The sequence below is a fragment of the Oncorhynchus nerka genome, linkage group LG2, assembly GCF_034236695.1.
Source record: "Oncorhynchus nerka isolate Pitt River linkage group LG2, Oner_Uvic_2.0, whole genome shotgun sequence".
Classification (NCBI taxonomy): Eukaryota; Metazoa; Chordata; class Actinopteri; order Salmoniformes; family Salmonidae; genus Oncorhynchus; species Oncorhynchus nerka.
The window spans coordinates 68240025-68297235 of record NC_088397.1 but is presented as its reverse complement, the minus strand read 5'-3'; the positions used below and the strand labels follow the sequence as shown (position 1 = coordinate 68297235).

The 57211-nt window shown below is 44.2% G+C and overlaps 1 protein-coding gene and 1 non-coding gene across 2 annotated transcripts; both read left to right on the top strand.

Moving 5' to 3' along the window:
• The first annotated feature begins 18259 nt into the window (after window positions 1-18259).
• slc4a8 (solute carrier family 4 member 8) lies at window positions 18260-39995 on the top strand. Its single transcript, XM_065001806.1, has 22 exons — window positions 18260-18342; window positions 19433-19588; window positions 20765-20900; window positions 20993-21153; window positions 22069-22266; window positions 22999-23087; window positions 24399-24556; window positions 24971-25058; window positions 25281-25427; window positions 26076-26176; window positions 26472-26646; window positions 31473-31606; window positions 31838-32083; window positions 32276-32381; window positions 34118-34279; window positions 34490-34603; window positions 34726-34887; window positions 35139-35459; window positions 35577-35750; window positions 35978-36112; window positions 37992-38095; window positions 39434-39995. Exons 2-22 carry the CDS (start codon window positions 19462-19464, stop codon window positions 39621-39623), a joined length of 3228 nt encoding a protein of 1075 aa, XP_064857878.1. The 5' UTR covers window positions 18260-18342; window positions 19433-19461; the 3' UTR covers window positions 39624-39995.
• Window positions 33714-33857, top strand: LOC115146387 (U4 spliceosomal RNA). The gene has a single exon (XR_003866133.2). It is a non-coding gene; the product is annotated as a U4 spliceosomal RNA (small nuclear RNA).
• Window positions 39996-57211: the final 17216 nt, after the last annotated feature.

Below are 57211 nucleotides of genomic sequence, written 5' to 3'. Positions count from 1 at the left end.
GCTGTCCTCTATCCTTTTTATGGTGGGGTTTCTGTTGTGATGAATTATGCCACCATCAAGGGGTGAGGTCAGGGGGAGGAAACTGATAGAACAGGTCTGCTAAAGAGGTGGAGCTTACAGGGACAGGGACTGTCTCCCTCCTCAACCCCTCACCCTCATCTCTCATTTATCACAGCTCACAACTCTAAGGCTAGCTGGCGGAACAAGAATGGTTCTAATGTGCCTTTTCTAAATGGGTCGATACATTGGCCCTGTGTTCAATCGGACAGAGCACAGGAGAACCAGAAAAAGTAAATCAATGTTCTATGTATTTACTCTGATGCCATGTCAATTTGATACGCATTGCAGATAATGGCACACACACACACACACACACACACACACACACACACACACACACACACACACACACACACACACACACACACACACACACAGAGGAAGCCTGGAGATAGGCAGTGATGTGCTGAAAGGAAGGTTGAATCATCTCATTCCAGGAAAGTATTGATGCATGCAGTTCACATAAAGGGATCCTGGCTGCAGCAGAGGAAGGCACTAATAGGATTCATATTTTCCTGAAAATCTACCAAGTTTCAATACCGGGAATAATTCCAATTTATCCAGAGAGTCCCGGGAAGTACTGCAAAAATAGAAGTGCCCATTTAAAGCATTTAAAACCAAGATATCGCCCCTATGCCAGCCCAATAAGAGGGGCTTTGCACCACCTTGTAGGCTTGGTTGCACCACTATGTAAAGATTTCAGAGAAAGTGAATCTGATATTTAATAGCGATAAGAGTAACTATCTTTGATCGCTAGAGACATTGTTGTGAATTGTGAAACAGGCAGTTCATGTTCCTCAACTCATTCAGCACTAGGCTATCTCGACACAGAGCGTTCAGGACGCACAGCGTGCACCCTGAGTATAGCGTTGTCAAATCATACAAACTTTGTAATGGCAGTCAATCAAAAGTTAAATGACAAAAGTTGCTAAGCTTGCTAGATAACCTCCTTCAACGAATGACAGAATATCTCCTATATTTGGCAAAATCAAGTTGACGATTATGCAGATAGCAGATCAACTCATGAATAACAGGGAGATGAAGAGTGGAAGTAGTTGCAATATCAAGGTATCTTAACCCAGAACAAAATATCCATATCTTCTCTCATTCCGTTTGTTGATCACACATTCTCTACTGAAGCTCTCATATGGGCAGCAGTACGAGACAGACCAGAGAAGCTCTCATATGGGTAGCAGTGCAAGACAGCGCAGAGAAGCTCTCATATGGGCAGCAATACGAGACAGAGCAGAGAAGCTCTCATATGGGCAGCAATACGAGACAGAGCAGAGAAGCTCTCATATGGGCAGCAATACGAGACAGAGCAGAGAAGCTCTCATATGGGCAGCAGTGCAAGACAGCGCAGAGAAGCTCTCATATGGGCAGCAATACGAGACAGACCAGAGAAGCTCTCATATGGGCAGCAATACGAGACAGAGCAGAGAAGCTCTCATATGGGCAGCAATACGAGACAGAGCAGAGAAGCTCTCATATGGGCAGCAATACGAGACAGAGCAGAGAAGCTCTCATATGGGCAGCAATACGAGACAGAGCAGAGAAGCTCTCATATGGGCAGCAATACGAGACAGAGCAGAGAAGCTCTCATATGGGCAGCAATACGAGACAGAGCAGAGAAGCTCTCATATGGGCAGCAATACGAGACAGAGCAGAGAAGCTCTCATATGGGCAGCAATACGAGACAGAGCAGAGAAGCTCTCATATGGGCAGCAATACGAGACAGACCAGGGAAGCTCTCATATGAGCAGCAATACGAGACAGAGCAGAGAAGCTCTCATATGGGCAGCAATACGAGACAGAGCAGAGAAGCTCTCATATGGGCAGCAATACGAGACAGAGCAGAGAAGCTCTCATATGGGCAGCAATACGAGACAGAGTAGAGAAGCTCTCATATGGGCAGCAATACGAGACAGAGCAGAGAAGCTCTGATATGGGCAGCAATACGAGACAGAGCAGAGAAGCTCTGATATGGGCAGCAATACGAGACAGAGCAGAGAAGCTCTCATATGGGCAGCAATACGAGACAGAGCAGAGAAGCTCTCATATGGGCAGCAATACGAGACAGAGCAGAGAAGCTCTCATATGGGCAGCAATACGAGACAGAGCAGAGAAGCTCTCATATGGGCAGCAATACGAGACAGACCAGAGAAGCTCTCATATGGGCAGCAATACGAGACAGACCAGGGAAGCTCTCATATGGGCAGCAATACGAGACAGAGCAGAGAAGCTCTCATATGGGCAGCAATACGAGACAGAGCAGAGAAGCTCTCATATGGGCAGCAATACGAGACAGAGCAGAGAAGCTCTCATATGGGCAGCAATACGAGACAGAGCAGAGAAGCTCTCATATGGGCAGCAATACGAGACAGAGCAGAGAAGCTCTCATATGGGCAGCAATACGAGACAGAGCAGAGAAGCTCTGATATGGGCAGCAATACGAGACAGAGCAGAGAAGCTCTGATATGGGCAGCAATACGAGACAGAGCAGAGAAGCTCTCATATGGGCAGCAATACGAGACAGAGCAGAGAAGCTCTCATATGGGCAGCAATACGAGACAGAGCAGAGAAGCTCTCATATGGGCAGCAATACGAGACAGAGCAGAGAAGCTCTCATATGGGCAGCAATATGAAACAGAGCAGAGAAGCTCTCATATGGGCAGCAATACGAGACAGAGCAGAGAAGCAGGGAAAATGTTCTAGCTGTATTTTGACATACTTAGGCGAGAGATGTGCTTTCATAATGCAACCTATGGATTACAGAATACAGTTTGGAATTTTCATGCGAGACAGGAGTCAACATATTGGGTTTCAGTGAGATTGGGGCCGGACGGGAAAATAACCTAGGCTCTAGGACAGGAGAAGATAATGTTTTCCCTCATGTCTCTGAATTGATTATCCCCTTACACTTGTGTCTATAAGGTAGTAGTTTTGGAATTGTTAGCTAGATTACTTGTTGGTTATTACTGCATTGTCATAACTAGAAGCACAAGCATTTCGCTACACTCGCATTAACATCTGCTAACAATGTGTATGTGACAAATACAATTTGATTTGATTTGTTAACATACTTCATGTCTGTGACAGAGATGACTATGTAGTGAATTGTGCATAGGCCTACCAAATTTGTGATTATCTGAAGAGTCACAATGACAACGCAAAGAGGCACGCGTTCTTTTCTAGGCTATACTCTAGGGGTTTCCTGTAGGGTTTATTAACTACATTCGTGTCGGTTGTGTTGTCCAGCAGTGTCAATTATGTGTGTGCTTTGGATTTATGCGACTTTGTGTGAAGTAAATACACTAGGCTAAAGGCTTCGATGCCACAACCTGTTTGATTATGTGCTATTGTATTAGTTGATAATCTGCTGCTGTGGAACTGCATTAGTGCGACATTGGGGGAAAATGTTGTAATTTCCCGGGTCTTGTCATTACATTTTTTCAGGAAATGTGAACAGTGTTCCCAGGGCAGTCCCGGGATCCCTGTTATCCATGTTAATCCCTAGAAGGTACCAGCTGCAGCCACTCCAATTAGGGCCATGCCCTGTTTAAGCAGCACATCTTGCTGCAGTCAGGCTGCGTTTACACAGGCAGCCCAACAATGTTATTATTATTTTTACCACTAATTGGTCTTTTGGCTAAAGCAATTAATTGGTCTAAAGATCAGAATTGAGCTGCCTGTATAAACACAGCCTCAGAGCTCTATTGCATTTGATGGGTCTCCAGCCCAGTGACTATCTCAAAGACTATGGACCTTTTGATGAAATGTTTTTGATACAGTCAAATGGTGGCAAGAGATATTTCAGTTACAGTTTTGACCTCTGTTGAGTTATTAAGTGCTTGAACAGTGATATATACTCTGATTTGAGCTAGACCTTTTATTTAGCAGTTTGAATTCCGCTTTCAAAGTGATAAAACAGCAGAACATTTTCATGTTTGCACCGGTCCTTTGGCTCCAGTGTCCCGGTCGCACACACACACACACACACACACACACACACACACACACACACACACACACACACACACACACACACACACACACACACACACACACACACACACACACTGTGCCAGGTGATGGCCCTGGTCCAGGTTTGTGATGATCCATCAAGGATGTGTCAGAACAGCCAAACCATGATTAGTTTATGCTTCTGATTTAGGGTCTGCAGTGTTGCTGCAGACCCCACACACACGCATGCCTGCACATACACACAATATTACAATTCCAGTGCAGCCCTGGCCGTAGATGCAGAACCATTAGCTGTACAGGACCGGTGGAACCACACCCTTGTTTTTGAATTCTTTCTTTTTCTTTTCAGTTGATTGAACAGTTCAACTTTGAGACATGGTGACAGAATATGTCACAAGGTTAATGGCTTGTTTGTTAGAACAGATTCTGTTTGTGATTGTACTGCTGAATGGAGCTCTGTGTGGAAATGTGTTAGTAGAACATCCTGACCTAGCTCCTCTGGTTGAGTGGGGGATTGTTGTGTGTCATGCTCTTTGATGGGTTTGCGTGTGTGTGCCGGTTTGACGGTCTGTCTCCGGCTAAGGTCAACAATATTGACTGGGATTTGCCAGTAATGACATGGAAAAGGTACACATACCACACACACACACATAACTGTATCATACATTGATTTGTATTGTATGTCCTCTGAGCCATCTAATTACACTTCTGAAAGGTTCCTGCAACATTGTAACAATGACATTGAAATATAAGAGCAGCATTCCCTTGATCTGAAACCAGATTTGAACCCTCAGATCCAGTACAGTATAGGTCGTTGTCAATAAAACGTCACAATACAGTGCACAGCGTTCGATTTGCCTGCTGGGGTGCAAGGAGACCCCACCTGTAATGTCAGATATGTGAGGGTAGCCCATCCATTTGGCATGTAGCTACACTCTTAGAAAAAATGTGCTATATAGAAGCCTTTGAAGAACCCTTTTTGGTTCCAGTTAGAACCTTTTTGGTTCCAGGTAGGACATTGTTGGGTTCCATGTAGAACTCTTTCCCCATCGGGTTCGACCTGGAACCAAAAAAGGCGCTCTTATGGGGACAGCCGAATAACCCTTTTGGAGCCCTTTTTGCCATTAGCTTGATTCATCAGAGATTAGGCTTTTGGAAAGAGCTTAACATCGGCAAGTCCTTGTGCTGTTAAAGTTGTCAGTTGGACTACTGTCATCACCACTATAGATGGCAAGAAAGTCAAACAATATTTGGATATAATGCCATTTATCCCCTGAAAGTTTGCTTGTTATGTAGCTAGCCATAATTGACTTGATCTGTTTAGCTAGCTAATTTGACGTAGTCCATCAATGTAGCCTATCATGTCGGCCAGCAGCAATCGTGATTAAACACTCTTAGCAACAATGTGGGAAATGGGATGTTAGGTAACTTTGCTAGGTAGGCCTACATAGGTTGAAGGAAACAGTACCTTAGGTCGACTTATGTGTAGCCAACTGTACAACGTTTCTACTAGTAGCTTGCAAAGTAAACATTATCAGCTAACAGTGCATCTGCAAATGCCCCTTCTGCTGCTTGACAGGCAGAGCCCACAAAGGAAGGGAAATGAACCTAAACCACTAATACTTGTCAGGTATAGGTAACTTTTATTTTATATCACTCAAATATCCAATTAATGGTGGCCGATATTGTGCAATATCATGAGGCTACCCACATGTATCTGAAATGACATGATCAATTGATGTTTACTGATTGTGAAAAGCATGCAGTTACTTGCTCTATAACTCTGATGATAGAGATAAATGTGTGCAATTGTTTTGCATGGAATAATCGGAAATGTGTCATTCTGACTATGCTCTTCAAGAGGTGATATTACAACCAAATACTTAACATTTATATAACAGTCCTTTCAAAGCTGCACTCACTTTTCAATGGTTTTAGTGGAGCTGGGAGTCTTCTTTCCCCCCAGCAGGCAAATCAAAAGCTCTGCACATTATTGTGACGTTTTATTGATGATGACCTATAGAGTCAATGAGATGCACAGGCCTTAGGGCCAGATTTCGACTTAAAATATATGCTTTTTCTACGCATGCCTTTCCTACGCACTTCTCAGTAGTTGGTATTCAGACTTACGTTATGCAAGTGCGTAACGGGCTTTGCAGGTGCGGTCCCCTTGCAGGCACTAAATACATTTAATTCAACCGCTGAAAACCCTCCCACTTGATGGCCAAGAGATGTTTCATTCAATAGGGTTTTCAGTACATTTCAGCACCAACTGGTAGATTATTTATATATATATATATATATTTGTATATACAGTGCATTCGGAAAGTATTCAGAATCCTTGACTTTTTCCACATTTTGTTAAGTTGCAGCCTCTAAAATGTATTAAAATATTTTTTTCCCCTCATCAATCTACACACAATAGCCCATAATGACAAAGCAAAAACTTGTTTTTAGAAATGTTTGCTAATTTATTTAAAAACATAAACAACTGAAATATCACATTTCCATAAGTTTTCAGACCCTTTACTCAGTACTTTTTGAAGCACCTTTGGCAGCGATTACAGCTTTGAGTCTTCTTGGGTATGATGTTACAAGCTTGGCACACCTGTATTTGGGGAGTTTCTCCCATTCTTCTCTGCAGATCCTCTCAAGCTCTGTCAGGTTGGATGGGGAGCGTAGGTGCAAAGCTATTTTCAGGTCTCTCCAGAGATGTTCGATTGGGTTCAAGTCTGGGCTCTGTCTGGGCCACTCAAGGACATTCAGAGACTTGTCCCGAAGTCACTCCTGCGTTGTCTTGGCTGTGTACTTAGGGTTGTTGTCCTGTTAGAAGGTGAACTTTCACCCCAGTCTGACGTCCTGAGTCCTCTGGAGCAGGTTTTCATCAAGGATCACTCTGTACTTTTCTCCGTTCACCTTTGCCTCGATCCTGACTAGTCTCCCAGTCCCTGTTGCTGAAAAACTTCCCCACAGCATGATGCTGCCACCACCATGCTTCCCCGTCGGGATGGTGCCAGGTTTCCTCCAGGCGTGACACTTGACATTCAGGCCCAAGAGTTCAATCTTGGTTTCATCAGACCAGAGAATCTTGTTTCTCATGGTCTGAGAGTCTTTGGGTGCCCTCCAAGCAGGTTGTCATGTGCCTTTTACTGAGGAGTGGCTTCCGTCTGGCCACTCTACCATACCAAGACCTGATTGGTGTAGTGCTGCAGAGATGGTTGTCCCTTTGAAAGGTTCTCCCATCTCCACAGAGGAATTCTAGAGCTTCTCCCCCGATTGCTCAGTTTGGCCGGGCGGCCAGCTCTAGGAAGAGTCTTGGTGCTTCCAAACTTCTTCCATTGAAGAATGTGTTCCTCAGGACCTTCAATGCTGCAGAAATGTTTTGGTACCCTTCCCCAGATCTGTTTCTCGACACAATCCTGTCTTGGAGCTCTACGGACAATTCCTTCGACCTCATGGCTTGGTTTTTGCTCTGACATGCACTGTTAACTGTTGAACCTTTACATATACAGGTGTGTCCCTTTCCAAATCATGTCCAATCAATTGAATTTACCACAGGTGGACTCCAATCCAGTTGTAGAAACATCTCAAGGATGATCAATGGAAACAGGATGCACCTGAGCTCAATTTCGAGTCTCATAGCAAAGGGTCTGAATACTTATGTAAATAAGGTATTTCAGTTTTTAATACATTTGCAAAAATGTCTAAAAACCTGTTTTCGCTTTGTCATTATGGGGTATTGTGTATAGATTGCTGAGGATTTTTATTTATTTAATCAATTTCTGAATAAGGCTGTAACGTAACAAAATGTTGAAAAAGTCAAGGGGTCTGAATACTTTCTGAAGGCACTGTATATTTTTTTGTTGGTACTTTTACCCCCTTTTCTCCACAATTGTTAGCTACAGTCTTGTCCCATCACTGCAACTCCCCTACGGATTCGGGAGAGGCGAAGGTCAAGAGCCATGTGTCCTCCGAAGCACAACCCTGCCAAGCTGCACTACATTTTGACATACTGCTTGCTTAACCTGGAAGCCAGCTGCACTAGTGTTTCAGAGGAAACACCGTCCACCTGGCAACCAAAGTCAGCTTGCAGGTGCCCGGCTGCCACAAGGAGTCGCTAGAGCGCGATGGGACAAGGAAATCCTGGCTGGCCAATTGTGCTCCGTATCATGGGTCTCCCGGTCAGAGCCGGGTGTGACACAGCCTGGGATCGAATCCGGGCCTGTAGTGACGTCTCAAGCACTGCAATGCAGTATCTTAGACCGCTGCTCCACTCAGGAAGCTTAGGCACATTTTTGGGTTAGGAAATGTACAGTGGGGCAAAAAAGTATTTTAGTCAGCCACCAATTGTGCAAGTTCTCCCACTTAAAAAGATGAGAGAGGCCTGTACATTTCAACTATGACAGACAAAATGAGAAAAAAAATCCAGAAAATCACATTGTAGGATGTTTTATGAATTTATTTGCAAATTATGGTGGAAAATAAGTATTTGGTCAATTACAAAAGTCTATCTCAATCCTTTGTTATATACCCTTTGTTAGCAATGACAGAGGTTCTATAGAGGTTCTGTAAGTCTTCACAAAGTTTTCACACACTGTTGCTGGTATTTTGGCCCATTCCTCCATGCAGATCTCCTCTAGAGCAGTGATTTTTTGGGGCTGTTGCTGGGCAACACGGACTTTCAACTCCCTCCAAAGATTTTCTGTGGGGTTGAGATCTGGAGACTGGCTAGGCCACTCCAGTACCTTGAAATGCTTCTTACGAAGCCACTCCTTCGTTGCCCGGGTGGTGTGTTTGGGATCATTGTCATGCTGAAAGACCCAGCCACGTTTCATCTTCAATGCCCTTGCAGATGGAAGGAGGTTGTCACTCAAAATCTCACGATACATGGCCCCATTCATTCTTTCCTTTACACGGATCAGTCGTCCTGGTCCCTTTGCAGAAAAACAGCCCCAAAGCATGATGTTTCCACCCCCATGCTTCACAGTAGGTATGGTGTTCTTTGGATGCAACTCAGCATTCTTTGTCCTCCAAACACGACGAGTTGAGTTTTTACCAAAAAGTTCGATTTTGGTTTGATCTGACCATATGACATTCTCCCAATCTTCTTCTGGATCATCCAAATGCTCTCTAGCAAAACTTCAGACGGGCCTGGACATGTACTGGCTTAAGCAGGGGGACACGTCTGGCACTGCAGGATTTGAGTCCCTGGCGGCGTAGTGTGTTACTGATGGTAGGCTTTGTTACTTTGGTCCCGGCTCTCTGCAGGTCATTCACTAGGTCCCCCCGTGTGGTTCTGGGATTTTTTATATCACCGTTCTTGTGATCATTTTGACCCCACGTGGGGAGATCTTGCGTGGAGCCCCAGATCAAGAGAGATTATCAGTGGTCTTGTATGTCTTCCATTTCCTAATAATTGCTCCCACAGTTGATTTCTTTAAACCAAGCTGCTTACCTATTGCAGATTCAGTCTTCCCAGCCTGGTGCAGGTCTACAATTTTGTTTCTGATGTCCTTTGACAGCTCTTTGGTCTTGGCCATAGTGGAGTTTGGAGTGTGACTGTTTGAGGTTGTGGACAGGTGTCTTTTATATTGATAACAAGTTCAAACAGGTGCCATTAATACAGGTAATGAGTGGAGGACAGAGGAGCCTCTTAAAGAAGAAGTTACAGGTCTGTAAAGAGCCAGAAATCTTGCTTGTTTGTAGGTGACCAAATACTTATTTTCCACCATAATTTGCAAATTAATTCATTAAAAATCCTACAATGTGATTTTCTGGATTTTTTTTTCTCATTTTGTCTGTCATTGTTGAGGTGTACCTCAGATGAAAATTACAGGCCTCTTTCATCTTTTTAAGTGGGAGAACTTGCACAATTGGTGGCTGACTAAATACTTTTTTGCCCCACTGTATGTATCCAATCCATGAAATATTGGAAAGTGGAAAAAGGTGTACAATACGTTTTGAACAATAGTGCTATAAATCTACTCTAGTCCTCACTAATCATGGAACTGTATGACAACGGTCCAGTCATTGTGAACCCTGTGCCAGGCTCCAGGTTTAACCTGCTACGTGTGGTCTGAGTTCCATGATGACTCAAATAGACTACATGTCCCAAATTATTGCATAACTTGCAATGCGGTAGCCTAATATGATCCACTAATGCTAGTGATCCTCAGGAATACCTCCACAAACCCTACAGAGGAAAGAAAGGTAAACGGGATGGAATGATGCAAAATGTAAGATACAAATTGAAGCAAAACTAACACTGAAGTGACAGGTGTAAATGCATGTGGGTATTACTGATGAGGGAGGGGGATTCTAAATGGACATATGGAATTGTTTTAAGATGGTCATACTATGGATCTTTTAGCTATTTGATTTAGAATTTTAGGACCCCCTTAATGGGTGCTTTGAGACGCATCCAATGCAAAAAACAGATATCTCTAGATTAAACTGACTGATTTTTAAAAATGATGTTACTTAGAATTGCGTGCGTCAATCGACTATAGTGGGTTAACATGATACAAATTGTAAAATAAAACAGAGAAAATCCTGGGTATATAATTAAAACATTCTAAAGCTCATTCAGCCCTAGAAGCCTATAGCTTGGGTCTCCAAAATTAATCCATTCAAATTATGAGGGCATACAATTTAAATTCTGAATAATGGCACAGCTATTTATTGCCTACTTCACTGTGGAAAGGGGAAATATCTAAAACAATTGCTTTGTGTATTTACAATCCCCTTCTCCTATCAGATTACTCATTTACATACAGTAGCTCTTATGAATTTATAAATTACAGTGCATGAAGAATGCTGTTATTTTATCGGAAAAAAGAAAGTAGGTGCTTTTTCCACTTGGAATCGGCAGGTTCGCTCAACCTTATTCATGATTTTCTCTTGCGTAAAGGTGGAATTATTAGGGAATTGAGTCAAGGTCAGAATATAGCGTGTCTGTAGATACACCTTCATTTCTTAGATCTCCACCCTGAACGAATAGCGGGTGAATAGCTTGCTATTCTCATGCTTAAGCTCAAGGTCAGAATACGGATAGAGAGTAAAGTGCATAAAAAAGGAATTGCGTTCCATTTATGTGCACTTAACTAGGGTCGGAATCGGCCCCTTAGTGAATAGATAGATGCCACAGTTTCCCAATCATATCCTTATGTAGTTGTCTAACTAACACACACACTCTTACCGCACCCACTGCTTATTGTTTTACCCCCTCCAGGCACTGACTGAAATGTACTAGGGTTGTCACGATGCCAACATTTTATTAACGATACTATACCAGGCCAAGTATCACGATACGATACCAGGTAGTATCGAGATGCCACAGGGAAAATGTGTCTCCGCTGTGCATCGTGGCACACAACCTCCGCATCATGCATGCATTATTTTCCAGAGAACTCATAGCCCCTCATTGATTAAACCTTACACAATGATTCACATGTCATTGTGGCAGTAAGCAGAACAATAATAGATGAAACTCTCATTACTGTTTCGTGGTTCTTTTGATCGGTAGGATGAAAAATTCAGTAGTATCATATGAAACAGTACTATGGTATTCATAAATCTTGGTATCATAAGTATCATAACGTTTTGGTACTGTGATATTACCATGGTACCGGTATATCGTAAAACACTAAAGTGTACACGCACGCACACAGGAACACGCATTCACACACTGATATCCATATCAAGTGGGTGGAAGCTCCATCCATATGCATGAGGAGAGCTTTATTTAATCCCTACTGTTAATCACTAGTGCTTGGTCAAAGGTAGGTAAAGGTTGCATTACTATGGAAGAGTAATGGTCCGAGGGGGAATTAATCAGAAATGACCCCCACCCACACTGTAGACTTAACACCAAGTACATGAGGCCTGCTTTTTATTTAATTTTTTATTTGATTTAAGATTTATTTAACTAGGCAAGTCAGTTAAGAACTAATTCTTATTTACAATGACGGCCTACCAAAAGGTAAAAGGCCTCCTGCGGGGACGGGGGCTGTGATTAAACATACAAAAAAATATTAAAATATAGGCCAAAACACAGATCACAACAAGAGAGACACCACAACAATACATTAAGAGAGACCTAAGACAACAACATGGCATGGCAGCAACACATTACTTCTGCATGTGTGTTCAGTTAAACAGCTCTGTTGAAGATGCTGCCGATTACAGATGGAGTACTCCTGGTAAACATGCTGAGCTCTGAGCATTAGGTCCAAACAGATCACTTTCCCACGAGCACACCACCCACATCAACCAATACTACATCACTCCCCCGCTCCTCCCTCCTTCACACACACACACACACACACACACACACACACACACACACACACACACACACACACACACTGCAGTGTAAGCAAAAATAATGTGAGAACACCAACAATGTTTATCATAAATGTGGTGAAACAAGTTAATCTAGAAACCTTGATCTCTCTGAAGATACAGTACAATATCACCGCAGCCAACTAGCAGCATCAGTCAGTCTGATATATGTGTCACTTTGTTTATTTATTGATTCAACTCTCCCTGGATGGCACAGATTGGAGGTTTCACTGGCCTGCCTGACCTTCACATCTCTTGTCTTCTTGTCTTCTTCAAGCCCATGCCTAATGTGTGTGTACGGATGTGTTTGTGTGTTTGTTTGTGTGTGTGTGCACATGTATGTGCCTGTGTGTATGTGTGTATGTCAAATTTCAATCAAATGTATTCATAAAGCCCTTCTTACATCAGCTGATGTCACAAAGTGCTGTACAGAAACCCAGCCTAAAACCCCAAACAGCAAGCAATGCAGGTGTAGAAGCATGGTGGCTAGGAAAAACTCCCTGGAAAGGCAGAAACCTAGGAAGAAACCTAGAGAGAAACCAGGCTCTGAGGGGTGGACAGTCCTCTTCTGGCTGTGCCTGGTGGAGATTATAACAGAACATGGCCAAGATGTTCATATGTTCTAAGATGACCAGCAGGGTCAGATAATAATGATGAGAGTGGTTGTAGAAGGTGCAACAGGTCAGCACCTCAGGAGTAAATGTCAGTTGGTTTTTCATAGCCGATCATTCAGATTATCTCTAGAGAGTGGAAAACAGCAGGTCTGGGACAAGGTAGCATGTCTCGGTGTGTGCGCGAGCGTGTGTGAAAGAAACTATCATCTGACCTATAATCCACTTTTTATGCATTAGTGTCATCCTCTGAGGCTCCTAATGTGAAATAGCCTCTGAGGCTGTTCTGACTGAAGTTTGAGTTCTCTCTGAATTATCAAGTGTCTGTGCTTTGATGCTGTTTTCTGATAGGAAACCATCCGTGAGGGCCAGTTAGTGGCTCTTTGGAACTGAGAATGGGGTTTGGGGCTCCAATTGACCTTTTGACACAGATGGCAAGGACTCTGAGACACCTTGCTGCCTGCCTTCCTCCGGAGTTGCTCCAGAGACCATCTTTGCTTGCTCTCCCCATTTGACCACCTCCCTCCGATGACCACTCAGGCCATGCACTTTCCCGCCCCTCCACATGACCTTCCATCTCATGCATGATGTTGTTGTTTTCTAAATTGCTTGTATTTTTTGTGTTGCTTTAAAGCGCTTTGAGATTCATTGTGTAATGAATAGCGCTATAAAAGTTACATTTATTATTATTATTATGATGTTGATCTAGTTCCTCACAGCTTCTGTTTGTACATGTGAGTGTTTTTCATTGAGCAGCTGCTGAAAAATTAGCTCCTGTATATATTGAGATTTAAATGTTTTTTTAGAGTGAAGTACATCGAAAAAATCAAGAGAAAACTGCAAGACTCAATAGAAGACAAAACAAGGAACAAACAAAAAGACAGGCTTTTGAAGAAGTAACTATTTTTCATAAAATTGTACAGTTATCTTAGCTAGCTGAATTGCTAGCTGAATTGTTTACTTGTTGCTAAGCAGTTGCTAGGGACTCTCCTGGAAGAAGCTAGCTAGCTTACAAAGAATAACAACAAAAAATATCTAGTTAACAGAAGAAAGGAAGACAAAATAAGGACAGAAGAAAAAGGAAAAGAAAAAGGACAACAAAGTGAAACCTCTAAAGAAACAAGAGACCATAATACAAGAAACAGCACTATAGAGAGATAGAACAACAACAACGCAGCCACTGCCAGCTAGCCTACTTCAGCAGTACTGTATCATTTGAATTATTTTAGTCAATAAGATTCCTGCTACGTAAGCTTAACTTTCTGAACATTCGAGACGTGTAGTCCACTTGTCATTCCAATCTCCTTTGCATTAGCGTAGCCTCTTCTGTAGCCTGTCAACTATGTGTCTGTCTATCCCTGTTCTCTCCTCTCTGCACAGACCATACAAACGCTCCACACCGCGTGGCCGCGGCCACTCTAATCTGGTGGTCCCAGCGCGCACGACCCACGTGGAGTTCCAGGTCTCCGGTAGCCTCTGGAACTGCCGATCTGCGGCCAACAAGGCAGAGTTCATCTCAGCCTATGCCTCCCTCCAGTCCCTCGACTTCTTGGCACTGACGGAAACATGGATCACCACAGATAACACTGCTACTCCTACTGCTCTCTCTTCTTCCGCCCACGTGTTCTCGCACACCCCGAGCTTCTGGTCAGCGGGGTGGTGGCACCGGGATCCTCATCTCTCCCAAGTGGTCATTCTCTCTTTCTCCCTTACCCATCTGTCTATCGCCTCCTTTGAATTCCATGCTGTCACAGTTACCAGCCCTTTCAAGCTTAACATCCTTATCATTTATCGCCCTCCAGGTTCCCTCGGAGAGTTCATCAATGAGCTTGATGCCTTGATAAGCTCCTTTCCTGAGGACGGCTCACCTCTCACAGTTCTGGGCGACTTTAACCTCCCCACGTCTACCTTTGACTCATTCCTCTCTGCCTCCTTCTTTCCACTCCTCTCCTCTTTTGACCTCACCCTCTCACCTTCCCCCTTTACTCACAAGGCAGGCAATACGCTCGACCTCATCTTTACTAGATGCTGTTCTTCCACTAACCTCACTGCAACTCCCCTCCAAGTCTCCGACCACTACCTTGTATCCTTTTCCCTCTTGCTCTCATCCAACACTTCCCACACTGCCCCTGCTCGGATGGTATCGCGCCGTCCCAATCTTCGCTCTCTCTCCCCGGCTACTCTCTCCTCTTCCATCCTATCATCTCTTCCCTCTGCTCAAACCTTCTCCAACCTATCTCCTGATTCTGCCTCCTCAACCCTCCTCTCCTCCCTTTCTGCATCCCTTGATTCTCTATGTCCCCTATCCTCCAGGCCGGCTCGGGCGTTCCCTCCTGCTCCGTGGCTCGACGACTCATTGCGAGCTCACAGAACAGGGCTCTGGGCAGCCGAGCGGAAATGGAGGAAAACTCGCCTCCCTGCGGACCTGGCATCCTTTCACTCCCTCCTCTCTACATTTTCCTCTTCTGTCTCTGCTGCTAAAGCCACTTTCTACCACTCTAAAGTCCAAGCATCTGCCTCTAACCCTAGGAAGCTCTTTGCCACCTTCTCCTCCCTCCTGAATCCTCCTCCCACTCCCCCCCCTCCTCTCTCTCTGCAGATGACTTCGTCAACCATTTTGAAAAGAAGGTCGACGACATCCGATCCTCGTTTGCTAAGTCAAACGACACCGCTGGTTCTGCTCACACTGCCCTACCCTGTGCTCTGACCTCTTTCTCCCCTCTCTCTCCAGATGAAATCTCGCGTCTTGTGACGGCCGGCCGCCCAACAACCTGCCCGCTTGACCCTATTCCCTCCTCTCTTCTCCAGACCATTTCCGGAGACCTTCTCCCTTACCTCACCTCGCTCATCAACTCATCCCTGACCGCTGGCTACGTCCCTTCTGTCTTCAAGAGAGCGAGAGTTGCACCCCTTCTGAAAAAACCTACACTTGATCCCTCCGATGTCAACAACTACAGACCAGTATCCCTTCTTTCTTTTCTCTCCAAAACTCTTGAACGTGCCGTCCTTGGCCAGCTCTCCCGCTATCTCTCTCAGAATGACCTTCTTGATCCAAATCAGTCAGGTTTCAAGACTAGTCATTCAACTGAGACTGCTCTTCTCTGTATCACGGAGGCCCTCCGCACTGCTAAAGCTAACTCTCTCTCCTCTGCTCTCATCCTTCTAGACCTATCGGCTGCCTTCGATACTGTGAACCATCAGATCCTCCTCTCCACCCTCTCCGAGTTGGGCATCTCCGGCGCGGCCCACGCTTGGTTGCGTCCTACCTGACAGGTCGCTCCTACCAGGTGGCGTGGCGAGAATCTGTCTCCTCACCACGCGCTCTCACCACTGGCGTCCCCCAGGGCTCTGTTCTAGGCCCTCTCCTATTCTCGCTATACACCAAGTCACTTGGCTCTGTCATAACCTCACATGGTCTCTCCTATCATTGCTATGCAGACGACACACAATTAATCTTCTCCTTTCCCCCTTCTGATGACCAGGTGGCGAATCGCATCTCTGCATGTCTGGCAGACATATCAGTGTGGATGACGGATCACCACCTCAAGCTGAACCTCGGCAAGACGGAGCTGCTCTTCCTCCCGGGAAGGACTGCCCGTTCCATGATCTCGCCATCACGGTTGACAACTCCATTGTGTCCTCCTCCCAGAGCGCTAAGAACCTTGGCGTGATCCTGGACAACACCCTGTCGTTCTCAACTAACATCAAGGCGGTGGCCCGTTCTTGTAGGTTCATGCTCTACAACATCCGCAGAGTACGACCCTGCCTCACACAGGAAGCAGCGCAGGTCCTAATCCAGGCACTTGTCATCTCCCGTCTGGATTACTGCAACTCGCTGTTGGCTGGGCTCCCTGCCTGTGCCATTAAACCCTACAACTCATCCAGAACGCCGCAGCCCGTCTGGTATTCAACCTTCCCAAGTTCTCTCACGTCACCCCGCTCCTCCGCTCTCTCCACTGGCTTCCAGTTGAAGCTCGCATCCGCTACAAGACCATGGTGCTTGCCTACGGAGCTGTGAGGGGAACGGCACCTCAGTACCTCCAGGCTCTGATCAGGCCCTACACCCAAACAAGGGCACTGCGTTCATCCACCTCTGGCCTGCTCGCCTCCCTACCACTGAGGAAGTACAGTTCCCGCGCAGCCCAGTCAAAACTGTTCGCTGCTCTGGCCCCCAATGGTGGAACAAACTCCCTCACGACGCCAGGACAGCGGAGTCAATCACCACCTTCCGGAGACACCTGAAACCCCACCTCTTTCAGGAATACCTAGGATAGGATAAAGTAATCCTTCTCACCCCCCTTAAAAGATTTAGATGCACTATTGTAAAGTGGCTGTTCCACTGGATGTCTTAAGGTGAACGCACCAATTTGTAAGTCGCTCTGGATAAGAGCGTCTGCTAAATGACTTAAATGTAAATGTAAATGTGTGTGCGTGTCCATCCGTGTGTATGTGTGAATGAGTGCATGTGTATGTGTGTATGTGTGAATGAGTGCATGTGTATGTGTGTATGTGTGAATGAGTGCATGTGTATGTGTGTAAACGTGTGTATGTGTGAATGAGTGCATGTGTATGTGTGTAAACGTGTGTATGTGTGAATGAGTGCGTGTGTATGTGTGTATGTGTGAATGAGTGCATGTGTATGTGTGTAAATGTGTGTATGTGTGAATGAGTGCATGTGTATGTGTGTAAACGTGTGTATGTGTGAATGAGTGCATGTGTATGTGTGTAAACGTGTGTATGTGTGAATGAGTGCATGTGTATGTGTGTAAACGTGTGTATGTGTGAATGAGTGTGTGTGTATGTGTGAATGAGTGCATGTGTATGTGTGTAAACGTGTGTATGTGTGAATGAGTGCATGTGTATGTGTGTAAACGTGTGTATGTGTGAATGAGTGCATGTGTATGTGTGTAAACGTGTGTATGTGTGAATGAGTGCATGTGTATGTGTGTAAACGTGTGTATGTGTGAATGAGTGCATGTGTATGTGTGTAAACGTGTGTATGTGTGTGTGAGGTTCTAATGTTACACTCTTTTGAAAAAAGGGTTGCAAAGGGGTTATTTAGTGGTCCCCGTAGGATAACCTTTTTGGTTTCAAGTAGAACCCCTTTGGGTTCCATGTAGAACCCTCTGTGGAAAGGTTTCTTCATGGAACCTAAAATGGTTTTACTTGGATCCAAAAAAGCTTATTCAAAGGTTTCTCCATTTTAGGTTCTAGATAATACCTTTTTTCTAAGAGTTTATTTTCTGTGTTTGTATCTTCCAGAGGGCAGATGAGGAAGTGGTAGTGGACCAAGGAGGAACCAGCTCAGTCCTCAACATCCACTATGAGAAGGAGGAGCTAGAGGGTGAGACACCTGACCACCTCATTAACCTTTATCTGTGTGTACGTGTGCTTAACAATTGAGCTCATATATTTTTCAGCACAGGAGTCGGGCAACCACTGTTCATGTGCAAGTGTGTATATATATTTGTGTGTTTGTATGAGCATATTTGCATGTGTTAGCACAATATTGTGTACCACGCAGGTTTGTTCATGAGAGAATGCCAAGTGTGTCTTTCTTTCTAGTGTGTGTAAGTGTGTATGTGTTTGTCCATCCCTGGCCATGTTCTGGTTCAAATGTATAGAGATCTACATTAATAATGGATCCGCCAGGTAGGCCTGGGCAGGTTGAGGGGGGTCTACTCTGTCATTGGTTTGTGTGTGTGTGTGTGTGTGTGTGTGTGTGTGTGTGTGTGTGTGTGTGTGTGTGTGTGTGTGTGTGTGTGTGTGTGTGTGTGTGTGTGTGTGTGTGTCTTGTCTCACTTTCCTCTGTAATGAGGAGAAAGCTGGATAGAGAACTGAACACACCCTGATGATTTGACTCTTCTAACTCTCCTATAACACATTATTCTAACAACCTTCTTATAGTATTAACGGGTAGCTGTCGACTCACATCAAGTACATTTGCACTGAATGTTTATCAAGGTAGCTGACACGCGCACACACACACACGCGCGCATGCACAAACACAGACACAAACACACGCACACAGCCGCCAACATGTGGCTGGCCAAAGGCTGTTGTGTCATGCATTATTCATGACTGCCTAACAGATGAGATTGGGCAGATTCAACAAATTCAACAGCTGCTTGATTCCTGACTGCTGTGAGCCTTTAGAACTTGAACTCTTATTTACTTCATCCTGCCCTTAGCTGTTTTACCTGTCCCATTGTGCTGGATAAGCTAAATCAAGCTTACCTAAAGTATTTATAGAAAACGATGTAGGACCCATGTTGAATATGCATCATTGCACCAAGTTAAATCACGAAACATTTGTTCACCCTCTCTCTTTCTCAGAGTTTTTATAGTACTGATGTGAGGGCTATTAAATCTGTCTCTCTCCCTCTCTCTGATCCACCTCTTCTCCTCTCTGTTCCACCTCGCTCTCTCTCCAGGCCACAGAACTCTGTTTTTGGGGGTGAGTATGCCCATGGGTAGACAGAGCCACCGCCACCACCGCCCCCATGGCTCACGCCACCGCAAGAAGGACAGGAGGGCAGGGAACGCTACACAGCAGGACGAGGAGGGAGAGGGGGCCTCAGTCTCTCATGGTGACATACACACACAAACTTGTTTTCTATCCTCGAGGAGACCTAAAATTGATTTGCATTCAAAATCTAATTTTCCCTAAGCTTAATCATAACCCATAACCCTAACCCAAATCCTAAACCTAACCCCTAACCCTAATTGTAACCCTAACCCTAAACCTAACCCCTAACCCTAATTGTAACCCTAAACCTAACCCCTAACCCTTAATTGTAACCCCAAACCTAACCCTAATTGTAACCCTAACCCTAAACCTAAACCTAAACCAAATTGCTACACGTGCAGCAATTTGACTATGTTCAATCCAAACAGGGTCATGTGGAATTTCAATGAAATCCTATATAAATGTTTCTGTGTCCATGAATGAACATGGACACTAACTGTACATCATGTCCAAGGTTGCTGGCTGCTGGTCCATGTGGGGGACATTTCTCTGCAGTTCTATCCCTGAGGTTGTTCTATGGGAAGCCATTCACATGTGTAGGCTGACCTATGTGTTTATATTTCCTCTCTGTTAGAGAGAGGATGGTAAACAAATCAAGTCAATACTGCAGCACAGGCCAGGCCAGGCAGCTAGGCCAGTGGTGTTAATCCATGTCACCTTCACAGGGCTGTGGACACACTGCTAATGCAACCTGCCTCAGCACCCCAGGCTAATATGGATAAGCATGCTGATTAGGCAGCCCAGAGCAGGAACTGGCACGCATAAAACACACAAACACACACACACACTATTGTGTCAGTGTCAGGGGACAGGGGGGTTCCATCTGCAATATGGTCTGAAATACTGTAATATCTTTTATATTTGAGGTCAACAAGATTTAAGTCAGTAATCCCTGCATCAACACAGGCAGGAAACAATTGTAAATATCTAAACAGTCCATCTCCTATCATTATTTACTCTGCTTCTCTTCTCTTCCCAACCCACACATCCTATCCTACTACCTCTGCTCCCACCATTATTTCCTCTTTCTCTATCGTTCCATAATTCTCCCTTTTCCATCTCTCTTCTACCCAAATCTCTATCCTTCCTTTTCTCTCCTCTTCATCGCTCCTCTGTTCATCTCTCTTCACCTTCCCTGCCCTGTATCCCTCTCTCTTCCCTCTTAATATCTCTCCCCTCATCATCTCTCTCTATCCATCCTTCTCTCTCTCCTCTTCATCTCTCTCACTCCATGTAGACACTCCATCCCAGCGTGTCCAGTTCATTCTGGGGACAGAGGAGGATTCTGAACATGTGGCCCACGAGCTCTTCACTGAGCTGGATGAGATCTGTGTCAAAGAGGGAAAGGACGCGGAGTGGAAAGAAACCGCCAGGTCAGGGAGAGACATAGGAGTGTGTGTATACGTGAGGCTTGTGAGAGTCCCTACATTGCTTTAACCGCTAAACATCTCTCTCATCCCTGTAGGTGGTTGAAGTTTGAGGAGGACGTGGAAGATGGAGGAGAGAGGTGGAGTAAGCCCTATGTAGCCACGCTGTCCCTCCACAGCCTGTTTGAGCTGCGTAGCTGCCTCATCAACGGCAGTGTGCTGCTGGACATGCAGGCCAACACCATCGAGGAGATCGCAGGTTAGTCAGACCAACACACAGACAGGGAAGAGCCTGTGGTCCAGACACATGTATGACTCCCCATCAGAGACAGGGGTTCAATTCCCATATCTACCTTCCCTCACCCTCTGATCTCAAATCTTCCAGAATAACGTGTCAAAATACAAACAAAGTATAATAAAACACTACACAGACAAATATCGTCAATCAATCAATATATTGAACAGGAATCAAAATTCCAGTTCAAGAATAGGTTAAAAAAAAGCACACACAAAACATCACCTCAACAGCTGCTACTAAACAGACCAATTACAAATTCCCCAAAGAAAATATGACATATGTACAGTATTAGCTTTACATTGACAAGGAAATTGTCACCATGTTGCTAGACTAGTCCCCCGCCCTTATAATATATAAAGTCATTACAGTTAAATGAGAGATGATGATGAGAACTTGCATGCACTGTGATGCTGGAGGGCTAGAGCAGTGAACTGTGTCTATCTCACACTGGCCTGACATTTCACCAGATGGACTGAGGGTGACAGGCTGAACAGGTGGCACCTGTCAGCTGCACCTGTCTGTCTAGATGATGTAAGAGCATTGTGTCTAACAGCATACAGAGACGGTCTTATCTTATCATGCATGACATGATAAGACACAACAATGAATATGCAGCCATGGTGGTGGTGTGCTCCACACCTCTGCTGATTATTCTCTGCAATCACACCAATCAGTACAGAAGCACACTTCAGGGCTGAGCGATTAGTGCTTTTTGAGGTCGGTTCAGTTTCAGTTCGATTATGACAAAATAATCATGGTTTTCGGTTTCATTTTCCTGCTCATTAAAAAAAATAGTCCTCCCTCATCTTAAATGGCACTGACCACCACTGTTAGTTACAGAGTCTATGGTTGTTTTTGTGGTGTGTCCTGGTGCAGATATGGTGTTGGACCAGCAAGAGGCGTCCCATGAGCTGGACGACAGTGTGAGGCTGAAGGTAAGGGAGGCCCTGCTGAAGAGACACCACCACCAGAACGAGAAGAAGAGGTCCGGCCATCACCAGCTCATCCCTGACATGGTGCGCTCTTTCGCCGATGCCGGACGCAAGCACTCTGAACCCCACATGGACAAGAGCGGTGGGTACCAGGAGAGAAGTGTGGGAGGAAGGGCAGAGAGAAGGGAAGGGGAGGATAGAAAGCAGGTTGACATTTATTCTCATGAATCTTGCCCTGGAGGCAGAGCTGATTTCCGTTAAATGGGCCAGCTGCTAAGTCAAAATTGGCTATATCGTAAAAATTCATGAAAACACAAATGTGCTTTTTTGTCCTAATATAATTAGGCTAGCAGTGTGGTTACGGTCAGGGTTATGTAAAAAGTCTGATTGTATTCATTGTGTCTGTGCCAGTCAGTGGCCACTCTGCAGAGCTACTTCCAGTACATGAGTCACTCCAATAAATACCAACATGCTGATGGAAAGGGGGGGAAAGGAGGGAAAAGGTGAGGAGGAGGGAAAAGTGAGAGAGGAAGTGAGGGAGGGAGTCAACGGGTGGATGACAGATAGAAAGAGAGTGGGGAGAGAGAGAGAAAGAGAGTGGGGAGAGAGAGAGAAAGAGAGTGGGGAGAGAGAGAGAAAGAGAGTGGGATGTAGTAACTAATCAGACAGCCTTCTATGATGTGTCAAAAAGTATAATTGAAACTTCCGTTAGTCGTCTGCCAGGAATCAATAAAATTGTTCCCAAAGACAAAATGTCTGATATATTAGCTGAACAACCATTAGTTTCACTCTCTTGGCAGTTGACCAGAAGTACAGAGGAAAGTGTACCAACAGCACCTCACACACACTCCTCCACACCGCTCTGATCCCTCAGGTCCAACTGTCTCCCCCCAGCCTCCCCCCACCAACATAGAGGTAAAGAATGGAGCCAACCACGACAACAGCCAAGTGGACCTTAGCAAGGTACGTGTGTGTGTGTGCGCGTGTTAGTGTGTGTGTGTTTGGTACTACGGTGAAGTGACTCACTGCTGTCTGGATCAGAGAGCTGTGAAGATCACACCAGACACACAGAGACAGAGAGAGACAGAGACAGAGACAGAGAGAGAGAGAGAGAGAGAGAGAGAGAGAGAGAGAGAGAGAGAGAGTGTGAGCCAATTCGTCTTTCTCCTTGAACAGCAAATACGTCTGTCTAAGGAAAGGTGGCCAAATATAGACAAATGCATATTGTTCAACAGCATCCAAATTAAACTCAACACCATACATATGGACCTAGCCATTACAGTGACTTGCACACCAGTATAATATAAACAATGTACATTGTTACACAGACCTCAGCACACAGACATCCCCTGACTTGCTGACTGGGTGATACTGTGTGGCTGCTATGCACCATCCTGCTGGAATCAGTCACTGGTGCCAGTCAGGGAACATCTGGGCCACACAGCGCCCACCAGGGAGCAGCAGGGGTACTACACATTGTCTTACTATTACTGAGCCACATCCTGTCCCAGGCAGCCTTTATCATATATAACATTATTCAGATTTAAGGATGCATCTCAATACTATATAGTGGTTTAATCTCCTTGTCTCCTTCCCTTCACCTGCTCTGATACGCATCATCAGACTGGTGAAAGCATATTCCTGATTCTGTATCCACTTTGTGTTCTCAGATCAGTACAGATGAAGATGAGGAGAAGAAGTCAGGTTAGACTAAGGACTAGAAACCCAAGAAACCCAAGGCCTGAACTCATATAGTAATACTGTAAAAGATACACAAGCATAGTATAGATACATAGACAAGTGTGATACTGCAGCTACAGTGGGGCAAAAAAGTACTGTTTGAGGTTGTGGACAGGTGTCTTTTATACTGATAACAAGTTCAAATACAGGTAACGAGTGGAGGACAGAGGAGCCTCTTAAAGAAGAAGTTACAGGTCTGTGAGAGCCAGAAATCTTGCTTGTTTGTAGGTGACAAAATACTTATTTTCCACCATAATTTGAAAATAAATAAATAAAAAATCCTACAATGTGATTTTCTGGATTTTTTTTCTCATTTTGTCTGTCATAGTTGAAGTGTACCTATGATGAAAATTACAGGCCTCTCTCATCTTTTTAAGTGGGAGAACTTGCACAATTGGTGGATGACTAAATACTTTTTTGCCCCACTGTATGTAGCCTACTGTGGCAGTATTTAGTACTATATTAATGGCTTTTTGTCTATAGGTCAGGGATTTAGTTGAAGCATTCAAAAACCTCCTTCCTCTCCTCTCCCAGGTGGACATGCACTTCATGAAGAAGATTCCTACAGGAGCCGAGGCCTCTAACGTCCTGGTGGGAGAGCTGGACTTCCTGGAGAGACCTGTGGTGGCCTTCGTACGCCTCTCCCCTGCCGTACTGCTCACTGGCCTCACTGAGGTCCCCATACCCACCAGGTAGTCTACTGTGTGTGTGTGTGTGTGTGTGTGTGTGTGTGTGTGTGTGTGTGTGTGTGTGTGTGTGTGTGTGTGTGTGTGTGTGTGTGTGTGTGTGTGTGTGTGTCTGTCTGTCCTGCTCACTGGCTTCACTGAGGTCCCGATACCCACCAGGTAGTCTTGGTCCTATTCTATGATTCTAATGCATTCATATGATAATGTTAGTAAGAGGGGACACACTCCAGAATGATTATTGGCTAAAAGCAGTTGGTGGCTAAAGTGTGTAGAATCTTCAGTAAATTAACAGAAAATGACAGACGATATTCTGGTCAGATAGGACAGCCACCCGATGCTTTCATAGCATAGTAGCGTTGCGTATGATAGCATAGCAGTATCCAGTAGTATCCAGTATTGTTAACCCAGTCACTGTTGCAGGTTCATGTTCATCCTCCTGGGCCCAGACGGAAAGGCTCAGCAGTACCACGAGATTGGCCGCTCCATGGCAACCATCATGACTGACGAGGTAAAGTTCAACAAAAGTCTACATTCTTCCTCTTTAACACTAAACATTCTGGGGGTTAATGGCAACTCTTGGCAGCCCTAGATAGAGTTACAGAACGTTCTAGTTTGTGTGCCAGATCTTTGTCCTTGTTCTGTGTCAGATCTCAGTTGGCACAGACAATTCATTACCTCCTATCTTTATCAGATCACTCTCTCTCTCGTTCTCCCTTCCTCTCTCTGGCAGATTTTCCATGATGTGGCATATAAAGCTAAGGACCGCAGTGACCTGCTGGCTGGTATAGATGAGTTTCTGGATCAGGTAACCGTTCTGCCCCCCGGGGAGTGGGACCCTTCCATCCGCATCGAGCCCCCCAAGAGTGTCCCCTCTCAGGTAATGTGACTATGGTAATGTGGCTGTGGTAATGTGGCTGTGGTAATGTGACTGTGTTAATGTGGCTGTGGTAATGTGGCTGTGTTAATGTGGCTGTGTTAATGTGGCTGTGGTAATGTGGCTGTGGTAATGTGACTGTGTTAATGTGGCTGTGGTAATGTGGCTGTGGTAATGTGGCTGTGGTAATGTGACTGTGTTAATGTGGCTGTGGTAATGTGACTGTGTTAATGTGGCTGTGTTAATGTGGCTGTGGTAATGTGGCTGTGTTAATGTGGCTGTGGTAATGTGACTGTGTTAATGTGGCTGTGGTAATGTGGCTGTGGTAATGTGGCTGTGGTAATGTGACTGTGTTAATGTGGCTGTGGTAATGTGGCTGTGGTAATGTGGCTGTGGTAATGTGACTGTGTTAATGTGGCTGTGGTAATGTGACTGTGTTAATGTGGCTGTGGTAATGTGACTGTCCCTTTGGCTATATTATGTATGGTTTAAGTGATCCATTAAACAATGTGGAGCAAACATGAGCACCAGAATGCTAAATTTGTAATGGTTTGTGGCAAGGCTTTTTGTGATTGGGGTTCAAATTGTGCTGTTTGTTCCTGATTGGCTGCTGTTGCTCATTGGGAGTTGTTTGAATGGTTGTGTGTGCAGGAGAAGCGGAAAATTCCAGGGATGCCCAATGGTACGACCTGCCCTGTGGAAGAGGAGTTTCACGCAGAACATCATGGTCCTGAGCTCCAGAGAACAGGAAGGTATGTTGCACTGAACAACAAACAGGGTTAGGAGTTAGGCTTAGGTTTCTGCTGCTGGGGAACTCAATCAATGCATAAGAACAAGGATCTTGCCCACAGTATTGCTATTTCTAAATAAAAGTGAATTTATTGTCTAAATGGAGACAAACAAGCAATATTTTTGTTCTTGTGACTTTGACTGAGTTACTTTTGTATTTAACTTTTTATTTTGCCTAATTGAGCTTTGAACTCGTAAGGTGATGTATTGATATTGGTACTGCTCTCCTCCCACTCCTCCTCCCCCTCTCCTGTGTAGATTGTTTGGGGGTCTGATCCTGGACATTAAGCGGAAGGCTCCGTTCTATCTGAGTGACTACAAAGATGGGTTGAGTCTTCAGTGTGTTGCCTCCTTCCTCTTCCTCTACTGCGCCTGCATGTCCCCAGTCATCACCTTCGGAGGCCTGCTGGGGGAGGCTACGGAGGGACGCATTGTAAGAACACACACATCCAAATGTGACCGACCACCTCGATTTGGTCTTGTGTTGCAAAAATTTACATTGGATAAAAGTAGAGACTCTCAGCTACAAAATGGTATATCATACACTGCAGTTGAGGAACAATGGGAAAGTAATTCTGCTTTGAAAGTTGATAAACTTGTAACCCCACTTTTGAGAAAATGGCCCTTGAATATTTTGGTAAACCTACTGTAGAGCTCTTCTTTATCTACACCCTCTTAAGCCTTAGCCCCACCCATCTCTTTAAGGATTCACATGTGAGGCCATGTGCTAAACAGAGTAAGGTAGTGTAGTAAACAACCAAAGATGTCAAGACTAAACGTGGTGAAAGTAGTAGCCTACAATAAGTAAAAACTCCAGGTAAAAATACACGTTTATCTGGTCCTTTGCTTATATCCTAATCTGACTTTGGTGTAGGTCATGTTGTTTTTCACGTTACCGCCTCTGGTAAATACACACTATAAATCTAAGGTTATTTGTCACATGCACAGGACACAGTAAGTGTAAACATTACAGTGAAATGGTTACTTGCATATTTGCATAGTAGCAATATCAAAAATAGAGTGTCTAGATAAAAATATTTTATAAATATTTTATAATTATTATATGATGCTTACCCAGACACACTTGTCTAAACTGATGGCTCATGTGAAAGAAATGTCATCCGTAATCACCCCCAGACACACCTGGCTAACATGATGGGTCATGTAATCATCTGGCCAAGTGGAGTCTTTTGTTTAGACATGTAGCTAGCTAGCTAAACAATGAACCATAATCCCAATGAAATGAAATGCTGTAGTATGAATCTGCAGGTAGCTAAAGCTAACCAACTAGGTTCAATGTTATAACTAGGCCATAGGCTCTAACTAGCAATGCAAATGATTTCTGAGATACAAATAATATTACTACACAGATCATACACGTAACGTTAGCTAGCGTGCCAGCAAGCTAACACTAGCTATCTAACAGAATGTTTTAACTTGCAATAAAAAAGTGACTTTCTGGCAAAATTAGAAACTTATAATATCTGAAAATGTAGCTAGAATCAAACACGTATACATGGAGGAACTCTTCACGACAGACTGCAGGTTGCAAGATCAAATCCCTGAGCTGACAAGGTACAAATCTGTCGTTCTGCCCCTGAACAAGGCAGTTAACCCACTGTTCCTAGGCCGTCATTGAAAATAAGAATTTGTTCTTAACTGACTTGCCTAGTTAAATAAAGGCAAAATAAAAAAGTAAGTTCTCCTCCTGTGTCATTTCCGTTTTGTTTGTGGCTACAGCTTGTTTGGCCCGTTGTGTCAAGTCACTCCATTTCATACGGACCATTTGAAAAAAGTAGTTTGATAGCGCCTGCTATATTTAGGGCAGCAATGTTATTGAGAGCAGTAGCAGCACTTTTGCAGTTGTCCATGGCTAACGTTATATCTTTATAACATATACTGAGGAGCTCATGTTATAGACAGAAGCAAGCTACATGGTAGACCAATCCAAACCCATCTCTCGGTATGTCCAGCCCATCCATTATCTCAGCAAATCATGGCTATCAGGAAGGTTCCTGTCTTTTTCCATGGCTAAACCAACTAGGCTTGTAATTTAACAATTGTATTCGTATTTACAGATGGTATAAAAGTTTGTTATTAAGACATATCAAAGTCCACATGTTCACGAAGGCATTTCTGCAACAACAAAAAAACATTTTGATCAACAACAAAATAATTATGTTCAAATGCCTATCCTGTGAAGTAGTGACATGCTACATACGCCTAGCTTCCTGAAACTGGTCACAAATATGTTCACACACACTCACAGACCCCTGCACTAGTGGTGCACGGGTCAGCTGTTTGTTCGCCTGCCCGCAATTGCTAATAACCCATCCGCAAATGTGCAACTATATGTGATAAAGTGAAAATCTGAGGCCCACACCCGGCCCTAAGCTGCTAATATAGAAAATGCACTGTAGGCTACAGTCAGAATCGGAGGGACGTTTTGTTATAGCCTGAATGAAAAATGTTTTATGTTTTAAGAAATGTTTACAAATGAATAAAAAATGTAAAGCTGAAATGTCTTGAGTCAGTAATTAGTCAACCCCTTTGTAATGGCAAGACTAAATTAGTTCAGGAGTAAAAATGACCTTAAATCACATACAGTGCATTAGTAAAGTATTCAGACCCCTTGACCTTTTCCACATCAATCTACACACAATATCCCATAATGACAAAGCAAAAACAGGTTTTTAGAAATGTTTGCAAATTTATTAAAGTAAATCAATTGAAATATAACATTTACATAAATATTCAGACCCTTTTAGTCAGTACTTTGTTGAAGCACCTTTGGCAGCGATTAATGCCTTGTCTTCTTGGGTATGACGCTACAAGCTTGGCACACCTGTATTTGGGAGTTTCTCCCATTCTTCTCTGCAGACCCTCTCAAGCTCTGTCAGGTTGGATGGGAGCTGCACAGCTATTTTCAGGTCTCTCCAGAGATGTTCGATCGAGTTCAAGTCCTGTCTCTGGCTGGGCCACTCAAGGACATTCAGAGACTTGTCCCGAAGCCACTCCTGCGTTATCTTGGCTGTGTGTTTAGGGTCGTTGCCTTCACCCCAGTCTGAGGTCCTGGGCACTCTGGAGCAGGTTTTCATCAAGGATCTCTCTGTCCTTTGCTCCATTCATCTTTCCCTCAATGATTACTAGTCTCCCAGTCCCAACATGTACCAAAGAAATTAACTTTATGTCCTGAATACAAAGTGTTATGTTTGATGCAAATTCAACACAACACATCACTGAGTACCACTGTTCATATTTTCAATCATGGTGGTTGCTTCATCATGTTATGAGAATGCTTGTCATCGGCAAGGACTAGAGAGTTTTATTTTGGATAAAAAGAAACGGAATAGAGCTAAGCACAGGCAAAATCATAGAGGAAAACCTGGTTCTGTCTGCTTTCCAACAGACACTGGGAGACAAATACACCTTTCAGCAGGACAATAACCTAAAACACAAGGCCAAATATACATTATACTGTAGTTGCTTACCAAGACGCCATTGAATGTTCCTGAGTGGCCTAGTTACAGCTGTGACATAAATTGCCTTGAAAATCTATGGCAAGACTTGAAAGTGGCTGTCTAGTAATGATCAACAGCCAACTAGACAGAGGTTGACAGAGGTTGAGTTTTAAAAATAATTATGTGCGAATATTGTACAATTCAGGTGTGCAAAGCTCTTAGAGACTTACCCAGAAAGTCTCACAGCTGTAATCAATGTCAATGCTGATTCTATTGACTCAGGCATGTGAATACTTATATAAATGAGATATTTCATGTTCAATAAACTTGCAAACATTTCCATCCCAAAAAATTAATTGGTCATTATGGGGTGTGTAGACTTGTGAAGAACAAAAAGAGAAAAAAAGTATTACAGTTTTGATTTCAAACTGTAAGAACAAAATGTGGAATACGTCCAGGGGTATGAATACTTCCTGAAGGCACTGCATGTTTCTGTTTATAATTTCGGACATTATGGCTATTTGTTAGTCAACTTGTCTATAATTAAATATATGCAGCTTCTCTTCTGTCATTAGATGTTTCCCTAGAAGACTATATAAACCCTTGCTCACAAGAATAATGTCATAAATGGAAAGAATTAAAGTTCTCAGTCATCTCTGTTTCTTTCGTAGAGCAAAGATGTTCAGGGACCAGAGAGAAAATACAATAACTCAACAACAACAACAAAACGGGACATTTTCTGTGCAAAAATTGAAAGCTGTGAAAACGACCCAACATGTTTCTTCTGATAAAATTTCAGTTCGGCTTGGATGCATATTTTATGTGGTTGAAATACTATCAGCTTTTATGATGCTGATAAAGATAGCACCTCTACAGATGGTATCTAACTGCGCATTCATATTCTCTCAAGATGCTGAAAGAAAGAAATACAATTTCTCCACTCCTGTTCCCAGATTCAAAATATGCCCTACATTTGTTGTATAATTTCACTGCAAGAAATGCTTAATTCTGCAGGAGTTATTATTAGGATATGTGAGAGGTTATAGACCTACAGTCAGGGTCCAGATTTTAGTTTCCATTTAACCCATCTAAACAGTAGACTACAGTTCCCTTGACGTGTCATAGGCCTATTTGAAGTCTTGTGACTGTGGAATTTGTATAGCGCCTCACAATCATCAAACATAACATAACCAGTCAGCACTGCTATCATCCTCTTTTACCACTTCACCAAATAATTTCTAAACATTTATTTTATGGCCCTCCCTTCTCTTTATTTTCAACTCTCTATTTTGCAGCTTTTCTCTTATTGAATTAAACTCTGACATTGTCCGTTTTGCCTCTGTGGATCGACATGAACTCTTTCTACCTGTTACCAAACATTTGGCGATTGGCATGTAGGCTATTTGACTATCGTACAGTTAGGACCAAAAGCTTAGGCTTATGCACAAGTACCAGATAGCCTAAAATAATGAAAGAAAAACCTCAATGTTTCCTATATAAATTGTACAAGAAGGATATATATTCACTCAGCTTCCCTTCAACCACACAGTATTGAATGACTCTAAACCCGTGCATCACTATCACACACACACTCATGTACAGTCAGATCAAATCAAAATCAAATACATATGCATGCACGCACACACATACACTCTCACACATCAACACTCTCACTCACACCCTTTTGTCTTGCTTACGTGTGTGTGTGTGTGTGTGTGTGTGTGTGTGTGTGTGTGTGTGTGTGTGTGTGTGTGTGTGTGTGTGTGTGTGTGTGTGTGTGTGCGTGTGTGTATCTCAGAGTGCCATTGAGTCTCTGCTGGGAGCATCCATGACAGGAGTGGCCTACTCTCTGTTTGCTGGTCAGCCTCTCACCATCCTGGGTAGCACAGGCCCTGTCCTCGTCTTTGAGAAGATCCTCTTCAAGTTCTGCAAGTCAGTACATTCTCTTCGTTATATTAATCATTTAATTACATTTAAGTCATTTAGCAGACGCTCTTATCCAGAGCGACTTACAAATTGGTGCTTTCACCTTATGACATCCAGTGGAACAGCCACTTTACAATAGTGCATCTAAGTCACCTTAATGTGTTATTATGTTCTATAATTAGGGCCTGACTGTTAATATTTCCTCTGACTGTCTCCCAACCCCCCTCCTTCTCTCAGGGACTATGACCTGTCCTACCTGTCTCTGAGGACCTGTATCGGCCTGTGGACGGCCTTCCTGTGTCTCGTCCTGGTGGCCACAGATGCCAGCTCCCTGGTCTGCTACATCACCCGCTTCACAGAAGAAGCCTTTGCTTCCCTTATCTGCATCATCTTCATTTACGAGGCTCTGGAGAAGCTCATCCACCTGGGGGAACACTACCCCATCAACACCCACAGCGACCTGGACAAGCTCACACTGGCATAGTGAGGACCATACACCTTCCTGTTTCTACCTTTTTCTGTTTCTGTCTTTATCTGTTTCTTACTTTATTTCCATTTTCTCATTTTGTGTAATTTAGTCCCTTTGAATTATTTATACTATGTGTGTGAGAGTATACTTAAGAGTATGTTTTCTGTGGCTTAAGTGAATTCAATTGAGTATATCTCTCTCTGTAGCTGTCGGTGTGCAGAGCCTGATAACCCCAGTAATACAACCCTGGAGCTATGGAGTCAGAAAAACATCACTGCTTCTACTGTGCCTTGGGCCAACCTTACTGTCAAGGTAACTCAGCCGACACACTCCCACACAAACACACACAATCACAGGGACGGATTAATGCAGGGGCTTACCAGAGCTGAAGCCCCTGGTCCCAGGCTCATGTGGGGCCCAAAAGGCAGCAAAAATAAAGAAATAAAAGTATGATTAAAATAATTAAGGAAATATATAATCTATATATTATATATGTAGTATATATTTTATAATTTTTCACTGCGACCACAGGAAGACTCAATGACTGTAGTCAGCCAGCTGCTGCCTGCTGCCTCTCCGCTAATCATCAGATGGGGGGAGGAGAGGAGGTAGGGGGCCCACGTGGATAACTGGTGGTTGATTGGGTAACTGATTAATAAAAACAATTCAAATTAACTACATAATAAATAAATGTGACTGGTCAATTATATGATTCAGGGGCTGGGCCCAAGCCTGTAGGGGGCACTAGAGGCAAAACAAAATGTATATATAAAAAATATATATTCTTATCATTTTTATCCAACCAGAGGAGCCCGTGTTCAATGTTCAAAATAGACCAGACAGCATAATTTAGCCACAAAGGATTAACAGTTAATGAAAAAATAACTGTAGATTAAGTTTTATCACATAAATACAGGTCTCTGCCAAAATGAAGGAAACCCCAACATAAAGGTCTTCAAAGGGTGTTGGGCACCATGATCTGCCAGAACAGCTACAATGCTCCTTGGCATAGATTCTACAAGTGGCCCTAAACCATGCCAGGAAAATGCACTGCACACCGTAACATATACTTTGTATCCTTTGTTTACCCAAGTATTTCCTTTATTTGGTTATTTTGTCCCATCGCTGTAACGCCCGTACAGACTCGGGAGAGGCAAAGGTCAAGAGCCATGTGTCCTCCGAAACACGACCCTGCCAAGCCGCACTGCTTCTTGACATACTGCTCTCTTAACCTGGAAGCCAGCCGCACCAATGTGTCAGAGGAACAGCTGGCGACCAAAGTCTGTGTGCATTAGGAGGGCCAAACCCTCCCCTAACCCGGATGACGCTGGGCCAATTGTGCGCCGCCTCATGGGTCTCCCAGTCACGGCCAGCTGCGACACAGCTTGGGATCGAACCCGGGTCTGTAGTGACTCCTCAAGCACTGGGATGCAGTGCCTTAGACCGCTGCGCCACTCGGGAGGCCCACTATTTGATCATTGTATCACTACCCCACCTTACGAAGAAATACTTGTAAACAAGCATACACCAAAGTGTTAGGTAGGGGGCTGTCTGCTAGACATACCAATGCAACAAACAACAAATACCGTTTGGGGGAGATGCTATATGAGATACTGCACACATTTTGAGCGGCTGTCTTTAGGTATCCTTTCGCAGAGGAAATATCGTAGCCTATGAGGTCCATCCGAGGTGTGATGATTGCTGGTTGAAAACTTAAGCCAATACCCCACTGGGATGACTTAAAATATAGTCAGCCCTGGGTTTAGTAAGAGACTACTATACATGTCAAAGAAGATAGTGCCAGGTCAAATCGCGGCTATATCCCACTCATGTTGCTGTCTAGCTATTCTGATGTTTCAGCCACCAGGTGCAGATCATATTTAGATTCAGTAGAATCAGAGAAAAAGTGTCAGTAGTATAAGCTATGTCAGATGTTGTCCAGGGGAGACTAGAATCAGCAATGGTGGGTCTGGGACGTGAACCCAAAACAGTTGCATTGCTGTCTGAGCTATTCTTCTATGTTGTTTTGTGTGTTTGTTGATCTTCAGGAGTGCATAGATCTGCAAGGCCACTTTGTGGGTACAGCTTGTGGACACCATGGCCCCTACACCCCTGACGTACTCTTCTGGTCGGCCATCCTCTTCTTCGCCACTGTCTTCATGTCAGCGTTCCTCAAAGAGTGTAAGACCAGCCGATATTTCCCCACCAGGGTAAGACATTACAAAACTGTGTAAATGAATGAAGCTCAATCTGAAATAGATTCCAATGCTATGGTTGTGGCATTTGTGTTTGGAAGGGAAGAGGCTACAGGGTTAATTGTTCTATATGCTGGTTCGTCTAGACCTATGTTTTTCTGCCTGAGTTTTAGTAGACAATTTTGTGTTGTTGCATCATCGAAGATCCCTTCCTGCTTTGTTCAGGTGCGGTCCATGATCAGTGACTTTGCGGTCTTTATCACCATTGTATTTATGGTCATGCTTGACTTCCTGATTGGAATCCCCTCGCAGAAGCTGCAGGTGCCCAGCAACTTTAAGGTAGGATGAAAAGATCACTGTTTTATATGTGATAGGTGGTTTATAAACTATCGAGACGATCCTTTCCGTACCCTGCTATCTCAGATATTTTATTTTTTGTCTCTGTCTGTTCTACTAACTAGCCCACCCGAGATGACCGTGGTTGGTTGATCAACCCGATAGGTCGAAACCCGTGGTGGACAGTGCTGGCTGCCTCCATCCCTGCTCTGCTCTGCACCATCCTCATCTTCATGGACCAACAGATCACCGCTGTCATCATCAACCGCAAGGAGCATAAACTACTGGTGAGAGGAAGACAAGTCTGTATTTATTGGTCCCAAATATTATTTTACTAAGGACTGGGATGCCGTCACACTGTTGGAGGTATGGCAATGCAAGACTACACTGTGGCCATTGCCCAATAGTTAGTCAGAAGGAACTTGTTCTTAATGCAGCTTTGTTCTGAGGGCACAAGTCAGAATTTGAGTTAAGGTTTTGTTGGTCGATCTGTATGATTTTTCATGTGTTATTCATGTATTTCCCCTTCCCCTTACAGAAGGGCTGTGGCTATCACCTGGACCTGCTGATGGTGGGGGTGATGCTGGCTGTGTGCTCCATTATGGGCCTGCCCTGGTTCGTGGCAGCCACCGTGCTCTCCATCTCCCACGTCAACAGCCTGAAACTGGAGTCAGAGAGCTCGGCCCCCGGGGAACAGCCCCGCTTCCTGGGCATCAGAGAGCAGAGGCTCACAGGCCTGGTCATCTTCCTACTGATGGGCCTCTCTGTCTTCATGACTGGGGCTCTGCAGTTCATTCCCATGCCTGTCCTGTATGGAGTATTTCTCTACATGGGAGCCTCGTCTTTGAGGGGGATACAGGTAATATCTTACAAAGCATGCACTTCTACAGCAGCAACACATACACACACACACACATTTGTTGCCATTATAAGTCACTGTCATACAATTCCAATGTTATCTTCTTTCCTCTCTCAGTTTTTTGACCGTCTAAAGTTATTTGGTATGCCGGCCAAGCACCAGCCAGACTTCATCTACCTGAGACACGTTCCCCTGAGGAAGGTGCACCTGTTCACCATCACCCAGCTCACCTGCCTGGCCCTGCTCTGGATCATTAAAACCTCCAAGGCTGCCATTGTCTTCCCCATGATGGTAACAATTACACTATGGCACAGAGTATAGCAGTACTGTGGTATTGCTTCTTCTAAACCTATTTATCCCAGTTGGTCCCATTGAACAAGAATGGTATTCGCTTTGGGAATCTCTGTGTAAATGGCTGAAAGTATTGTGTCGTATCATTGTATTGAATGTCATACATGTGAAATATCATATCTGGCAATATATGTGTATGTATGTGTGTGCGTGTGTGTGTTGTGTAGGTTCTGGCTCTAGTGTTCATCCGTAAGTTGTTGGACCTTTGCTTCACTAAGAGGGAGCTGAGTTACCTGGATGACATAATGCCTGAGAGCAAGAAGAAACAACTGCATGACGCCTCCAAGAATGTTGACATTGAGGTACTCCATCTATTTACAGTATGATTACAGTATGCTTTGATCCCATAGCATTCAACACAACTGCTTTTGGAACATGGAGGTCAACGTTGCTTTGTCACCACTAGCGGCAGTGTTGTATGGGGTATGGTGTATTATTTGACTAAAGGCTGAAATACACAACACAATTTTTGTCGGGTGTACGGGCTCTATCTATCGGAGAACCTCTCCCATTTAACGATTTAGTCAAGCTAAATTATTGTGAAATAGTACATACACCTCGCGGAACCTCCGATTAGACAATCGGGACAGAATTAGCATATATTTGCTAGGCATGGAGGAAGATGCTGTGTGCTTTTATCTGGATTGCTGTCAGGGGTGTAGTGCAGCCGGTATGCAGTGGAACAATGCGCCTCCACTTCTCAGAATGGTGCTTGTTTAATAAAGTTTAGACTAAAGTTGAATCTCACAAGATCTTTTAATGATTCATTAGTATTTTACATAACAAACCATAGTAAAACGTTACGCTCTACTGCCAAGTAATTAGGCTACTTGTGACATCTTATTATGATTGTGCTGAATAGTCGCATTTATTTTCTCATGCGGCCAGAACTCAACAATGCACACCACTAGGCTTAATATGCTCTGATTGAAACAAAATACAAGTGGAAGTATAGCTTCTTAAACACCCTCTGCTCTAAAATGTGATTAAACAGTAGTTAGGTTGCTAAGCCTACATCATTCAAGAAGAAGATCGAAACACATATTCCCCTGAAACTGATTGGGATCAAATGGTTGGCATGCAGCATGGACATTTCACCTGTAAAAGGTGAAGAATTATCATTCACGATTGACAGTGATGATGGCCTAAAATGTATAATAAGGTAGGCTTAATGAGGTGTTTTAGGATTTTAAAACTAGAAACATTTCTTTGAGACACTGTGTAGGCAAGTTAATTGTTACATTTTGGATGATGCATTGTAGGCTATGTATATTCAAAAATGATATTCTACAACAGGCTACATTTCGGAACCAAATTTCATTGAGAAATGATGACGTAATAAATAAATAAAATAGCACTACATCCCTGATTGTTATGTGCCAAAAAAGCTAAGACAAAAGCAAGAATGAAGCAAATTTTGGCATGCAACTGGTTACGGAAAAGAGGACAATGTGGAGTGTTGATTTTGCAGAAAGAGCTTGGGGTAAGAACACATTTAAATGTGACTTGTAACATATCCCGGCAGACCAGCTAGCTTGTGTGTGTGTGTGTGTATGTTTTTGTGTGTGTGATGAACTTGTGAGTAGCTGATTGGCTAACAGTGGGACATGCCTTGCATCTGCTCTGAGCATTGTTCACACTTGGCCGATTTGAGGCTGAATATAAATTATCATGATGCCAAGCGCACAGGAGCCTGTCTGTGACAGCCATCAACCACAAATCAGGTATGTGTTTACACTTTACGGGCTGTGGCGGTACGTTTTACTCCAGGTTTGCTCCGGTTTCTCGGCAGCCCGTAGATCGGGTTAAAAACATCTAGTGTCCGCCAACCCTAACACTCTTTCTGCTACAGATGTAGGATCTTAATTTGATCACCCTGTTACAGGTAAACTGCAATGCAGGAAATGTTTTACTTATTGGGTATTTACTGTTTAAAATGGCTTCTGACGTATGTATTTCCACTTAGAAAATGTTCCCTTACGAAAAATGGATCAACCTCTAATTAATGTTCATAAATGATAATTCACATAATAATTCACATTTCCTGTTGCTGCAGGATCAATTTCCTGCTGTAGCAAACTGTCTCTAATTAAGATCTTACATCTGTACCTGACATGCACATATCATCACTATATTCTTCTGTGTGTGTGTGTGTGTGTGTGTGTGTGTGTGTGTGTGCAGCAGGATGAGGAGATTCTGGGTACAGCAGTAGAGGATAAGACCTCAGTCCATATCCCCATGGAGAGCAGCAAGCTCCTGCAGTTCCCCAAAACACACGACCCCAGGTAACACAGACACACACTTCTGAAGAGACACATACACACACTTACCTACGCTCACACGCACACACACACACACACACACTTGCATATGAACACGTACACCCTTATGAAGACACACACACTTACCTACGAACACACATACGTGATGGTCAAGATAGCTTAGGCAGTCGCTACCGGGCGTTAGATCTGCACTATCGTCTAGGATTGATGTGCATTCCTGGTAATAAATCAAATCTAATTTTATTTGTCACATGCTTCGTAAACAACAGGTGCAGACTAACAGTGAAATGCTTACTTCCCAACAATGCTGAGAGAAAAAAAGAGAAATAGTAGTGTATTTGGTTATTTAGCAGTCTTATGGCTTTGGGGTAGAAGCCGTTCAGGGTCCTGTTGGTGCCAGACCTTTGCCGTGCGGTAGCAGAGAGAACAGTCAATGACATGGAAGGGCTGGGGTCTGACAGTTTTTTGGGCCTTCCTCTGACACCGCCTGGTATAGAGGTTCTGGATGGCAGCTGTAGAACTTGGTGCAGCTGTAGATGGTGCAGATGTAGAACGTATTGAGGATTTGAGGGCCCATGCTGAACTTTTCAGCCTCCTGAGGGGGAAGAGGCGTTGTCGTGCACTTTTCATGACTGTGTTGATGTGTGTGGACCATGATGTGGACACAGGAACTTGAAGCTCTCGATCTGCTCCACAACAGCCCTGTTGATGTGGATGGGGATGTGCTCAGCCCTCTGAGAGGTTGATGTCCTGGCACCACACAGCCAGGTCTCTGACCTCCTCCCTGTGGGCTGTCTCATTGTTGCAGGTGATCTGGTTTACCACCGTCGTGTCGTCTGCAAACTTAATGATGGTGTTGGAATCCTGCACAGCCACGTAGTCGTGGGCGAAAAGGGAATACACTTGTGTGTGTGCAAAAGCATCATTTCCCTCCTTAACTATCTTTAACTGTCCCGTCAACATTTTCGTAATTTCGGATGTTGCACACCCTTGGCTAAACGTGGTTGTTAAGGAGGGAAATTATGCCTTTGCATCCTGGATGGAGGATGCTTTATGTACTAGCCAGTGCACAGAGAAGTGTATTACCGGGAATGCACATCAATCCTAGTTGATAGTGTAGATCTAACACCCACTATTGGCTGCCTAGGCTATGACATCTAGTGGACAGGTAAGTCTTGGTTCATGTCTTTGCTCACTGTCTGTATGTGGTGTCTTTTGATGGTACAGTAGAGGTTTCTTCATTGCACCGCTTGTTGAGTACTAACCCCCTCAGACTCCACCCTCCCCTTCTTCCCACCCCCTCTGACCTCTGACCCGTTGCTTTAACCCCTTCCTCCCCAGGTGTGACCCTTCTGATATTAACATATCTGATGAGATGTCTAAAACCACCGTATGGAAATCCCTCAACGCCAACCAAAAGGACAGTCGCATGGGGGCTGCTAAGAAGGCAAGGCCCTATCCCTCTCTGCCTCTTTATTTTTCTACCTTTCTCTCACAGTCACAGTTTTTTTTAAAACCTTTATTTAACTAGGCAAGTCAGTTAAGAATTTTATTTTATTTACAATGACAGCCTACTGGGAAACAGTGGGTTAACTGCCTTTTTCAGGGGCAGAATGACAGATTTTTTGTCCTGTCAGCTCTGGGATTCAATCCAGCAACCTTTCAGTTACTGGCCCAACGCTCTAACCATTAGGCTACCTGCCGCCCCTGTCTGGTGCATTGCATGTCTCCATTTTGCCCACTGAGGTTACTGTCTCTCTGTTTCCTCAAATCTCTCCTCTCCTACTTGCATTTTATAGAATCAGTTGTTTGAGTTTTTAATATTATGATAGAAGTGGGAAATTGGATCTCCCTCAAACTGGATTTGCCATGGTATATTATTAACCATGTCTCTCTGCTCTCTATCTTTCTCATTCCTTACTTCCCTCTGTGTGTGTGTGTGTGTGTGTGTGTGTGTGTGTGTGTGTGTGTGTGTGAGTGTGTACGTCTCTCTAAAGGATTGAAATTGAAGGTCTGGAATTTATAGATCAGTGAGAGTGGAACCAGATGACTACAGAGGCTGTGAGCTACACTTCAATAAGCCAGACCCATAGGTCATAGAGCATTTCTAATGCCCCCTTGTGTTTTGGCTCACACACATCTTTAACCCAAACACTTCCTCTACAATACCGGGACCCCAAGATTCCTAACGGCTGCTCTCATACACCCCAAACACACACACATTCCCTCAAACAACCACAACCACAACAACAGTAACAACAACAACAAACCTTCAGAACAGCCTTGCTGTGTCTATGAGAATGCTCCTTCAAACCCAAACCAGGTTATTTTTTAAATCACAGTGACTCTACTAGTATGTTATCTTTACTTTAAAGAGTTGGTCTTTTTCTTTACTGTACCATAAGTGTGTTTTCTATAACGTGGTGTTCTTGTCAAAATTATTTTTAAATTCTAAAGTATATTATTGGATCAATAATGTAGAGATATTTAACTTTGGACATAAAATCGGTGTCTGTTTTTGTGCAACGTATGATATGATAATATTGCTAGAAGAGACCGTACTTCAGTTCAACCAGTGAAATCAATCATTTGATTAGGCGCTATAATAATCTGTTACCTTTGTGGATATATCTGTGTTAAATATAACTGTTCAGATTGGAAGCTCCTGTACAGAATGTATGTGATCTTCTGTTTCTGTCCATGTGTTTTACCTCAGTCGACCTCTTTGGAATTGGGAACTCTTGTCAGGCAGTATGGGTAGGACCTTAAGTTTTTCCAGATCATGTAATCTGGGTTGTTCCTGATCAGGTCACATGGTCAGGAACAACACACAGTGCCTAAGTATGGGTAACACTGTAAAATGTTAGAAGCCAGAGGGGAGTAGCAGTGGAGCCTAGAGTAGTACAGGACCACACCTAGAAATGACTCACCGAAATGGCCAGAATACACACCTTTTGACTGTGTGTGTGCATTTCTGAGAGAGTTTAATATATGGGCATCCATAATTCATCGGCAAAACCAATATGAGCAATAAATTAGCCCAAATGAATGGCCCTGTGCAGAAGATCTACCTACCACTGAATCTACCTACACTAAACACACTTACTGGACCTGATTGTAGATGTTTCAATGACCTCCACGTTTTGAGGACATTTAATTTCATTGATAAACCTGTCCATTTCTTCTCAAAGGTGCATCATTCCTCCTTACTCTCCTCTCTTCTGTTGATTACTGATCTCAGATCTGTAATTATATTAAGGAATGAAGGAAGGATGTATTTGAACAGCACCCTAATCCAGTAAATTGGGACCACATCCCTTACTGTGATGTGTGCTCTTTGCTCCTAGACTAGTGCCAGTCGGGAGGCGAGAAAACATACTGGCACAGTATTCCTCAATAACATACAATGAATTTGTAGTTGTACATTGTATAGATATAGTATATATAATATATGTTTTATTTTCAAGAAACTGAGTAAGAGATTATGTATGACAGTAATTTATTTTAGAATATGAATGTTAAAACGGCCACTTTCTGTATATAGTGTAATAAATGGGACAATGTGCTAACAGGAAGCCTAAGGAATGCAGCACAGAAAGCATCTAAATACTAACGTAATAGGAATGACTCCACGAGAATATATCCTCCCATGTTTACAAGATGTCTCCCACCACTAAATCCAACTGCCTACTACTGAGAAACTTCAGGAATGTGTCCAAAATGATGATCATTGTAATGTGGATGATGATTGTCATGATCGTTATCATTTCTATACATCCCCATGGCTAGTGCCAAAGTGGCTTTAAGTACAGTCTACATGCAGTAATAATACCGGTACAAAGATCATGAGAGATACAGCATCTTGCTTCAGATAAAGCCATGATTGTTTGTCAATAGTCATCTTGACATGGATCACCCAATGGGTTCAATAGATTACATTCCTCTTTTTTCCAAACCTGATGGAAATACTAATGGATGGAATGTAAGAAACATTGTACTGAGGAGTAACTAGGAAATATTGTATTGTTTTTGATACAATGTGGTGATGTTTTGCCTCTGTGTTATACCTCTCAACTTCCATTTAAATCATCCAATCATTTTGTTTCTTTGTCCCAGACAACAGTATGAAATGGCTTTGAGAATAAGTAAAAGTACAGTGTGACACAAACACAATAAAATATGAGAATTCAAACAATATAAAACAGCAACAGTCAAACACTTAAAAAAGCCAAACTTGAAATACACAAACCACAAAACGTAGAGTGAAAGCAGAACATACATTTAGAGAAAGAAACGAAACTCAAAATGTGGTTTAAAAGGCCCGGGGCAGTTAAAACATAGATTTTCCTGTGTTTATATATATTTCCACATTACTAGGTTTGATAATGATAATATGATAATAAACCTTTTAGTGTATGAACTGTTTGAGAAGACCGCCAGAAATTCCAGCCTGCTTTGATGGGACGGAGTTTTAGCCTGCCTGGTGACATTAATAGACCAATAAGAAAGATAGTTTTAAACCTCTGACAATAACAGCTAGTTTTCAGTTTTCCCTTCCCCACCCAGACCACTCCCAGACAGTCCAAGCAAAATTCTTGCTTGAGAAATTGCTTTTTGCTATTTTCACAATTTTAATTGAAAACAATCACAGCAAGTTCCTTAATTGACCCGTAACTAAGCCCCACCCCAGAATGTTGGGAAATCAATCACAGTGCTCCAATGGATAGCAACTACAGTTGCTCACTTTTCAAACACATGAGAGCTATGGCAAAACTGGGAGTTTCATCAAAATGTAACTAAATTGTTTCAATGGCTAAATAACAATGCACCAGGGTTAATTGCTACTGTGGTTCCTGCAACGCAGAGCCAGTTGGAGTATTTTTAAAATCCTAATTATACTTTTGTTACATTGTTTGCTAGCTCAGCTGGTTAGCTAGCTCTCAGTCTCATTGACCACCAAACATTGCTAACACTAGCTAGCCACTTATTATAACTTGATTCTCAAAATGTATGTTAGCTAGCTAAGTTATCTATATTATGAATACAACTATAATCTGCTGTTGACATCAGGATTCGACTTGAGATAACTAGTTAGCTCCAAAAGTAGTTATAGTAGTAGCTTTGACTGCATGACAGTGCATTCAGAGCCATCCAATCTTCCACAAACTTACCGTAATTGTACCAGATTCCCGTGAAGCAATTGTAATGACAGTCCACCACAATAATTTATTGTGTATTAAAAACACAGTTTAAGATTGTTGTGAGTGGTTTCTCCAGTAGTTTGACTGGGCAATGGAGCTTCCTGGGAAAATGTTGTCATAGGTTGCAACAGTAACCAAGGGGGTCCGGGCTTAGCAAAGGGTCAATTGTTACCTAGAAATGATTTGATATTGAGATACAAATGGCTGCATTGGACCTGTAAGCAAGCAGAGCTACTGTACATTCACACACTGTTAGTGGATATGCTCTCAGAAAAGACTTGAATAATTCAGCAAAGCAATCTTAAAAATGACATGATTAGTTTTATGTGATTGAGAAATAATTAAAAAAATATTCAAACAATGTGTTCTTCTATGTATACAGTGCCTTCAGAAAGTATTCATACACCTTGACTTATTCTACATTTTGCTGTGTTACAGTCTGAGTTCAAAATTGATTAAATATTTTTTTTTTCTCACCCGTCTACACACAATACCCCATAATGACAAAGTGAAGCCATATTTTTTAGAAATTTAGCAAATGTATTGAAAATAAAGTACAGAACTATCTAATTTACATAAGTATTCACAACCCTGAGTCAATACATGTTAGAATCAACTTTGGCAGTGATTACAGCTTTAAGTCTTTTTGCATTAGTCTCAGCTTTGCGCACCTGTATTGTACAATATTTGCACATTATTATTTTTGGATTTATGTAAGCTCTGTCAAGTTGGTTGTTGATCATTGCTAGACAGCCATTTTCAAATCTTGCCATAGATTTTTAAGCCAATTTAAGTCAAAACTGTAACTAGGCCACTCAGGAACATTCAATGTCATCTTGGTAAGCAACTCCATTGTAGATTTGGCCTTGTGTTTTAGGTTATTGTCCTGCTGAAAGGTTTTATTAAAAAAATGTATTTAACCTTTATTTAACTCGGCAAGTCAGTTAAGAACAAATTCTTATTTTCAATGACGGCCTTGGAACAGTGAGTTAACTGCCTGTTCGGGGGCAGAACAACAGATTTGTACCTTGTCAGCTCGGGGGTTTGAACTTGAAACCTTCCGGTTACTAGTCCAAGGCTACCCTGATTTTGTCTCCCAGTGTCTTGGAAAGCAGACTGACCCTCTAGGATTTTGTCTGTGCTTAGTTCTATTCCATTTATTTTTATCCTAAAAAACTCCTTAGTCCTTGTCGAAGACAACTATGCCCATAACGTGATGCCACCACCACCATGCTTGAAAATATGAAGAGTGGTACTCAGTGATGTGTTGTATCTTTGTAGTGACTGCGTGTATTGATACACCATCCAAAGTGTAATTAATAACTTCACCATGCTCAAAGGGATATTCAATGTCTGCTTTTATTGATTTATTTTACCCATCTACCAATAGTTGCCCTTTGCAAGGCATTGGAAAACTTGTTTTTTGTGTTTTTTGTGAATTTGTGTTTGAAATTCACTGCTTGACTGAGGGACCTTACAGATAATTGTTTGTGTTGAGTACAGAGATGAGGCAGTCATTCAAAAATCATGTTAAACACTATTATTGCACATTGAGTCAGTCCATGAAACGTATTATGTGACTTGTTAAGCACATTTTTACTCCTGAACTTATTTAGGCTTGCCATAACAAAGGGGTTGACTACTTAATGACTCAAGGCATTTCAGCTTTTCATTTTCCATTCATTTGTAAAATTTTGTAAAAATGTAATTACAGTTTGATATTAAGGGTTACTGTGTGTAGGCCAGTTACACAACATCTCAATGTAATACATGTTAAATTCAGGCTGTGTGAATACTTTCTGAAGGTACTGTATGTCAGTATGTGCTGCCCCGGCTGTTCTGTCGAGTGTGTGTGTGTGTGTTGAGACTTTGACGTTGTTCAGTGCAGTGCAGTCAGTGTCACTGTGTCCTCACCCTCACCCCCAGTCTCAGACTTTTTCTCTGAGATCATACACTTCTGGTATTAGCTGTGTTTACCCAATGTGATTGAGTGTGTCCGCTCCTCTCTTCCTCCCATCCTTTCCTACTCTCCTCTTCCCCTCCTCTTCTCCTTCCCTCCATGTAGTGAGTAGATGTGTCATATTGTACAGTGTCAGACAGTGCTTTTCTGATGAATACAAGATTGGCCTTGTGTCCACAATTAATTTAACAGACAAGGTCAAATAGAAAGAGAGGGATGAGAGGAGGGGGCGGGGTGAGAGAGAAATTAAAGGGAGGGTGAGAGATACAGAGGGCTTAGAGAGAGAGATTTTCAGGGAGAAAGATGCCTTGTCTGAAAAATATTGAATGCTTAGTCCATAGCAAAATTATTCTAAATGTTTTATATGTGTAATGTCATTTTTGATTATGGAAACATGGGAAATAAACCGTACATCTTTAAAAGTATACTTGTTGTTTGTGTCATTGCATTTAAATGGTATTTTAGGAGGGTAAGGTTGTTTTTTTAGGAGGGTAAGTGTTTTTTATGAAATGTGTAATTCAATACTGTCTCTAAAGTAATAATTCCATTTTATTATGCCACTAGATGGCGATGCCTCATAGAAAGTCAAAGGCGCTGTCATTAAATTACTTTTTTTTATGAATACTTTTTGACAAAAGATGGATTTTCTACCCAATCAAATACAATACATGATCAGTGAGTTTCGTAAGCAGGAAGGGTGCATTTTTATAAGTATTTAACTGGGCCAAATATGTTTAGGAGGCCTGACATAAGTCCTGCATTGACTAAGGGAATCTCTATCTCTCTCTCCTGAAGTGAGGTCCCTGAGTGTGGAGTTTAGACATCTGGAGGTAATCCATCTGTCAGAGAAGTGGAGTAGGTCCTGATTACAAACAGCTGGTAGTGCTAAGTCCTACCCAATCACAAAGCCCCTCTCCTGTGACGTCAGGGCAGGGTGTGGCTATGGACACTAGAACAGAGAGGAGGGGATCAATGATGAAGCCGTACGAATACTCAGCGGCCAGTTCACAAAAATGGTTACCCCCCTTACAGACAGTGAGTCACGTGGCCATGGCAGACTGGCACCGAAGCATTCAGTTGGATTGAACGTTAGAATGGGAAAAACGAGTGACCTAAGTGACAGTGTCTAGGGTTTACCAAGCGTGGTGTGATTGTCTGTGCTCGGGCCAGTTCAACAGTGTCTAGGGTTTACCAAGCGTGGTGTGATTGTCTGTGCTCGGGCCAGTTCAGCAGTGTCTAGGGTTTACCAAGCGTGGTGTGATTGTCTGTGCTCGGGCCAGTTCAACAGTGTCTAGGTTTTACCAAGCGTGGTGTGATTGTCTGTGCTCGGGCCAGTTCAACAGTGTCTAGGGTTTACCAAGCGTGGTGTGATTGTCTGTGCTCGGGCCAGTTCAACAGTGTCTAGGGTTTACCAAGCGTGGTGTGATTGTCTGTGCTCGGGCCAGTTCAACAGTGTCTAGGGTTTACCAAGCGTGGTGTGATTGTCTGTGCTCGGGCCAGTTCAACAGTGTCTAGGGTTTACCAAGCGTGGTGTGATTGTCTGTGCTCGGGCCAGTTCAACAGTGTCTAGGGTTTACCAAGCGTGGTGTGATTGTCTGTGCACGGGCCAGTTCAGCAGTGTCTAGGGTTTACCAAGCGTGGTGTGATTGTCTGTGCTTGGGCCAGTTCAACAGTGTCTAGGGTTTACCAAGCGTGGTGTGATTGTCTGTGCTCGGGCCAGTTCAACAGTGTCTAGGGTTTACCAAGCGTGGTGTGATTGTCTGTGCTCGGGCCAGTTCAACAGTGTCTATGGTTTACCAAGCGTGGTGTGATTGTCTGTGCTCGGGCCAGTTCAGCAGTGTCTAGGGTTTACCAAGCGTGGTGTGATTGTCTGTGCTCTGGCCAGTTCAGCAGTGTCTAGGGTTTACCAAGCGTGGTGTGATTGTCTGTGCTCGGGCCAGTTCAACAGTGTATAGGGTTTACCAAGCGTGGTGTGATTGTCTGTGCTCGGGCCAGTTCAACAGTGTCTAGGGTTTACCAAGCGTGGTGTGATTGTCTGTGTTCGGGCCAGTTCAACAGTGTCTAGGGTTTACCAAGCGTGGTGTGATTGTCTGTGCTCGGGCCAGTTCAACAGTGTCTAGGGTTTACCAAGCGTGGTGTGATTGTCTGTGCTCGGGCCAGTTCAACAGTGTCTAGGGTTTACCAAGCGTGGTGTGATTGTCTGTGTTCGGGCCAGTTCAACAGTGTCTAGGGTTTACCAAGCGTGGTGTGATTGTCTGTGCTCGGGCCAGTTCAACAGTGTCTAGGGTTTACCAAGCGTGGTGTGATTGTCTGTGCTCGGGCCAGTTCAACAGTGTCTAGGGTTTACCAAGCGTGGTGTGATTGTCTGTGCTCGGGCCAGTTCAACAGTGTCTAGGGTTTACCAAGCGTGGTGTGATTGTCTGTGCTCGGGCCAGTTCAACAGTGTCTAGGGTTTACCAAGCGTGGTGTGATTGTCTGTGCTCGGGCCAGTTCAGCAGTGTCTAGTGTTTACCAAGCGTGGTGTGATTGTCTGTGCTCTGGCCAGTTCAGCAGTGTCTAGGGTTTACCAAGCGTGGTGTGATTGTCTGTGCTCGGGCCAGTTCAACAGTGTCTAGGGTTTACCAAGCGTGGTGTGATTGTCTGTGCTCGGGCCAGTTCAACAGTGTCTAGGGTTTACCAAGCGTGGTGTGATTGTCTGTGTTCGGGCCAGTTCAACAGTGTCTAGGGTTTACCAAGCGTGGTGTGATTGTCTGTGCTCGGGCCAGTTCAACAGTGTCTAGGGTTTACCAAGCGTGGTGTGATTGTCTGTGCTCGGGCCAGTTCAACAGTGTCTAGGGTTTACCAAGCGTGGTGTGATTGTCTGTGTTCGGGCCAGTTCAACAGTGTCTAGGGTTTACCAAGCGTGGTGTGATTGTCTGTGCTCGGGCCAGTTCAACAGTGTCTAGGGTTTACCAAGCGTGGTGTGATTGTCTGTGCTCGGGCCAGTTCAACAGTGTCTAGGGTTTACCAAGCGTGGTGTGATTGTCTGTGCTCGGGCCAGTTCAACAGTGTCTAGGGTTTACCAAGCGTGGTGTGATTGTCTGTGCTCGGGCCAGTTCAACAGTGTCTAGGGTTTACCAAGCGTGGTGTGATTGTCTGTGCTCGGGCCAGTTCAGCAGTGTCTAGGGTTTACCAAGCGTGGTGTGATTGTCTGTGCTCGGGCCAGTTCAGCAGTGTCTAGGGTTTACCAAGCGTGGTGTGATTGTCTGTGCTCGGGCCAGTTCAACAGTGTCTAGGGTTTACCAAGCGTGGTGTGATTGTCTGTGCTCGGGCCAGTTCAACAGTGTCTAGGGTTTACCAAGCGTGGTGTGATTGTCTGTGCTCGGGCCAGTTCAACAGTGTCTAGGGTTTACCAAGCGTGGTGTGATTGTCTGTGCTCGGGCCAGTTCAACAGTGTCTAGGGTTTACCAAGCGTGGTGTGATTGTCTGTGCTCGGGCCAGTTCAGCAGTGTCTAGGGTTTACCAAGCGTGGTGTGATTGTCTGTGCTCGGGCCAGTTCAACAGTGTCTAGGGTTTACCAAGCGTGGTGTGATTGTCTGTGCTCGGGCCAGTTCAACAGTGTCTAGGGTTTACCAAGCGTGGTGTGATTGTCTGTGCTCGGGCCAGTTCAACAGTGTCTAGGGTTTACCAAGCGTGGTGTGATTGTCTGTGCTCGGGCCAGTTCAACAGTGTCTAGGGTTTACCAAGCGTGGTGTGATTGTCTGTGCTCGGGCCAGTTCAACAGTGTCTAGGGTTTACCAAGCGTGGTGTGATTGTCTGTGCTCGGGCCAGTTCAACAGTGTCTAGGGTTTACCAAGCGTGGTGTGATTGTCTGTGCTCGGGCCAGTTCAGCAGTGTCTAGGGTTTACCAAGCGTGGTGTGATTGTCTGTGCTCGGGCCAGTTCAGCAGTGTCTAGGGTTTACCAAGCGTGGTGTGATTGTCTGTGCTCGGGCCAGTTCAACAGTGTCTAGGGTTTACCAAGCGTGGTGTGATTGTCTGTGCTCGGGCCAGTTCAACAGTGTCTAGGGTTTACCAAGCGTGGTGTGATTGTCTGTGCTCGGGCCAGTTCAACAGTGTCTAGGGTTTACCAAGCGTGGTGTGATTGTCTGTGCTCGGGCCAGTTCAGCAGTGTCTAGGGTTTACCAAGCGTGGTGTGATTGTCTGTGCTCGGGCCAGTTCAACAGTGTCTAGGGTTTACCAAGCGTGGTGTGATTGTCTGTGCTCGGGCCAGTTCAGCAGTGTCTAGGGTTTACCAAGCGTGGTGTGATTGTCTGTGCTCGGGCCAGTTCAACAGTGTCTAGGGTTTACCAAGCGTGGTGTGATTGTCTGTGCTCGGGCCAGTTCAACAGTGTCTATGGTTTACCAAGCGTGGTGTGATTGTCTGTGCTCGGGCCAGTTCAACAGTGTCTATGGTTTACCAAGCGTGGTGTGATTGTCTGTGCTCGGGCCAGTTCAACAGTGTCTAGGGTTTACCAAGCGTGGTGTGATTGTCTGTGCTCGGGCCAGTTCAACAGTGTCTATGGTTTACCAAGCGTGGTGTGATTGTCTGTGCTCGGGCCAGTTCAGCAGTGTCTAGGGTTTACCAAGCGTGGTGTGATTGTCTGTGCTCTGGCCAGTTCAGCAGTGTCTAGGGTTTACCAAGCGTGGTGTGATTGTCTGTGCTCGGGCCAGTTCAACAGTGTCTAGGGTTTACCAAGCGTGGTGTGATTGTCTGTGCTCGGGCCAGTTCAACAGTGTCTAGGGTTTACCAAGCGTGGTGTGATTGTCTGTGCTCGGGCCAGTTCAGCAGTGTCTAGGGTTTACCAAGCGTGGTGTGATTGTCTGTGCTCGGGCCAGTTCAACAGTGTCTAGGGTTTACCAAGCGTGGTGTGATTGTCTGTGCTCGGGCCAGTTCAGCAGTGTCTAGGGTTTACCAAGCGTGGTGTGATTGTCTGTGCTCGGGCCAGTTCAACAGTGTCTAGGGTTTACCAAGCGTGGTGTGATTGTCTGTGCTCGGGCCAGTTCAGCAGTGTCTAGGGTTTACCAAGCGTGGTGTGATTGTCTGTGCTCGTGCCAGTTCAACAGTGTCTAGGGTTTACCAAGCGTGGTGTGATTGTCTGTGCTCGGGCCAGTTCAACAGTGTCTAGGGTTTACCAAGCGTGGTGTGGATATTGCTCATACGCCTACTCTAGCAGGCTTAACTACGTGTGCATATCGCACATGCAGTGGTCTAAAGTACTTAAGTAAAAACACTTTAAAGTATTACTTAAGTTATTTTTTGGGGTATCTGTACTTTACTATTTATATTTTGATATAAAAAATATTACTTCACTACATTCCTAAAGAAAAGAATGTACTTTTTACTCCTTACATTTTCCCTAACACCCAAAAGTACTCGTTACATTTTGAATGCTTAGCGGGACAGGAAAATGGTCCAATTCACATACTTATCAAGAGAACATCCCTGGTCATTCCTACTGCCTCTGATCTGGTGGACTCATTAAACACAAATATTTAATTTGTAAATTATGTTGGAGTGCCCCTGACCTTCCATTTTAAAAAAATGAGAAAATCGTGCCGTCTGGTTTGCCTACTATAAGGAATTTGAGATTATTCATACTTTGACTTTTTATACTTAAGTATATTTGAGCAATTACCTTTACCTTTGATACTTAAGTATATTTAAAACCTAATACTTTCAGACTTTTACTCAAGTAGTATTTTACTGGGTGACTGCGCACATGGCTGTCCAAACACCGAACTCTTCATTGAGACAATGTTGAAACATCAATCCATGGGCGAGTCAGTACCACATATTAATTTGTGCCCGAAATCAAAATGAAATAAAAGTTATTTCAAATTCAGCAGGCTATGGTGTGAAATAGGCTTTTAGAAGTGCGGTCTTTATTGTATTACTTATAGTTAATGCCTTCTTCGGTGTGTTTGGTGTGCTTATCAATGCCCAAGCTCCTGCCTTGAGCCAATCAGTGTAATTTTGTAAATGCCAGATCTCCATATCAAGACGCATAATTCACCCAAGTTTTGTCAAAATGTAGCCAGTGCTGTCTGAGATATCGCTCGTGACTCACATACAGGGACAGATCCACAGTGCCATCACCGATTTCATCGTGGGGTAAATAAAAAAAATGTAATCAGTCAAAATGAAGGGGATGATGACAATCTTTGCAAGAGGGAGGGAATCTGATTTCATTGGTCTTCATCTCGCTGTTCAGTCATTTCATTCAGGGTGAACGTAAATTCACTTAAACTCGTACATCGCCTTGGTCTGTGCAATTGCCCTTATTTTTGCGCCCCAAAAACGTAATACTTCCAGATCAACTGTAATGTCAATGCCATTGTAAAGCACAATTTGTCCCCTTTCCAACAGAATAAATTACATGACCTAAACGCTGCCCGTTTCTGCATAATTCAAGCAGGCAATGAGCCCCGTCGGGTCTTTTTAAAAATGGCGGGTGGGGAAGCGAAACTAATGTGTGGTAGTGAGAAGGAGAGATGTTGTGTGGGAAAATTGCCTTTTTTTGTGTCAAATTTGAATCGGGTTTTTAGGGCGGTGCTAAAGTGATCTTAGAGATAAACAGCGGCTTTGAGAATGATGATCGCATGCAATGATGACGCAAAAAAATGACTAGGTTTCCCCCCCTTTACCCCCGTCACTGTCCATTTCTTGTTTTTAAAGGATGAGAGAAGTGCTACACCTGGTGGAGAGAGATTGTAAGACAGAGATAGTTGCTTTATGCGTGCTAAACGTTACGACATGACACGTCACAATGTAACGGAGGGTCAGATTTTTCAAATTTTCTCCAATACTGTAGAGCCATTACCATGTCGATCAACACTTGAATAGAAACCTAGTTCACACCCCCGATTTTGAAGTCAACACAGTCGCTACAGTCCCATTAGTTTTCTTTATAGCATTTACATTACATTTAAGTAATTTAGCAGACGCTCTTATCCAGAGCGACTTACAAATTGGTGCTTTCACCTTATGACATCCAGTGGAACAGCCACTTTACAATAGTGCATCTAGGTCTTTTAAGGGGGGAGGGGGAGAAGGATTACTTTATCCTATCCTAGGTATTCCTTAAAGAGGTGGGGTTTCAGGTGTCTCCGGAAGGTGGTGATTGACTCCGCTGTCCTGGCGTCGTGAGGGAGTTTGTTCCACCATTGGGGGCCAGAGCAGCGAACAGTTTTGACTGGGCTGAGTGGGAACTGTACTTCCTCAGTGGTAGGGAGGCGAGCAGGCCAGAGGTGGATGAACGCAGTGCCCTTGTTTGGGTGTAGGGCCTGATCAGAGCCTGGAGGTACTGAGGTGCCGTTCCCCTCACAGCTCCGTAGGCAAGCACCATGGTCTTGTAGCGGATGCGAGCTTCAACTGGAAGCCAGTGGAGAGAGCGGAGGAGCGGGTGACGTGAGAGAACTTGGGAAGGTTGAACACCAGACGGGCTGCGGCGTTCTGGATGAGTTGTAGGGGTTTAATGGCACAGGCAGGGAGCCTAGCCAACAGCGAGTTGCAGTAATCCAGACGGGAGATGACAAGTGCCTGGATTAGGACCTGCGCCGCTTCCTGTGTGAGGCAGGGTCGTACTCTGCGGATGTTGTAGAGCATGAACCTACAGGAACGGGCCACCGCCTTGATGTTATTTGAGAACGACAGGGTGTTGTCCAGGATCACGCCAAGGTTCTTAGCGCTCTGGGACGAGGACACAATGGATTTGTCAACCGTGATGGCGAGATCATGGAACGGGCAGTCCTTCCCGGGAGGAAGAGCAGCTCCGTCTTGCCGAGGTTCAGCTTGAGGTGATGATCCGTCATCCACACTGATATGTCTGCCAGACATGCAGAGATGCGATTCGCCACCTGGTCGTCAGAAGGGGGAAAGGAGAAGATTAATTGTGTGTCGTCTGCATAGCAATGATAGGAGAGACCATGTGAGGTTATGACAGAGCCAAGTGACTTGGTGTATAGCGAGAATAGGAGAGGGCCTAGAACAGAGCCCTGGGGGACACCAGTGGTGAGAGCACGTGGTGAGGAGACGGATTCTCGCCACGCCACCTGGTAGGAGCGACCTGTCAGGTAGGACGCAATCCAAGCGTGGGCCGCGCCGGGAGATGCCCAACTCGGAGAGGGTGGAGAGGAGGATCTGATGGTTCACAGTATCGAAGGCAGCCGATAGGTCTAGAAGGATGAGAGCAGAGGAGAGAGAGTTAGCTTTAGCAGTGCGGAGCGCCTCCGTGATACAGAGAAGAGCAGTCTCAGTTGAATGACTAGTCTTGAAACCTGACTGATTTGGATCAAGAAGGTCATTCTGAGAGAGATAGCGGGAGAGCTGGCCAAGGACGGCACGTTCAAGAGTTTTGGAGAGAAAAGAAAGAAGGGATACTGGTCTGTAGTTGTTGACATCGGAGGGATCGAGTGTAGGTTTTTTCAGAAGGGGTGCAACTCTCGCTCTCTTGAAGACGGGAGGGACGTAGCCAGCGGTCAGGGATGAGTTGATGAGCGAGGTGAGGTAAGGGAGAAGGTCACCGGAGATGGTCTGGAGAAGAGAGGAGGGGATAGTGTCAAGCGGGCAGATTGTTGGGCGGCTGGCCGTCACAAGACGCGAGATGTCATCTGGAGAGAGAGGGGAGAAAGAGGTCAGAGCACAGGGTAGGGCAGTGTGAGCAGAACCAGCGGTGTCGTTTGACTTAGCAAACGAGGATCGGATGTCGTCGACCTTCTTTTCAAAATGGTTGACGAAGTCATCTGCAGAGAGGGAGGAGGGGGGAGGGGAGGAGGATTCAAGAGGGAGGAGAAGGTGGCAAAGAGCTTCCTAGGGTTAGAGGCAGATGCTTGGAATTTAGAGTGGTAGAAAGTGGCTTTAGCAGCAGAGACAGAGGAGGAAAATGTAGAGAGGAGGGAGTGAAAGGATGCCAGGTCCGCAGGGAGGCGAGTTTTCCTCCATTTCCGCTCGGCTGCCCGGAGCCCTGTTCTGTGAGCTCGCAATGAGTCGTCGAGCCACGGAGCGGGAGGGGAGGACCGAGCCGGCCTGGAGGATAGGGGACATAGAGAGTCAAAGGATGCAGAAAGGGAGGAGAGGAGGGTTGAGGAGGCAGAATCAGGAGATAGGTTGGAGAAGGTTTGAGCAGAGGGAAGAGATGATAGGATGGAAGAGGAGAGAGTAGTGGGGGAGAGAGAGCGAAGGTTGGGACGGCGCGATACCATCCGAGTAGGGGCAGTGTGGGAAGTGTTGGATGAGAGCGAGAGGGAAAAGGATACAAGGTAGTGGTCGGAGACTTGGAGGGGAGTTGCAATGAGGTTAGTGGAGGAACAGCATCTAGTAAAGATGAGGTCGAGCGTATTGCCTGCCTTGTGAGTAGGGGGGGAAGGTGAGAGGGTGAGGTCAAAAGAGGAGAGGAGTGGAAAGAAGGAGGCAGCCTCGTTTGAATGTTGCGGTTGCGCACATTTGTACGGAATGGGGTGAGTTTACATTAGTGGAGTTAGCTGTGAGTTAGCCTGCTCTGGAGCAAGTTAGTTCTGAATAATTTGTTGCCATAGACATTTACCTGGGTAAAAGGTGAGCCACTTTCGTATGACCGGTTATCCCGAGTTGAACTTAGAGTTACCTCGCTATCTTCTCAAACCTGCTTTGTAGGATACCCCTCTGACTATTCTCTTCATTTTCCTTCAGAAATTGCCGCCATTGTGATAAGGCAAAACCAAAACAAATGATCTATCCCCCCACCCCACCCGGCTTCACTCTAACAGAGGCAGCTCTCAGGCCCTCCCCTCCATCAATCTCTGTCACAAATCCATCAGAGGCAGAGATAGGAAACTGCTGAATACAGCTTTGTCAGCAATTAATCTAACCTCCATTACCAGGTTCTGAATATTGTGTTCACCTAACCAGGGAACAACGAGCCACTCAAACAACCAGCCCCAGGGTGTGTTTGTGTGTGCGTGTGAAAAAAACATTTGGAAACAACATCCTATCCTGATCTAACACATACCTCCATTCTTCTCTTGTTCATTCTCCAAACCTTGTTTTTATGATCTGGTCTGTCATATATCTGGCTCTCTCAGGAAACCCCATCAACACTGGTCTTTCTCTTAGAACCTCAAAGGATCAACAGGAAGAGGAAGCAGGATTTGTCTCAGTTCCATTTTGATTCAGCCAATTCCTAAATCCCTTAATGCTAATAGATGGCATTAATCAAAATTGCATTGGAATGTGAATTGAAATGGAATTTAGCACAACAAACAGGGAGGTGAATGGAGCCGTGACTATTCTGTATTGAATATACTGTATTAGCACTGGAGAGGCAGGCTGATGCACTGTCATGTTCTCTACTGGAGGGTTGCGTAATGTGACAATCACCCAGACAGCTCTGCCGTTTAACCTTGGATTACCACCATACACTATGGCCAGCTAATTGATGGTCTGTGGTTGAGGAGAGAAGGACACAAGTGTGTATATGTGTGTATGTGTATATATGTTTGTGTGTGGTGTGCATGCGTGCGTGTGTGCGTGCATGTGTGTGCTCATGTGCCTTAGTGAGTGTGTGTTTATGTTTGACAGAAAGTATAAGAGCGCTGACAGCGTTTCTGAGAGACAATGCCCAGCTCAGCAAACACTTTTCCTGTTCTGTGTCCAAAGCTTTCCTGTCTCTGTTTTGGTTGCTCTCTTTCTCTGTCAGTGAAATTCAGCATCCAATTTAGTGGAAAGGATTGACGACTTTTCATGTGGTTAGCACACAAACACACTTCACTCTGGCTCTTTATATTTCTTTCCCTCATTTTGACACACACAGATGCACACATTTAGATGACAACTAAATAAAACATCGGACATTATTTTTCCACTGGAATTTGGTTGTGCTTATCAAGGTTGATAGCAAAATTATAACACATTGGAAATGCAACCAAATTCTATCTGTCTTTTTTAGCGGGTGAATGAATTTTGAAATATCATTTATCAACGTTTCAACCAAATATTACCCAGATTTCCACTTTTAAATGACATGGTGTGCCCAGTTGGGAGGCAGGCTGCTGGACTGTCATGTTCTCTACTGGAGGGTTGTGTTATTGACAATCATCCAGACAGCTCTGCCATTTAACCTTGGGTTACCACCATACACTATGGCCAGATAATTGATGATCTGTAGTTGAGGAGAGAAAGGACACAAGTGTGTTTGTGTATGTGTGTGCACAAAATCTTGCTGACTCCAATCACCTCGTGTAGAGAGCCTGTGGCTCAAGCCATAGTGGGACATATCCTTGACTCACTGCTTCAGATTACCACAAATACCCCCCTCTCCGTGATGGGGGCTGAGTTTATTGGGACTGGGATAGTCTCCCAGCCAGTGCTCAGCTGCCACGGCCAGAATTAGAGTGACAAACAGCTGAGCCTCTCGGAGGTATGGTAATGTGACATATCCCACCCACAGGGTGACAGAAACCAGGATGGGGTTACTGCCCTGAATCACAAGCAGCACACGTGTGTCCATGTCATGTGTGTTTGTGTCCTTATGTGCTATTTGAGTGTGTTTGTGAGCATGAGAGACAGCCACAGGCACCATATTGAGGTGTAAGGAGAATGTTCTCTATCTCGTGGACTTGGTTTGAAAACCTGCTGACGGAAGTCTTTTCTTCATCTGTCAGTACCTCGTAGTGGCCTTTGTCCTACTGACCTGGTTTATGATACACACAGTTGTGTGGGGATATCTCGCTGAATGTCATGACATGAAAGACACTATCTGGAGGGCTTTTATGTTATGAAAAGCATTATTGGTGAGGAGTTTACATTGTATCTTATTAGCAAACCGTGTCTGTTACGTATTTATCCCTTGCTGAAAGGAAAAACAGCTTCCCCAACACATTTGTAATTGTTTCAAGTCATTGTTCCTGGTCTGCAGAACAACAACAGTGAGTCTGTTTTTCAGTGTCAGTCAGCAGAGCAGGTA

What these genes read in the sequence shown, in the direction of transcription:
- slc4a8 (XM_065001806.1), top strand. Translation starts at nt 19,462, where the DNA reads ATGCCCATGGGTAGACAGAGCCACCGCCACCACCGCCCCCATGGCTCA. An exon ending in GCAAGGAGCATAAACTACTG is followed by an intron (nt 34,888 to 35,138) that starts GTGAGAGGAAGA and finishes TTCCCCTTACAG; the next exon opens with AAGGGCTGTGGCTATCACCT. An exon ending in CCCAAAACACACGACCCCAG is followed by an intron (nt 38,096 to 39,433) that starts GTAACACAGACA and finishes CTTCCTCCCCAG; the next exon opens with GTGTGACCCTTCTGATATTA.